At 33.0% G+C, this 60,948-nt stretch overlaps 1 protein-coding gene and 2 long non-coding RNA genes across 3 annotated transcripts; all 3 read left to right on the forward strand.

Annotated features, from left to right (window-relative positions):
• The first annotated feature begins 30,250 nt into the window (after positions 1–30,250).
• LOC143062234 (uncharacterized) lies at positions 30,251–30,777 on the forward strand. Its single transcript, XR_012974624.1, has 2 exons — positions 30,251–30,494; positions 30,705–30,777. It is a non-coding gene; the product is annotated as an uncharacterized LOC143062234 (long non-coding RNA).
• Positions 30,778–31,261: 484 nt separating this feature from the next.
• On the forward strand, positions 31,262–42,680 carry LOC143062032 (WD repeat-containing protein 37-like). The gene is made up of 9 exons (XM_076233883.1): positions 31,262–31,274; positions 34,173–34,358; positions 34,813–34,994; positions 36,657–36,717; positions 37,536–37,721; positions 38,569–38,707; positions 39,588–39,722; positions 41,448–41,562; positions 42,266–42,680. Exons 1-9 carry the CDS (start codon positions 31,262–31,264, stop codon positions 42,389–42,391), a joined length of 1,143 nt encoding a protein of 380 aa, XP_076089998.1. The 3' UTR covers positions 42,392–42,680.
• Positions 42,681–48,370: 5,690 nt separating this feature from the next.
• Positions 48,371–55,152, forward strand: LOC143063557 (uncharacterized). The gene is made up of 6 exons (XR_012975040.1): positions 48,371–48,467; positions 50,826–51,016; positions 52,674–52,774; positions 53,441–53,522; positions 54,017–54,258; positions 55,091–55,152. It is a non-coding gene; the product is annotated as an uncharacterized LOC143063557 (long non-coding RNA).
• The last annotated feature ends 5,796 nt before the right edge of the window (positions 55,153–60,948 follow it).

Raw genomic sequence — 60,948 nt, forward strand, 5'->3', positions numbered from 1 at the left:
ATTTAAAAATGGTTTTTTTTCTATAGTTGCTCTTGGTAACATACAAGTCAGCGTTGGCTCAGACCATCAGATGGCACAATCTGCCTGCATGGGCTTGGCCCAGGATGCTGCATACGCATCAGCAATACCACGTATTTGTTCTGGTAGAAAGACTTGTGAAAGTATTTGTGCAGATGCCACATCCACTATGAATAAATATCATTATGGTCGTCGAGGTCCCTTAAGGTATTTTACATCATTTAATATATGTGTTATCATTGATTTGAGTGAATATATTACTGAAGAGTTGTTATTGTAATATAAAGTGTAAAGTAATATGGAGTATGTAAATTATATCCTTTCTGATATTTACTTTGTACTTTAGTTAGATTTTGTTTTCCATTCGAACGTCACTAATGAGTATTTTGTGCACGAAAAAGATGAGTATTTTAAAATATTTTATAACATATAAACATTTTCTGGTTATTCCATACATTAATAATCTTTACAGTACGCTTTATACATCCCGTCCTTATGTAATTGTGATTTTGTAAATATTTGTATTCTGGTCTTTTATTTTTGCTACTGTGTTTTGTCTATTTGTCTTTTTGTGCTTTTTTTATATATATTTGTTAACACATCGTTGACAAAATAACATAATTTGAAACAACTGTTATACAAGTGAAATGTTGAGCTAGCTTTAAAAACCATGTTTAATCCACCACTTGTTACATAAATCCTGTATCAAGTCTATGACAGTTGTTATGCATTTGTTTGACGTGTTTGAGCTTTGGATTTTGCAATTTGATTATGAACTTTCCGTTTTGAATTTTCAACGGAGTCAGTATTTATGCAATTTTACTTTTTTTAATCATAGAATTATAAATAACTGTCAAACTTAAAATGTTATATATCTTTTTTTAGCACAGCTCGTTGTGTTGATGCTTTTCACATTTACTCAAGACGTGGCCAGGAGGACGTACCATACCAACCATTTGTAGTCTCATGGAAATATGGCGTAAAGGGGTGTTTCCAAACTAGCTGTGGACCCAACTTCTGCTGTTGTATTGTTTAAACAAAAACAGACTTGGATTCAGAAAAAAGCGATAATGTCGATATTTTGACGATTATCAATAAAGAAATTTAAAAGCAATTTTGTTTGTGCTTTATTACAGATTTGCTTAACCTCACAAATTTATTAACGAAGGTAAAAAGGAGCAATCATATGACCGCGCTGAAGTACGTCCATTATTCATAGTTCATTATTCATTATTCAATAATGAATAATGAAATAGTTCACTATTCACTATTCAATATTGAAAAATGAATAATGAATAATGGAATGGTTTATGTTTCATTATTCAAATTGAAGCGGTGAATAGTGAAAAAAAATATAAAGAAAATTGACTGTGACACTATAGCTATATTTTGATTCGAAATGACCATAAGACGGTTTACGGAGGACCTAAATGCCACAATATGCATAAAAATGAGGAAATATAAAAAAGAAGCTTTGCTATGATTGCCAATGAGACAAATATCCAGAAAGACCACAATGACACAGACATCAAGAACTATAGCTCACCGTACAACCTTCAACAATGAGCAAAGCCCATACCGCATAGTCAGCTATAAAAGATTCCGCAACGATTATTAGAAGACCTAAATGCCAAAATATTCCTGAAAAAAAAAGAAATAGCCAATTTTGAATAATGAAACTGATATTTTTAATAATGGAATGGAGTGCGGCGACCCTTTAGCCCCTATTATGGATAAACCTTATACCTCATTCGAAAGCTGATTACAAGACGAACAAAATGTATATAGTCAATATGTTCCGCAACGAATATTAGAAGACCTAAATGCCAAAATACGCGTGAAAATTAAGAAATAGCCAAGTTTGAATAATGAAATGGATATTTTGAATAATGGAATGGACTGCTGCGACCCTTTAGCCCCTAATTATAGATAAACCTTATACCTCATTCGAAAGCTAATTACAAGAGAAACAACATGTATATAGTCAATATGTTCCGCAACGAATATTAGAAGACCTAAATGCCGAAATACGCGTGAAAATTAAGAAATAGCCAATTTTGAATAATGAAATGGATATTTTGAATAATGGAATGGACTGCGGCGACCCTTTAGCCCCTAATTATAGATAAACCTTATACCTCATTCGAAAGCTGATTACAAGAGGAACAACATGCTTATAATCAATATGTTCCGCAACGAATATTAGAAGACCTAAATGCAAAAATACGCGTGAAAATTAAGAAATAGCCAATTTTGAATAATGAAATGGATATTTTGAATAATGGAATGGACTGCGGCGACCCTTAAGCCCCTTATTATAGATAAATCTTATACTTCATTCGTAAGCTGATTACAAGACGAACAAAATGTATATAGTCAATATGTTCCGCAACGAATATTAGAAGACCTAATTGCCAAAATACGCGTGAAAATTAAGAAATAGTCAATTTAGAATAATGAAATGGATATTTTGAATAATGGAATGGACTGCGGCGACCCTTCAGCCCCTAATTATAGATAAATCTTATACCTCATTCGAAAGCTGATTATAAGAGGAACAAAATGTATATAGTCAATATGTTTTGCAACGAATATAGAAGATCTAATTGCCAAAATACGCGTGAAAATTAGGAAAAATTCAATTTTGAATAATAAAATGGATATTTTGAATCATGGAATGGACTGCGGCGACCCTTTAGCCCCTATTATAGATAAACCTTATACCTCATTCGAAAGCTGATTACAAGAAAAACAAAATGTATATAGTCAATATGTTTTGCAACGAATATTAGACGACCTAATTGCCAAAATACGCGTGAAAATTAAGAAAAAGTCAATTTTCAATAATGAAATGGATATTTTGAATAATGGAATGGACTGCGGCGACCCGTTAGCCCCTAATTATAGATAAACCTTATACCTCATTCGAAAGCTGATTACAAAAGGAACAACATGCTTATAATCAATATGTTCCGCAACGAATATTAGAAGACCTAAATGCCAAAATACGCGTGAAAATTAAGAAATAGCCAATTTTGAATAATGAAATGGATATTTTGAATAATGGAATGGAGTGCGGCGACCCTTTAGCCCCTTATTATAGATAAATCTTATACCTCATTCGAAAGCTGATTACAAGACGAACAAAATATATATAGTCAATATGTTCCGCAACGAATATTAGAAGACCTAATTGCCAAAATACGCGTGAAAATTAAGAAATAGCCAATTTTGAATAATGAAATGGATATTTTGAATAATGGAATGGACTGCGGCGACCCTGTAGCCCCTAATTATAGATAAATCTTATACCTCATTCGAAAGTTGATTACAAGAGGAACAAAATGTATATAGTCAATATGTTTTGCAACGAATATTAGAAGATCTAATTGCCAAAATACGCGTGAAAATTAAGAAAAATTCAATTTTGAATAATGAAATGGATATTTTGAATAATGGAATGGACTGCGGCGACCCTTTAGCCCCTATTATAGATAAACCTTATACCTCATTCAAAAGCTGATTACAAGAGGAACAAAATATATATAGTCAATATGTTTTGCAACGAATATTAGACAACCTAATTGCCAAAATACGCGTGAAAATTAAGAAATAGCCAATATTGAATAATGAAATGGATATTTTGAATAATGGAATGGACTGCGGCGACCCTTTAGCCCCTTATTATAGATAAATCTTATACCTCATTCGAAAGCTGATTACAAGACGAACAAAATGTATATAGTCAATATGTTCCACAACGAATATTAGACGACCTAATTGCCAATATACGCGTAAAAATAAAGAAATAGCCAATTTTGAATAATGAAATGGATATTTTGAAAAATGGAATGGACTGCGGCGACCCTTTAGCCCCTAATTATAGATAAACCTTATACCTCATTCGAAAGCTGATTACAAATGGAACAACATGCTTATAATCAATATGTTCCGCAACGAATATTAGAAGACCTAAATGCCAAAATACGCGTGAAAATTAAGAAATAGCCAATTTTGAATAATGAAATGGATATTTTGAAAAATGGAATGGACTGCGGCGACCCTTCAACCCCTAATAATAGATAAATCTTATACCTCATTCGAAAGCTGATTACAAGAGGAACAAAATGTATATAATCAATATGTTCCGCAACGAATATTAGAAGACCTAAATGACAAAATACGCGTGAAAATTACGAAATAGCCAATTTTGAATAATGAAATGGATATTTTGAATAATGGAATGGACTGCGGCGACCCTTCAACCCCTAATCATAGATAAATCTTATACCTCATTCGAAAGCTGATTACAAGAGGAACAACATGCTTATAATCAATATGTTCCGCAACAAATATTAGAAGACCTAAATGCCAAAATACGCGTGAAAATTAAGAAATAGCCAATTTAGAATAATGAAATGGATATTTTGAATAATGGAATGGACTGCGACGACCCTTTAGCCCCTTATTATAGATAAACCTTATACCTCATTCGAAAGCTGATTACAAGATTAACAAAATGTATATAGTCAATATGTTCCGCAACGAATATAAGAAGACCTAAATGCCGAAATACGCGTGAAAATTAAGAAATAGCCAATTTTGAATAATGAAATGGATATTTTGAATAATGGAATGGAGTGCAGCGACCCTTTTGCCCCTAATTTAGATAAATCTTATACCTCATTCGAAAGCTGATTACAAAAGGAACAACATGCTTATAATCAATATGTTCCGCAACGAATATTAGAAGACCTAAATGCCAAAATACGCGTGAAAATTAAGAAATAGCCAATTTTGAATAATGAAATGGATATTTTGAATAATGGAATGGAGTGCGGCGACCCTTTAGCCCCTTATTATAGATAAATCTTATACCTCATTCGAAAGCTGATTACAAGACGAACAAAATATATATAGTCAATATGTTCCGCAACGAATATTAGAAGACCTAATTGCCAAAATACGCGTGAAAATTAAGAAATAGCCAATTTTGAATAATGAAATGGATATTTTGAATAATGGAATGGACTGCGGCGACCCTGTAGCCCCTAATTATAGATAAATCTTATACCTCATTCGAAAGTTGATTACAAGAGGAACAAAATGTATATAGTCAATATGTTTTGCAACGAATATTAGAAGATCTAATTGCCAAAATACGCGTGAAAATTAAGAAAAATTCAATTTTGAATAATGAAATGGATATTTTGAATAATGGAATGGACTGCGGCGACCCTTTAGCCCCTATTATAGATAAACCTTATACCTCATTCAAAAGCTGATTACAAGAGGAACAAAATATATATAGTCAATATGTTTTGCAACGAATATTAGACAACCTAATTGCCAAAATACGCGTGAAAATTAAGAAATAGCCAATTTTGAATAATGAAATGGATATTTTGAATAATGGAATGGACTGCAGCGATCCTTTAGCCCCTAATTTAGATAAATCTTATACCTCATTCGAAAGCTGATTACAAATGGAACAACATGCTTATAATCAATATGTTCCGCAACGAATATTAGAAGACCTAATTGCCAAAATACGCGTGAAAATTAAGAAATAGCCAATTTTGAATTATGAAATGGATATTTTGAATAATGGAATGGACTGCGGCGACCCTTTAGCCCCTTATTATAGATAAATCTTATACCTCATTCGAAACCTGATTACAAGACGAACAAAATGTATATAGTCAATATGTTCCGCAACGAATATTAGAAGACCTAATTGCCAATATACGCGTGAAAATTAAGAAATAGCCAATATTGAATAATGAAATGGATATTTTGAATAATGGAATGGACTGCGGCGACCCTTTAGCCCCTTATTATAGATAAATCTTATACCTCATTCGAAAGCTGATTACAAGACGAACAAAATGTATATAGTCAATATGTTCCACAACGAATATTAGAAGACCTAATTGCCAATATACGCGTAAAAATAAAGAAATAGCCAATTTTGAATAATGAAATGGATATTTTGAAAAATGGAATGGACTGCGGCGACCCTTTAGCCCCTAATTATAGATAAACCTTATACCTCATTCGAAAGCTGATTACAAATGGAACAACATGCTTATAATCAATATGTTCCGCAACGAATATTAGAAGACCTAAATGCCAAAATACGCGTGAAAATTAAGAAATAGCCAATTTTGAATAATGAAATGGATATTTTGAATAATGGAATGGACTGCGGCGACCCTTCAACCCCTAATCATAGATAAATCTTATACCTCATTCGAAAGCTGATTACAAGAGGAACAAAATGTATATAATCAATATGTTCCGCAACGAATATTAGAAGACCTAAATGACAAAATACGCGTGAAAATTACGAAATAGCCAATTTTGAATAATGAAATGGATATTTTGAATAATGGAATGGACTGCGGCGACCCTTCAACCCCTAATCATAGATAAATCTTATACCTCATTCGAAAGCTGATTACAAGAGGAACAACATGCTTATAATCAATATGTTCCGCAACAAATATTAGAAGACCTAAATGCCAAAATACGCGTGAAAATTAAGAAATAGCCAATTTAGAATAATGAAATGGATATTTTGAATAATCGAATGGACTGCGACGACCCTTTAGCCCCTTATTATAGATAAACCTTATACCTCATTCGAAAGCTGATTACAAGATTAACAAAATGTATATAGTCAATATGTTCCGCAACGAATATAAGAAGACCTAAATGCCGAAATACGCGTGAAAATTAAGAAATAGCCAATTTTGAATAATGAAATGGATATTTTGAATAATGGAATGGAGTGCAGCGACCCTTTTGCCCCTAATTTAGATAAATCTTATACCTCATTGGAAAGCTGATAACAAGAGGAACAAAATGTATATAGTCAATATGTTCCGCAACGAACATTAGAAGATCTGATTGCCAAAATTCGCCTGAAAATTAAGAAAAAAATCAATTTTGAATAATGAAATGGATATTTTGAATAATGGAATGGACTGCGGCGACCCTTTAGCCCCCTAATCATAGATAAACCTTATACCTCATTCGAAAGCTGATTACAAGAGGAACAACATGCTTATAGTCAATATGTTCTGCAACGAATATTAGAAGACCTTAATGCCAAAATATGCGTGAAAATTAAGAAATAGCCAATTTTGAATAATGAAATGGATATTTTGAATAATGGAATGGACTGCGGCGACCCTTCAATCCCTAATCATAGATAAATCTTATACCTCATTCGAAAGCTGATTACAAGAGGAACAAAATGTATATAATCAATATGTTCCACAACGAATATTAGAAGACCTAAATGCCAAAATACGCGTGAAAATTAAGAAATAGCCAATTTTGAATAATGAAATGGATATTTTGAATAATGGAATGGACTGCGGCGACCCTTCAACCCCTAATCATAGATAAATCTTATACCTCATTCGAAAGCTGATTACAAGAGGAACAACATGCTTATAATCAATATGTTCCGCAACGAATATTAGAAGACCTAAATGCCAAAATACGCGTGAAAATTACGAAATAGCCAATTTTGAATAATGAAATGGATATTTTGAATAATGGAATGGACTGCGGCGACCCTTTAGTCCCTTATTATAGATAAATATTGTACCTCATTCGAAAGCTGATTGCAAGAGGAACAAAATGTATATAGTCAATATGTTCCGTAACGAAAATTACAAGAGCTAAATGCCAAAATACGCGTGAAAATTAAGAAATAGCCAATTTTGAATAATGAAACGGATATTTTAAATAATGGAATGCACTGCGGCGACCCTTTAGCCCTTATTACAGATAAACCTTATACCTAATTCGAAAGCTGAATTACAAGACGAACAAAATTTATATAGTCAATATGTTCCGCAACGAATATTAGAAGACGTAAATGCCGAAATACGCGTGAAAATTAAGAAATAGCCAATTTTGAATAATGAAATAGATATTTTGAACAATGGAATGGAATGTTGTAACCCTTTAATTCCTAATTACAGATATACCTTATACCTCATTTGAAAGCTTATTAAGTGAGGAACAGTAGTATGATTATGAGAGTTCTGCCACAACCCCATTTTTAGGTTGGGGTCGGGGGAAAAATTGTCTTTGTGGAAGAAACACCCCCCCCACACACACACACAAACAAGAGTGCACACGCTGAATTGTCTCGCCTTCTTTACTACTCATTGATATTAGGTTGATAGTCTTATATATAATATAAATATATATTTATTTAGAAACTACCTCTTTACAACGGGGGCACTTGCGGACGGAGTATCCACAAATGCGTCTAACAACATATGCAATGAATATATACAGACAAGTAAAAATATTCATAAAATATTTTCAGACTTTAAATTGGTACATAGTAATATAAGACATCATATTTACATAAGAAAAATAAACATTATGTACAGCATAAAAATATGAACTAAACTAAAAGTAACGTAAAAAAAATAACATTTAAATTTTAGGTTCCAAAACCAATTGTCTCTTAGAGTACATTTCACAGAACATCTTTTTACTTAAACTGTTCAATGTTTTACTAATGTAGGGATCAACCTGATAAAAGCAATCACAAACCAGTATTTGTATTTTATCGTAGGACGATAACTCTGTGAAGCAGAGGCCCGGGAAAGTAAAACTTAGATATTCATTTATATCAGATATGTATTTATTACGGATTGAGGAGAAGCCATAACACTCTAATAGGAAATGTTCAATGGACTCTTCAGAATTAAATAAACACATTTGGCAAGTGAAACTCTCGCTAAGATTTATCCTATACAAGACTTTGTTTACAGGTAAACAATTTGTTCGTATTAACATTTTGAGTCTTATAGACTTGAAGTCCAGCAAGTTCGTCAGATATGGTTGCCTTCCTTGTGCAAAGTTAATTTTTTAGAAAATCTCTAGACTGCTTTTATCATTTATTTCTTGATATTGCCTTCTCCGGACAAACCTTCCAAGAAAATGTTTAAATATATTAGAGTTGACATTCGAGCTATAAAAGTGATCCAGACCAACCATACTGAAGCTTTAATGACTTGAGCTCTTCAAATACAATTCGGCATAGTTTACTTGAGTCAAGGCCTTGAATCCTAGCAAAATAAGACACCTTTTGTCTATCAAGAAAATCGTTTATTGGCTCCCATCCCAAATCTAGGAATAAAGCAGCTTTAGGAATATTCATCTTAGTATTAAAAATTAGTTTGGCGGTTTTATATTGCCATGTTTCAAGTATATGTTGACTAGAAACGGATGACGGTAGCAATATGGCACATCCGTGTGCTAGAGAAGAACGGATGACCGAGTTTCAGAGGGCATCCCCAAAAGATATGCGATTAAAAGATCCGTGTTCATTAAGTAGCTTAGTCATTTAATTCTATATAATTAAAAGCTTTATTACAATTGTCAAATAAACTCAACATAAACCAAGAAAATGAAACATTGACAATTAACAATGAAAATAAGGTCAAGATCAGATGAACCATGCCAGGCAGACATGTACATCTAACAATTCTTCAATACAACAAATATAGTTGACCTTTTGCTTATAAATTAAGAAAAACAGACCAAAACACAAACATATAACACTTAGCAATAAACTGTGAATATGAGGTCAAGGTCAAATAAAACCTTCGCGACTGACATATTATAGATCATTATGTAAATAATTTCCATACACCAAATATTGTTGACATAATGCATATAGTATTACAAAAAGTAGACCAAAACTCAAAAACTTAACTTTGACCACTGAACCATGCAAATTAGGTCAAGGTCAGATGACACCTGTCAGTTAGACATGTACACCTTACAACCATTCCATACACCAAATATAGTAGACCTATTGCATATAGTACTAGAAAAATAGACCAAAATTCAAAAAACTTAACTTTAACCACTGAACCATGAAAATGAGGTCAAGGTCAGATGGCACCTGTCAGCTAGACATGTACACCTTAAAATCATTCCATACACCAAGTATAGTAAACCTATTGCATATAGTATTAGAAAAATAGGCCAAAACTCAAAAACTTAACTTTGACCACTGAACCATGCAAATGAGGTCAAGGTCAAATGACACCTGTCAGCTAGACATGAACACCTTACAATCATTCCATACACCAAATATAGTAGCTATATTGCATATAGTATTAGAAAAATAGGCCAAAACTCAAAAACTTAACTTTGACCACTGAACCATGAAAATGAGGTCAAGGTCAAATGACACCTGTCAGCTAGACATGAACACCTTACAATCATTCCATACACCAAATATAGTAGACCTATTGCATATAGTATAATAAAAAGAGACCAAAACACAAAAACTTAACTATAACCACTAAACCACTGAACCATGAAAATGAGGTCAAGGTCAGATGACACCTGTTAGTTGGACATGTACATCTTACAGTCCCTCCATACATGAAATATGCTAGACCTATTGCTTATAGTATCTAAGATATGGACTTGACCACCAAAACTTAACCTTGTTCACTGATCCATGAAATGAGGTCGAGGTCAAATGAAAACTGTCTGACGGACATGAGGACCTTGCAAAGTATGCACATACCAAATATAGTTATCTTATTACTAATAATAAGAGAGAATTTAACATTACAAAAAATATTAACTTTTTTTTCAAGTAGTCACTGAACTATGAAACTGAGGTCAATGACATTGGATATGTGACTGATGGAAAGTTCGTAACATGAGACATCTATATATAAAGTATGAAGCATCCAGGTCTTCTACCTTCTAAAATATAAAGCTTTTAAGAAGTAAGCTAACACCACCGCAGCCGGATCACTATTCCTATGTCGAGCTTTCTGCAACAAAAGTTGCAGGCTCGACAATAAAAATTCACAGATAGAATAAACACAATGGATTTTACGATTACAAATATGTCTGATCAGAGATAGAATACGGCGCAAGAGGTAGAAATTCTGAAAAAAGTGGACGCTGTTAAGGCCAATCGAGAACAGCTCTGCAATGATGAGAAAATTCTCAAATGACAAGGAGTAGTGCAGGACTCAATCTGGATTGCCAAAGACATTAAAGATGTTGACACGAGGTAAAGGTTTGCAAAATTATTACCTTGTGCTCGAAAGGGGAAACTATTCGCACATGGTAATGTGAGAGATTAAACAAGCAGCTTACTACCGTCTTGGTAAAGAGAGATACCGATGGAGTTGTGCAATTTGTAAGCTATGGGAATAAAAAATCAAGACGCAACGGGTACGTTTTACAACTTTCTTATCTTTTATAAGGATTTTAGGATCGAGAGCATAAGGATTTGTTTTGTAGGCCCGAAATATGGGTCTGAAAACTAGTGAATTGGGGATGGTGGTTTTGGAGTGACATAAATTGATTTTTTTATTGTTAGGATAAAGACATGGATCCAATAGTGAACACGGAGTTAGTAGTTGAAAACGTCAAAGCCCTGAGAGGTATAACCAAAATGAACCACCTTCTAGGGTATTCCCGGTTAAGGAAAGATCAGTTTGTTGAGAGGTGATAGAAACGAAGACAAATTTTAGATTTCATCGTCGTCCCAAACCTCACACGAGGAAGGAGATTATCACCCAGACAAAACAACTTGGGGTGAAAGGGGTTAGCAGGCTGTCGATAGATCGATTGCTAAAGAAGGTGCAGGAAAAGATTGGGGAAGATAGGAAAGCCATTGGGGATAAAATTGAGGTACATTCGCCGAAGAAAGCCTTTAAAGATGTTTTTACTACCTGGAATATGACCCCCACCATAACATGGATGTGCAGACTTCCCTTGAGGTCTCTCGGGTGTCACGGATGGGCATTGTAAGGGGCAAACCAATGTGATCATGCACTATGCCTTTGAAAAGATTAATCCAACAGGTAAGGAGAATGATGAGAACGAGAGATACTTTCACTCTGGAAACTAGATTTTCATCGCGGCCACGGACTTGGTTAAAACCCTTGAGGAGATAGATGAAAAGATAGTAGAAAAGATTGCCCGGTGGACCTCTGACAAAACTAGGGAAATGGGGAATACTTCTTCGGTCAAGCGGGGATGTATCTCTTCTCGAATGTACCTTTCTTCTTGGTGATTTGGAAAATCGAGGTGGTTTAATGGGAGGTATGCTGCCGTTAAGTTTCCAATACAACCTGTTTTTTATGCTCCTTAGGACTTGCGGCAACAGGGGCCATCTTGATAGTGGTGCTTGCTGGTATTGCACTGGCGAACAAGATCGTCCATGACATCGATATAGGTGCGTGTGGAGTTTGCTGAAAAGTATTTGAACATTTCCTCTTTCATGGTGCGGTTCCAACGTTTGACAATACTCGACTTCTCTCCGTTCCTGGAGTAGATATCGATACTATGCTTTTGAAGCAGCTGATTTACATGTTTGTTGTAAAACTCAGTGCCTTAGTCTGTACATAGCTTCTTGGGCACACCGCTTGGAAGGCATCCCGCACCGTCACCACCTTCTTGTTCTTGAGTGGTATCAGCCAGCCATATTTCGATAATGCTCAGGGTAAATTTATTTCCCTTGTTGTCCCTGGAGAAGTCACTCATATCAACGAGGTCGGCCGCCCAGGTCTCATCCACACCACCCACCGCTACACAGCGTTTATGAAACAAACTAGCGTCGAACTGGTTTGTGCAACTCCTCAGCTAGTTCATCGGTCCAGCGAACAGTTTTTTTTAACAACCAGACTTTGGTAACTATAATGGGTCCGACGATGCTGCAGTCCAATCGTTCGTGTGTGGTAGAGTTGGGAATGGTGTGAAGCGAGGTTAGCATAGCTTCGTCACAGATGGTGTTGCATGCGGTTGCTTCCTTTTGCTGGGCATAACAAAGATCATGGTGATATGCTGCCTGTTCAACTTGATTAATGGGTTTTGACCAAGCCTTCGGATACCATCGGGAAATAGTTGCTTGCTAAGTCTAGTTATTTTATTTTAATAAATGAACGTTGAAGACATTTCCTACAGTGCCAACGCCCCCACGAGGAGTAATCACTACCGCCTACTTCATCGATATATAAGACGGTTGATCATTGGGAAATCGGACTGTAGTAAGACGACGCTGCTGAACAACCTATTCCTGCGCGATGGATGGCTCCGACTACAATCGATTGTACGTCTACGTCTAAGCATTGAGGGTCCAAGCCCTATGGATTTGTATCCATCGATTTTACAAGTACCAAGGCAAATGAAAATATGCAAATTAAATGAATTCTTTGAGGTATAAGATAAAGAATCATTATGGATCAGCCCGAAGATTTCTTTATGGAACTGAAGAATGAAGAATATCTGGACACAGAGGAACCCCAGCCCTGCAAGTTCGAATTGCCCTGCAAATGCAATTTTGAGTGGGTTCCATGCTGAAAATGCAGTTGCGTGATCATTCGACCGATCTAAAGCTGTGGAGGTGATTTCCACGCATGGAACTCCACCATTATGTTAAGGTATAGCGATTTTCTCAACCCAAATGCCCTGTCAAGACGATTCGAGGCCACCAGTGCACATACCAATTACACTTGAATCTTTTGAAGAAAAGGGATCCGTATCAGCTGTGTAATACCTTCATTCGCAACTCATTGATTAGGGGCGTTCACACCAACGCTTAGGGACCCTAAGCAGCGTGAGGCACTTGTCAGGGAGTTAAAAGACACCGAACGGAAGATTCAAGCCAGTAATATGCAGCATCGCCTCAACAACTTTGAACTTAGCCGGGACCTTTACACGAGTTGGTTGACCGGTATGGAATAACCGTTTAAAATGATATCGGATATGTTGCTTACGTCGTAACTAAAATCCCCTTCCCTTTCATGAATGTGACCTACCGAATTAGACTATTTACCGGATATGTTATTACATAAGCAACACGACGGTTGCCACATGTGGAGAAGGATCTGCTTACCCTTCCGGAGCACCTGAGATCACCCCTAGTTTTTTTGATGGGGTTCGTGTTGTTTATTTTTAAGTTTTCTATGTTGTGTCATGTGTGCTGTTGTTTGTTTGTCTTTTTCATTTTTAGCCATGGCGTTGTCAGTTTGTTTTAGATTTATGAGTTTGACTGTCCCGTTGATATCTTTCGTCCCTAATTTACAAGGTGTACAAGCCTGTGCAAGGCTTAGCGAGAGGCAGCTTCACAGATCACCAAAAAGATCGCAGACCTTCCTGCAACAGTGCCAGCCCTCCCTCCTCCATCGCCCAAGTTTGCCGACCCACTACTCATTGCACCATCTACAGAAACCGTCATCGGAGCTCGAGCACAGCAACATTTGCAGCTCAGTAAGACTACATCCGCCGACCACACCTTTGGATTGCGATCTGAAAACGATGGTATCTTCATTGGAAGCTCACCAGTTACTTTTGACGGAGATAATTTGTTCATGTATAGTGTGAAGTACAAAGGTACCCTTGCCCGCTGGGGAGTCATGGTGAAAAAGAAACCAAAATCGTTCGAGCACGATGACCTGGACGACTATGCAGAGATCCTGAAAAGTTCCGGTGCTATGTATAAAGGCAATTCCATCTTTCAATTCAAGAACCCCAAAGGCGAATAAGAATTACAAGTGGAAGGGGATCGTGTCCCACTTCTACCAGAAGTATAAGCTGCAAACCGTATTTTTTTCAACTTTAAGCAGCTTCTCGATCGCTTGGAACTATGTGCTGCAGCATACCGAGCAGGAAATAATGGTGTGCGCAACGAAATGGTGTCGATTATCCATGCTTTGAAAAAGGGTAGATATATCAGCATCGAAGAATATATGGCGCTTCATCATAGTACCCTATAAGTAGATGTTGCAAATCAAGAAAGGTTACGCCTGTAAGTACTCATACGGTGGTAGAGGATTGTTTGACACAATCGCCAGTTTGCCTGGACGCATGTTTACTTCCTCTGTCACCAAAACCATAGGAAGTAAGTCCGTGAGTGCAAACACCAATGCAACCTTGAGAGGTGTTGAAAAAGGGGCCCAAAAGCCGTCGACCATGTGGTTCATAAAGTGACCCGCCCCCGAAAACGCATCATGTCCACTCAACAGTCCAATGTTCAAAGCAGCAAACCGCAGCAAACCCAGTTGAACAACCTGATCTCCGGTTCTGGTATTGCTACCATCCACGACTTTGTGCAGCGCTATAAATGAATACATAATGTCCAACATCCTTATAATCACCGAAGGGTTGACCTTCGATGAAAGTCTCCAAGAATATAAGGTTCACGAATACGAAACTGAAGCCGGTGTCAGCCTGAATAATCCAGGTGAGATCCGAATCAACATCGAAACCCAAGACTTGTTCCTCCATCCCGCTGAAAGTTATCTCTTGGGAGAGGAGCGATTGTAAAAGAACCACGGTAGTTCGTATGCTAATGCAGATCTAGTGTCTCTCATTCACAATGGAATAATGTATCTCTTCAAGACTATCAGTTACAATTAATGCAAGCTCTCAGGCCAGCTGATCGAACATATCAACGACCCAGTCGTTGCTATCACTATGCTGGGAATGTTGTTTTATCCCAACAATTTCTCCAAATCCCAAGGTCTCAACAAAGATTCATCTACCGAAGCCAAGGCCGAAAACACAGGGTTTGCAGCACGTCATGAGTATATCATCACCAAGCCCGCCAATAAAAGGATCTTTTTCATTCCATACCCCTGAGACATATTTTCGGCTTTTACAACAAGATTATGTATGGATTCAATGCAAGCACCAATTGTCACTCGTGCGCGACTCGAACGACAATGCCTTTCTGCTGCTGCTGTCAACGACGTGGCGAAAATCAACCTGAAGACTCGGTGAAAATCAACCTGAGTAAGATCTCTTGCTTTGTTCCTCACGTCCTTCCTTCTTTCCGAAAAAAAAACTGCGGTTGTAGAAGTCCATCCAAAGCAAGAGTAAGATCGATTGTGGTTTCCGAATACGACAGTGTGATTTTACAAGTGTTACCTAAACCTTACAGTTCCACTGGCGTTTGTCTGCCAAGAGTGGTCGGGAGAAACCGAGATACATCATCGTTGCCTTTAAGACCGGTAAAAGTACGATCGGACTCAAAATGAAGCCGTGTTCAACCACTGCCGGTTGCGAACTATCTACGTCACTCTCAACGCAGAACGCTACCCAGCGGTAGACTTCAATGCCAGTTTCACACAAACCAAGATCGTTAGAGTGTATAAGAATGTCGCAGAGTTCTAATTACTAGTACGTCAACATTTTATCAGCAACTGCAACATTAATCCCTCCGATTTCGTCGATCTGTATCCACTGTTTGTCATTGATGTGAGTCACCTGTTTAAGCGGTTGAAAGAGTCGACAGTTGACTTTCAGATCCTGATCGAGTTCGGGCCCAAAGTACCTGCAAACACCGAGGCATTTTCACTTGTGATTTCAGACAGAATCCTGCAGTTTGAATTCGATGGTCAGAAGATGAACGTCGTGTACAAAAAGTAAAAAAATGAATAAAATTCACCTACAAGTAACTCCTCTTTGCCAGCCGCCCTGCCGAAGTCTATGCGATCGTGGTAAAGGTAATTAAACAACTGAGAAGTATGACGGTATCGAAGAGTGGAAGCAAAATTATGTGACAATAGTGTACCATTAATGAATGGATAACACATGGTTGCAGCAAATTGCTAAAAGCACCAACACCAAGCATGGGTTTTCCTTCATCGTTTCTGGAAACGATAGCCAAATCCTTACTCAAGGAATCCAAGACGAGATGGCATTAGTAAACCTGAAAACCAATAATTCCATCCCTAACATTCATATGCATACAGGTAACCATTCCTTCCGCTACTCTCCCGATGATGGTGCCAACTGGTTTTCCATCGCACTGAGGACAGGTTCCTATGACATCGAGGACATCAACAATGAAATCCAGCGACATCTACGGCTCACCAAACACAATACGAAAATCATCATCGATGCCAACCGGGCGACCCTAAAGGCAACGCTGACCCTCGCCAAACCCTATCAAGTAGACTTCAAAGTTGTCAATAACATCAATTGACACCGTCCTTGGATTCAAGTGGCAGATTTACACGTTCGGTATAATCACAAACGGTTATACAGAAGGGAAGCACATTGTAAATATCATCAGAATCAACAGCAAGTTATGTAAATGGTACACAGCAGTCTTCAATCTACAGCTTTTTCTCGCAGACGGTCCTGGTATGAAAATCATTCAAACCCCCAAGCACCTATAGGTAGTATACTTGGCAGTGATCTTGCGAACCAGCAATCGCATGCAAACATATCTCAACGATCAAGACGGTAGGCTCATCGATCTCAGAGGTGAACATCTCACTATCCGTTTTCATCTTCTTGCGTTTGCACAGTGAATCCAAATGGCAACGGTTTCTACCTCAAATCCTCAAACGCCCGGATTACCTATGGGTATAGACTTTACTTGGAGCGTGGTCAGCAATTCCACGACGGAGCCGTTCTGATCTTATATTTAGATGCTTACAGTCCCTTCAAAAACACACCTTTCCTCGGTATGCTCCTATAAAATAAATGAACGATTTAGATTCTTGGTACCGACAGACTATAGGCAGTGTGTGTCGAATCAACTCGATGCAGAAATTTGATGGTATCAAACTACTTTGAATGCCTATAAACGTCTGGACAAAGCTGTATCTGTAGCACTGGGTGCTTGTTCTGTGGTTAGTTTGGTGTTAACCAGCAGTACCCTGGGTTCAGCTTAGACCGGTATAGGTGTTAAAGCCACCCTTCCTCTGCGGTTTCTAGCTTGCTTGAATGCTACCACCGTAATGGATCTCACACGAATTTCTAGGCATGTAACCAAAAAAAAAAAAAAAGAAACACCACGATACCTTGCGATTGCCCCAGTCTAAAAAGTCCTTGGTTGAACATATCTATGATACCGAGTTTGGGAAAGTCGTCACCTGCCTCAAAAACTACTATGACCATAAAGATCAGCTGCAGTAACCCGTGTCCAATTTCAGCGAGGATCTGTCAAAATGTTTCTTTATGGTTTTTCCCACCATCCCCAATTCAATGGTTTTAGACCCTATTTTCAGGCTTAAACAACATATCCTAACACTTTCAATCATACCGTCCTTAAATATAAAATATAAAAGTCGTGGTAATCATAGCCGGTGCGCCTGGTTTTTTTTTTTTCATCCCATAGCTCACGATTTGCACAGCTCCATCGGTCTCTCTCTTTGCCCCGACGGTGGTCAGCTGTTTGTTTAGTCTTTCACATCCCCAAGTGCGGATATTTCCCTTTCCAGCACAAGGTTATAATTTATGCGAACCCACACTTCGTGTCAACATCTTTAATGTCTTTGACAATCCAGGGTGAGTCCTGACCTACTTCTCGCCATTTAAGAGTTTCCTCATCAGTATTTTCCAAAATTTCTACCTCTTGCGCCATATTCCCTCTCTGATCAGACACATTTGTAATCTTACAACCATTGTGTTTACTATCTGTGTTTTTTTTCTTGGTTTGTTTTCTTTCTTCCACAAAGATACATTTTCCCACGACCCCAACCCCCACTTTGTTCCCTTCAGTCCCAACCAACCACGTTTTCCCCTCTTAACCTCGTCAACGAGCGTGCAAGATTTTCGGATTTCTCGGTCTTGTCCCAGCATAAATTTCCCTCAAAATGTTCCCGCGTATTTCGATGTTTAAGTCCTTCGTTAATCCGCGGAATAAATTGACTATTTACCATTTGTTAAGCTCTTTATAAGCTTCCGAATGAGGTATCAGGTAGTAAAGGGCTGAAGGGTCACAGCATTCCATTCCATTATTCAAAATATCCATTTCATTATTCAAAATTGACTGTTTCTTATTTTTCACACGAATTTTGGCATTTAGTAACCCCTCAAATGGTCATTGCGGCACATATTGTTTTTTCTCAATTTATTCATCTATTATTTCGACATATAAGTCCGTCGTTACTCCTGTAATATGCGTTGCGGAACATATTGACTATATACATTTTGTTCCTCTATTAGTAAGCTTTCGAGCGATGTATAATATATATATGTAATTAGGGGCTGAAGGGTCCTGCCAGTCCATTCCATTATTCAAAATGTCCTTTTCATTATTCAAAATTGGCTGTTACTCAATGTTGACGTGTATTTCGATATTTAAGTCCTTCGTTACTCCTCTAATATGCGTTGCTGAACATATTGACTATATACTTTTTGTTCCTCTCTTGATAAGCTTTCGATCGAGGTATAATATATATTTGTAATTAGGGGCAGAAGGGTCCTGCCAGTCCATTTCATTATTCAAAATGTCCATTTCATTAATCAAAATTGGCTGTTTCTCAATGTTGACGCGTATTTCGATATTTCAGTCCTTCGTTACTACTCTAATATGCCTTGCTGAACATATTGACTATATACATTTTGTTCCTCTATTAATAAGCTTTCGATCGAGGTATAATATATATTTGTAATTAGGGGCTGAAGGGACTTGCCAGTCCATTCCATTATTCAAAATTTCTATTTCATTATACAAAATTGGCTATTTCTCAATGTTGACGCGTATTTCGATATTTAAGTCCTTCGTTACTCCTGTAATATGCGTTGTGAAACATATTGACTATATACCTTTTGTTTCTCTCCTGATAAGCTTTCGAATGAGGTATAATATATATATGTTATTAGGGGCTGAAGTGTCATAGCAGTCCATTCATGATTCAAAATTTCCATTTCATTATTAAAAATTGGTTGTTTCTCAATGTTCACGCGTATTTCGATATTTAAGTCCTTCTTTACTCCTCTAATATGCGTTGCGGAACATATTGACTATATACATTTTGTTCCTCAATTAATAAGCTTTCGATCGAGGTATAATATATATTTGTAATTAGGGGCTAAAGGGTCCTGTCAGTCCATTCCATTATTCAAAATTTCCATTTCATTATTCAAAATTGGCTATTTTTCAATGTTCACGCGTATTTCGATATTTAAGTTCTTCGTTACTCCTGTAATATGCGTTGCAGAACAAGTTGACTTGATACATTTTGTTCCTCTTTTGATAAGCTTTCGATTGAGGTATAATACATATCTGTTATTAGGGGCTGAAGGGTCCTGTCAGTCCATTTCATTATTCAAAATTTCCATTTCATTATTCAAAATTGGCTATTTCTTAATTTTCACGCGTATTTTGGCCTTTAGATCTTCTAATATTCTTTGCCGAACATATTTACTATATACATTTTGTTCCTTTTATAATCAGCTTTCGTATGAGGTATAAGATTTATCTATAATTAGGGCTAAAGGGTCGCCGCAGTCCATTCCATTATTCAAAATATCCATTTCATTATTCAAAATTGGCTATTTCTTAATTTTCACGCGTATTTCGGCAATTAGGTCTTCTAATATTCGTTGCAGAAAATATTGACTATATACATTTTGTTCCTTTTATAATCAGCTTTCGAATGAGGTATAAGGTTTATTTATAATAAGGGGCTAAAGGGTCGCCGCAGTCCATTCCATTATTCAAAATATCCATTTCATTATTCAAAATTGGCTATTTCTTAATTTTCACGCGTATTTCGGCAATTAGGTCTTCTAATATTCGTTGCAGAAAATATTGACTATATACATTTTGTTCGTCTTGTAATCAGCTTTCGAATGAGGTATAAGGTTTATCTATAATAGGGGCTAAAGGGTCGCCGCAGTCCATTCCATTATTCAAAATATCCATTTCATTATTCAAAAATTGGCTATTTCTTAATTTTCACGCGTATTTCAGCATTTAGGTCTTCTAATATTCGTTGCGGAAACTATTGACTATATACATTTTGTTCCTCTTGTAATCAGCTTTTGAATGAGGTATAAGGTTTATCTATAATAGGGGTAAAGGGTCGCTGCAGTTCATTCCATTATTCAAAATATCCATCTCATTATTCAAAATTGACTTTTTCTTAATTTTCACGCGTATTTTGGCAATTAGGTCATCAATATTCTTTGCCGAACATATTGACTATATACATTTTGTTCCTCTTGTAATCAGCTTTCGAATGAGGTATAAGATTTATCTATAATTAGGGGCTAAAGGGTCGGCGCAGTCCATTCCATTATTCAAAATATCCATTTCATTATTCAAAATTGACTTTTTCTTAATTTTCACGAGTATTTTGGCAATTAGGTCTTCTAATATTCGTTGCGGAACATTTTGACTATATACATTTTGTTCCTCTTGTAATCAGCTTTCGAATGAGGTATACGATTTATCTATTATTAGGGGCTAAAGGGTCGCCGCAGTCCATTCCATTATTCAAAATATCCATTTCATTATTCAAAATTGGCTATTTCTTAATTTTCACGCGTATGTTGGCATTTAGGTCTTCTAATATTCGTTGCGGAACATATTGATTATAAGCATGTTGATCCTCTTGTAATCAGCTTTCGAATGAGGTATAAGGTTTATCTATAATAAGGAGATAAAGGGTCGCCTCACTCCATTCCATTATTCAAAATATCCATTTCATTATTCAAAATTGGCTATTTCTTAATTTTCACGCGTATTTCGGCATTTAGGTCTTCTAATATTCGTTACGGAACATATTGACTATATACATTTTGTTCGTCTTGTAATCAGCTTTCGAATGAGGTATAAGGTTTATTCATAATGAGGGGCTAAAGGGTCGCCGCAGTCCATTCCATTATTCAAAATATCCATTTCATTATTCAAAATTGGCTATTTCTTAATTTTCACGCATATTTTGGCATTTAGGTCTTCTAATATTCGTTGCGGCACATATTGACTATATACATTTTGTTCCTCTTGTAAACAGCTTTCAAATTAGGTATAAGGTTTATCTATAATTAGGGGCTGAAGGGTCGCCGCAGTCCATTCCATTATTCAAAATATCCATTTCATTATTTTAAATTGGCTATTTCTTAATTTTCACGCGTATTTTGGCATTTAGGTCTTCTAATATTCGTTGCAGAACATATTGACTATAAGCATGATGTTCCTCTGGTAATCAGCTTTCGAATGAGGTATAAGGTTTATCTATAATCAGGGGCTAAAGGGTCGCCGCACTCCATTCCATTATTCAAAATATCCATTTCATTATTCAAAATTGGCTATTTCTTAATTTTCACGCGTATTTTGGCAATTAGGTCTGCTAATATTCGTTGCGGAACATATTGACTATAAACATTTTGTTCCTCTTGTAATCAGCTTTCGAATGAGATATAAGGTTTATCTATGATTAGGGGCTGATGGGTCACCGCAGTCCATTCCATTATTCAAAATATCCATTTCATTATTCAAAATTGGCTATTTCTTAATTTTCACGCGTATTTCGGCATTTAGGTCTCCTTATATTCGTTGCGGAACATATTGACTATATACATGTTGTTCCTCTTGTAATCAGCTTTCGAATGAGGTATAAGGTTTATCTATAATTAGGGGTTAAAGGGTCGCAGCACTCCATTCCATTATTCAAAATATCCATTTCATTATTCAAAATTGACTATTTCTTAATTTTCACGCGTATTTTGGCATTTATGTCTTCTAATATTCGTTGCGGAACATATTGACTATAAACATTTTGTTCCTCTTGTAATCAGCTTTCGAATGAGGTATAAGGTTTATCTATGATTAGGGGCTGATGGGTCGCCGCAGTCCATTCCATTATTCAAAATATCCATTTCATTATTCAAAATTGGATATTTCTTAATTTTCACGCGTATTTTGGCATTTAGGTCTTCTAATATTCGTTGCGGAACATATTGACTATAAGCATGTTGTTCCTCTTGTAATCAGCTTCGAATGAGGTATAAGGTTTATCTTTAATTCGGGGCTAAAGGGTCGCTGCACTCCATTCCATTATTCAAAATATCCATTTCATTATTCAAAATTTGCTATTTGTTAATTTTCACGCGTATTTTGGCATTTAGGTCTTCTTATATTCGTTGCGGAACATATTGCCTATATTCATTTTGTTCCTCTTGTAATCAGCATTTGAATGAGGTATAAGGTTTATCCATAATAGGGGCTAAAGGTTCGCCGCACTCCATTCCATTATTCAAAATATCCATTTCATTATTCAAAATTGGCTATTTCTTTTTTTTCAGGTGTATTTTGGCATTTAGGTCTTCTTATAATCGTTGCGGAATCTTTGATATCTGACTATGCGGTATGGGCTTTGCTCATTGTTGAAGGCTGTACGGTGAGCTATAGTTCTTGATGTCTGTGTCATTGTGGTCTTTCTGGATATTTGTCTCATTGGCAATCATACCACATCTTCTTTTTTATATTTCCTCATTTTTATGCATATTGTGGCATTTAGGTCTACCGTAAACCGTCTTATGGTCATTTCGAATCAAAATATAGCTATAGTGTCACAGTCAATTATTTTTTTTTTCACTATTCACCGCTTCAATTTGAATAATGAAACATAAACCATTTCATTATTCATTTTTTAATATTGAATAGTGAATAGTGAACTATTTCATTATTCATTATTGAATAATGAATAATGAACTATGAATAATGGACGTTCTTCAGCGCGGTCATCATATGTAAGATTTAATTAATTTAAATTTGACGAATGTCCCGCTATACAAGCAACTTGATGTTTATGGGATACAATGTGCTAAATTAATTTTTTAAATTTGCAACCAGTTTTCATGTTAAAATTGTTTATCAATTATGCTGCAAAAAGAACCAGTTTATATAAAAAAAAAATATTGTACCAAGGCAAGAATAGGACAGTTGTATCTTTGTTTTTGTAATGTTTGAGCTGTTGCTTTTGCGATTTGTTGTGGGATTTTTATCATGTTTAAGATTTAACTTTTCCTCGAAGTTTTGTATTGTATTTTTGGAATATTGTATAAGTTAAGAAATGTAGACGTGATACAGGGGTAAAGTTTTGTATATTGCTTCGAAGTAAGAAACCGTAATTTCCCGTTCATACAAACTTCTCAACAGAAGTATGAGGAAAAACAACTGAAAACGACACTTCGTAAGATTACGATTATCATAACTGTTTGATTGAGTGATACGATAAACGATTATGTCGTAAATCACATTCATGTTTTCACTGTCTTATATCTTTAGATACGACAACAGTCGTCTTTTTATCGTACATGTCGTAGTTTTAACGATTATGTAAACATTGACAATTTGACTGAATGTAGACTCACCTGGTATAGAATGCATCATTAAAAGGATAATCTTGTCTTGTGTAACAGTATTTGTCTGTTTGTCTTTTTATTTTTTTAGCCATGGCGTTGTCAGTTTATTTTCGATCTATGAGTTTGACTGTCTCTGTGGTATCTTTTACACCTCTTATAAATACATTGTCGGCAGACCCGGTTTAGCCCAATCTTTTTTCTAACCTTAATGTGTGTTATTATATTTTATTCATCGATTAATAAAATGAGTATCACAGTATTAATGTTACGGTCTATCGATGTATACATCGTCTTTGTTCTTCTTAAATGATATGCAACCGGTTGTACGAGGGTAATTAGCTTAATGAGTCATAAAGGCTTAATGTTTCATTAAGTTCTTAATAGTACATTTATTATGAGTTAATATTAAAATGTGTTGAACGATGAATAAATCTGTTGCTCATTGACCAATGGACATGTTATGAAGAATCCGCCATTAAACTATCTTTTAATATTGACTTTTCCCTAAGTACTACCAATAATTCCAAAAGTTGTATTTATCCGTTTGCAAGGTTACCATCAACAACTTTGAAGAACTCTGAAACGCACATGAATAAATCTGAAAAGTTTGCATCAACTTAAATAACCTTGATCACGGAACTGGTACAGCAAATATGTATATGTATAGGATTCCATAGACACCTGATTACATATTGTTCCACCATAGTAAAAGTTCATGGTTACTCAAACATGGACAGAGGTAAACAAGAGGTGAACATTTGATTGGTTAACTTCCAGTGATGATTTTTTTCTCAAATGCAATAACATCGTTTTCTTTTTGAGCCATGGCGTTGTCAGTTTATTTTTGATCTATGAGCTTGAATGTACCTCTGTTGTCTTCTGTTATCATCAATCGTTGTTCGTCAATTTGAAATTTTGTCTAGAGTACTGCACAGGACAAAACTTTACTCATGCCAAGTTTTCCTTTATTTTAAACAAAAATAAATCCTGCACATTTTTTTTTTTAAAAGTGCACTTTTAACAAAGACTAATAGGGGAACATCAATGGTGGTACAACATCTATCACTAGGGTAGAATTTGGAAAGAGGATATATAATACAAATTTTTGTATTTCCTCTACAAAACGCTACAATAAAATACGAATCCAAAAGCCATAAAGTATAAATCTGTTCCTTTTGAGAAGAGTCAATGGAACTGTGAACAAGGGACCCCTTGGTACATAAAGTTAAATACTTATAGGGTTCTTCCTTAAGTACTACTAGTTCAGCTGTACACTGTACATATCATTGTCATTTAGGATATATTCTTTATTAATTATGGTCACGAAATACAGATTATACAAACATTTCGACACGACAGACACTCAATGACAAACAGTATAAAAACCAAAATACAAACCTAATGAGTTGTTTATATATATTTCTCTTCTAATTTGTGCTAACATAATGTATCCTTCAGATACCATCCAAGGATAAGACTGACCTCATCATATATTATTTATTTTGATACATGTATGTAAATATAAATATTTAAGCCAATTATCATTGTTATATTTTGTTGCCATATTTTATTTAAGATGATATCAATGTAACATTTTACTTACTTCCATTTGTTATAACATATGTAATGGTTTCATCTAATTAGTGAAAGTCAAACATCACCCATTATCGGTTCATAAATTCCACAATAAAACTATAATATCTTTCAATAGAGGCGCCTACACTATATTATAAGGTTAATTAATTCCAGAAAATATGTTTCGTCCAGCAAAGAGTTAACCAAGAAATAGATAGAGGTACAACATACCGAAATATGATCTTATGCGGAAAAGTCAAGTTATAGCTATACTTTTGAAGGTACAATTCTTTTGTTCTACCGGCCTTTGAAAATATTAGTATTTAGAATTATACTCACCCTGGGATTCGGAACACAGAAGTGAATATAACTAGAATTCCACCATTCACAAGATAGATGATGTATTTTGTAATATTTCAGAGATAAGTGATCAGTGGTGGCCATTGATTATAACTTATCCCCGATAAACGCGGTTAAAGCAGTATCAAATAACAGGGGTTAAATAGTCCTCTCCTTCCACACCAAAAATTGAATTTCGCTTAGATGTTTTTCTTTTCTCATTAAGTGAGTGGTATTATGTTTTCCGGTCTGTTTCGTCGTCCTTTATTCCGTCCCGAAACGGATTTAGGTTTCGGTTAAAAAGCCAATCACAAAATTAAGGAACGCCGAGGAAGATTCAAAACGGAAAATCCTAAATCAAACAGCAAGACACAAATCTCAAAAAACTTAAAACTAATGATCAACAATTGTCAAAATCCTGACTTGATACAGACTTTCTCTTAATAAAAAAAAAGTGAATGAAACCTTGTTTAAAAATACGCTAAACTTGTATGATAGTCGCATACAATTCCTTAATGTTTACAACGTTGTTTGAGGCAGTATTTTCCAAGCATGATCTAGTGATCAAACGGGAGCGGTTACTTTTTTTGCTAATATTTTTGAAGGTAAAATATCAGGATGCTTCATTGTTTGTACAATGATGCTTTGTGTAACGAACTTTCCACTTGTCATGTGGTCATTGTTCTTGACTTTCGTTTTACAATTCAGTGACTATTTAAAAAAGATTGAGATTTGCTAATGGTATAATTGTAAAGTGTGTATGTCTGTCTGGCAAATGTAATTTGACCTTGACCTTATTTTCATGGATCATCGATCAATGTTCAAATTGTTATGAGGTTTGTTTCTGAGAAACATTAAATTTTCATGTTGTGTATGCAATGATTACAGATGACATTTTTAATCTTAAAGAGACTATATATCACCTTGACCTGGACAAATATACATTATGATTGTAGTAAAAACAACTTTTGTTTAACTGTAATTCAAAATGTGATCATGTTAAAAAGACCCAAACAGTATGCTTTCAGCAAGGTTTAATTGTTTGGTTGTGGAACCTGTAGTATATTCTGATGTTGAAGTCAAAACTACAAATGATCATCTGATCATTGTACTGTGTTCTTGTTTTAATAGATTTTGGTTCGGCAAGTTAAACACTAAAACAAGCGCACTTCATAGAGTAAGCATACTAAAAATTGTCGAGTTTGGGCAGCACATTTTATCTCTTTAAATACATTATGGACAGCGTATACAAATCCCGAGCCTACACACCTGATTTTGGTTTTGTTTCTGTTGTATAGGAGGGTACCCATACCAAATCGTATCACTAAATTCCTATATTCTCTTTTAGATAAAAATAAGTTGGCCCTCTTGGATCCATCTTATATCATTTGCATAAAAATTGTTTACAGTTAAATGTTCACGGAATAGAGTAACACAAGTATGTGCGAACAGTTTCTTAAAATTGAGAGTTGTTGGCACAGAATTTGTTTTAAACAGCCCCCCCCCCCTAGTCCTCTGGATTGCCAATTCTTTGGAGTGAGCTTTTGCAGTACCACAAGCAAGTCCCTAAAACCATGTATAATATGACAAAACTTTGCCTTTATACCGGGTTCTCACGACGAATTTTTACGGCTAGTCCAGGGACTAATCATGTTTTACCATGGGAAGTCTAGCAGAGAAAATATGAAATTCAATTGATATATAATATAAATTTAGTCTCCACATGTGACAAAATAGAGCAGAGTTTGACATCGTATTTTGCTAATAATCTAACTTTTGATAAAAGGGATGATATGTGTGCTCAGTTCACACAAAATGTTATAATTTTCAAAATTCAACGATAAACTAGAGTGTGTGATGAGGAACACAATGTCCTCCATTGCCTTATCAGTAGAAAAATAAAAAAATCCCGGTTTTAATGCAGTTAAACCATTATAGTAACTGACTTTTCTCAAACTTTAAACATAAAACTATTTTAGATCCTGATAAAGATTGTTGTCTAGTGTTACTGGCTATATAAATCAATCAATGGATATGTGAAATATGGTGCACATTGGTCATTTTTTCTATTTACTCATACATGTTATATTTATCATTGATTCTATCATGAATTGTTTAAAACGTTTTTCATGTATTTTATGCCTTTTGTGTACAAAAATCCCGGTTTTAATGCAGTTAAACCATTATAGTAACTGACTTTTCTCAAACTTTAAACATAAAACTATTTTAGATCCTGATAAAGATTGTTGTCTAGTGTTACTGGCTATATAAATCAATCAATGGATATGTGAAATATGGTGCACATTGGTCATTTTTTCTATTTACTCATACATGTTATATTTATCATTGATTCTATCATGAATTGTTTAAAACGTTTTTCATGTATTTTATGCCTTTTGTGTACATTTCTTTCATGTTTGCATTTTTACTATTCAAGTTTTTTTTGGAGATAAAGTACATAGAAACAATATGATTTGAGTAAATACTGCAATTGGGATTTCTTACAGTCCAGACAATGATCGTTCTTTAATCCCTATTATAACATATTATGTATGAAAAGCGCCCACTTGAGAATATTTTTTGAATCAATATATAAATGCCAAAACAATAAAGTAGATATGACATGTAATTTATTTAAGGGGCTCCTGGGTATAAATCAATTTTTTTTTCTAATATAGGATTTCACTATATTTTTTTTATAAATGAACTTTATCCTATACTTAATATAAAAATGAAATAAAAAAATGGAGTCACCGTTCATTTAACTCACAATCAGTCTCCGGAACAAGCATACATTTTTGTTAATGTCCTTTTTTTCTGTTGAACTAATAGGCGAAATTGAGGTAATATCGAAATAAAAAAATAACAATTCAATTCAATTCAATTCAATTCAAAGTTTTATTGCCATATAAACTACACAGTTTGTGACATATAACAACAACAAAAACAAATAAAGACAATAACTAAGTAACTCAATATATATACACAAATTCAGGTAAATATTAAAGGGTACCCTGTCCTTGGTTCCATTGACTTTTTTATAAAGGATCCTAGTTTATTCACTTGTGTTAATAACCGAATTACAGAAATCACTTAAATTTTACAATTATTTAGTTTATGTTTAGCTTATTTGAAAACACTGATAAAAAATATAGGTCACCGATGAGTTATAAAAGATATTTAAAATTTAATGCCAAAAAATGGCATTTTTGCACCAAAGGGAGATAATTTGGAGCTTTTTCAATGATATTAACATTTTAAAAGTCTTCTGGGGCCGAACTGAATCGATTTTTTTGGGTTAATTTTTGTACCAAATCATAAAGTAATAACTAATAGTGTAATAAATAAAATTCGTAATAAAGATAAAGGTTTAATTTTTTCCTGAAATTTTTGTACCCACGAGCCTCCTTAATGTCAATTTTCTTTCTCAAGAGACATTGTCATAAACACGGAAGTACATTGGCGAAGATTGACGACGCAAATGAAAATGCATGGATATCTTTGAAAACAAAGGGTATATATAAATTACATTTTTCAAACATATCCACTGCTTTATCTTAGAAAACCCAAATGGCCAACCGCCTCCTAAAATTCCCGATTCTCATGACTCTGTTATGAACGAATACGACTTCATTAAGACAATGATATGACATTCCTGGTAATTCAGGATAGTTAATCCTACTTTTTCTATTTTCGTCGCGTTATCTGGTATCAAACTGGAGCCATTAATAGCCATGTGTGACAAAAGTGACTTTTTTTGTGACAGGTTGATTAATTGATTAAAATTGTAACAATGTATTTTGTTTGGTCACTGGTTGATTTCTAAGGGAGAATCGAGACTCGATGGTTCATTTCGATATGAGAATAGTTTAAACGGGACCCTTTCTGAACAATGTTTGATTGCAACCGTGATTAAACAGATCTAACCAGGTAACTATCACAGGATCTTTTAAATCTGTAATAATTAAATCAAGGTACGTCAGTTTGAATTTTGAATGTGTTTTACTGTGTGATTTATGTTGCTGTCTCTTTAACGTTTTGACGTATCTAAAATATTCATTGTTATTTAATAAAGGGATATTTTTAATCTCATTCGATTTAGAATAAACAACATTTTTTCCGACTAAATCGTCAATTGTTATAATACGGTAATCTTGAAAATGTCATATAATATATTTCCAGATCTGTAACTTACTGAAAAATTTCTATTATGGCTTGGTGGCAGTGATCTGAAAGACGGACATTGGATATGGATGGCTGATTATTCTCCCTTTAGTTATGTTAACTGGCGTAAAGGAAATGTAGAAAGAGAACCGAATGGCGGGACAAGGGAAAATTATCTCAATATGTTAAGCTACCAAACATACAGGGGAACTTGGAATGATTATCCGTGCGACTACAAAATGAGATACCTTTGCAAGAAGAATTTGGTAAATAGTGGAAACTAAACTTTAAACATAACATTGATTATCACTTCTGCTCTCTCATTTTATTTTAAGGTATACATGAATTGAAAAACTGATCACATTTGTATTAAGTATAACAAATCATCTAGTCATCACATGATTTAAACAATTCAAAATGCTCAAATAAGTTATTTAAGGTTCAGATTAATCAAATAAATTCTTGTTTTATTTCAGAGATGCGACTGTGAAGGAAAAAGGAAATCAAAGTAGAATAATAAACAGTAATAAACATAAAATCTTAAAAGAACTTATAGTCATCAAATTATTGATTTAGTGTCACTTATGTGCAAGGTGTTCACTTTCAATTATAGAGAAGGTGGTTTCTTTAGAATAGATAACTCCTTTGTGACCATCGCATTAAAAATATTCAATTAAGTTAAAAAAAAATTATGTCTAGTTCCCAAAGATATTAAAAGTAAATTATTACATAAGCATCACGTTGGATGCCACATGCTGAGCAGGATCTGCGTACTCTTCCTAAGCACCTAAGATCATTCTCCGGTTTTTGGCGGGGTTCGTGTTGCTTAGTCTTTATTTTTCTATTTTGAGTCTTCTGTACTATTATTTTTCGGTTTGTCTTGTTATTTCTAGCCATGGCGTTGTCAGTTTATTATCAATCTTTGAGTTTGAATCTTTCGTTCCTGTTTTATATACGTATAGATATCCACTTCACTAAATAAAAAAAAACACTATGTTCCAATCAAAAATGAGTGTAAAAAGAAGTGTAAATAATGCAAACAATAAGTAGAGGATATACGAAATGATACGTAAAACAAAAAAATCGACAAAAAGGGGTATTATCGGTGCAATGAACAAAACCTTCTCATCTAGTGAGCCTTAAAAGGTTCATGACATGACAAGGTGTGAAACAATTCAAACAAAAATGCATGATTTATGACAAACAATCATCGAAATACACAATTGGCATACTGCAACTAACGAAAACCACAGAATTACATGTTTCTGAAAGATTCAATTTTTGAACTTTCCATCATCCAATAATGTTGGACGATGGTAGACAATACACAACATCAGAAAAAACTTAAAATCAGTTATAAATAGTTTGATAAGGTTGACAGGAAACACAAACAATTAACTACTTTAAGGATGTTCGCTTGACATGTTTGGAATTTTTGTCAGATTTTCGGAATCCTTTGGTTTTATCCATTTGAATGCCTTAAAACATTTTGCCCATTGACCCCCATTTTTTCTTTTATAAATCTTTACATGTATAATTATAAGTCATCCGTAAAAGTCTTTTAAAAAATCTCTGTTATTTTTTAATAGTTTTTGAGAACGTAAACTTGTCAATGATAAAGCCAAGAAAAATCAAGAGAGATTATTTTCCCGCCAAACATTTAATGGCTTATTTCTCGAAAACAAGCACGTTGACATATATATTTTTTGTGCTCTTTTGATTTCTCTAATGATATCCTATCAATATACACTAGTGCTATGAAAAACTTGTTATTTTGAAACTTAGTAATGCTCCTTAAGACACAAGACATTAACTTCAATCAAAGAGTATTCATAATTACTGAAAGCTAGCATTGAGTCATAACAATAAATAAATATACCACGCACTCTAATCAAAGAAGAAACAATCACACATCAAACGAATTTAATGTAAGGATGCCATACACAGTCTGCAGGGAAATGCATGACATTATGCATGTTATATAAGGCCAAAACGTAAACAGATAATATCGACAGGATGTAGGACCATATGCTTTCATTGCTGTTTAGATTATTAGATTTTACTATGGTGTTGAATTAATATCATTTAAGAATAATATTATTCAAATAATTGACGGACCTGATAAACAAATTTTAAATAGTTTATGGTATAAACATCTTTTAAATATGCTATCGACCATGAATTCAACCTTAATTATATAAATAATTATAGGATTGAATAGTATTTTGATTTTTTCTGATTTCTATCAATATATTGAAAAACCTTAAAAGTATTTGATCGAACTAAGTTTTCTTTGATAATTGAATTCCACCCTAATCAGTTCATAATGGCTGATATAGTTCTCCCTGAATGAGACAAATACAAAGAAGGTGTCGCCATATATTTTTTAGCTTCAACCAAAGACGTAAACAGTGTATTTTCCATATCTCAGTGGTGTATGTATTAATCTTTCCGAAAAGCCTTGGAACCATACATCTGCATGTGAAGATATAACGCCGACAGAACCGTACAAACTGCATGTTCTAGTTTTTACGTCAATTTGGTTGTAAACGATATTTGCATCGAGTCGAGAACATGCTGAATTACTAGTTTTCATAATGATTTCTGCTGATTCTTTCATATTAATTGCTGGTTTCGATTTATCTACGGTAGCTATAGCAACGTTTCTTCCGTGTACTCCATATTTACGGTACCCGTCATACACGTGGTTAATATGCGTTTTGAGCCCCCAAATAGGATTGTACACTATTACAAGCCAATCACGCCAATTGTATTTTTCCTGAATAAAATTATAAAGGATGAATGAAACATTGTGATTACTTAGTCCATTATGCTTCACGGATAAATCATCGATATCAATGGTAGCCTGATCATACCACTTACTCACTACCTCTTGGTCGACAGATTGCATCAAGTTGGTAACATTTCGAATCCTCGCTGTCCATTCAACTTGACGAAATTGAAAATAGTTTTCACCATACTTAAAACGATCATACATGAGTTCAGCGGAAACTGCTTTGGTCAATAACTGTAGTGTGCCAATCATAAAGTTCTGCGATTTCCTGCGGTCGTATTAGAATGCTATCATTGCCTTTTTAAAGATACTTCCCGTAAATATTGTATCAGTTCCAATGATTCCACGGAAAAGATTTGACGCACAATTCAAACATGTACTTTTAAAGGATGCCATAAAACGTGTCTTTTCTATATCTTTTATAGTCAACGGCAAATTATAAATGTGTTGTAGTTGTTCAAAATTTGAGTTTATATTTTGTTCCAGTAGACCAAATTGAATTTCAGTGGTTGTCCATGTGATTTGACTGGCAAGATCTCTAAGCTTGATATCAACGCTACTAAAACGCTCACTCATTTCCTGATATAACTTTTTTATTTCCAGCAATTCAGGAGATTCATTTGTTCCGAAAAAAATTGAGAACAACGTCTATGATCGTAGCTATCGCTTTTATAAAACCGAAAACTCTGGTCACTGGAGTTGCAAGCAAAAAACTAGAGAATGATCCAGTTTTTACTGTATTCGCAAAAGATTCAGGCAAAGACATTCCTGACTTAATCTGTATTATCTGATCGGTTCCAAACGTTCCCATTATAAGTGGTACTTGGTGAATCAAAAACATAAAGAGGAAGACCATGTGCACCATTGTTTCTCATTTTGCTCTTGGAATGATAAATTATGTACAAAAAAATGACATATATATATATATATATATTAAAAATATTTAAAAATTGGAATCATCTTCCTTTGTCCAAAATTGTAGTCGAATCGTCTACAACCAAAGCTTCCTTTAAAGTTCAAAATGTTATGTTACTTCTCACTAATAAATTAAAACAATTTTTACCCTTCAGTGCTTCCAAGCACTTTGATTTGTAAATATACCATTTTAACACAGTTGAGTTATTACTATTTATTTGAATTCTAATTTCAGCTACACAAATATCACAGAAGATAAAGACAACCTACAAAGCTTCTACCAGCAAAATTGTTTCCAGTTTTAGAAATCCTTCACCTAATTATTCTGCAGTTGTAAGAAGTTACAGAGGTCACAGAGATGGTGTATGGGAGGTCATTGTGTCAAGGTCAAGTCAACCAGTCCTGGGAACAGCTTCAGCAGGTTTTTTTCTACACTTATACAATATTAAATGTTAATGTTGTTGTTTCTAAAATGCTTTTGTTATTGTTAATTTGGTAACTAGCTAACGAGTATGATTCAAAATTAGTTTCTATCAAAACATTGATTATTTTGAAAAACAAAATACATGAAAACTAAGGTAAATGTTTTGCATAATGGAATCAAATGATTTTACTATATGTGATGTTCAAATACACAGTTAAATTCTGTTGGATCTACATGTATATAACAAATGACAGCTTCCTATTAAGGGCAAGCTGCATATTTAGGGCAAAATGAGATATCTGTTTAACAATGCATTAAAAGAATTTTTATAGAAAGAGTACATATTTCCCATTAGATACAGGTTTGAATCTTAGTTAGGAAAAATACTCTAAACCATAAATAAACCTCTACATCTGCCAATAATAATGACAAATATACATCTATATTTTAGACAACACTGCAAGAATATGGTGCATTGGTACCAATCAATGTTTATTGCAATACATTGGTCACCAGGGGTCAGTCAACTCAATGAGATTCCATCCAAACCAGGAACTGGCTTTAACTGGTTCAGGAGATCAGACAGCACATATTTGGGGAGCACATGTCAGTCCATTGTCTCAGAATGTTGTTGTAAGATTTATTGCATGATTCAATTTAATCAATTAAGAAATGAGAAAACATTAATTTTTGGAAATATATCCACACTTGATCAAACAAAATTAATAGAAGTGATCAGTTTATATATATAGATATATATATATAGATATATGAGTAAATATTTGCTTGTGAAACTTGGACAGAAGCTTATTTTTAAATTCTGTATTTAACTGATAGATAGACTAACTTTTTAATTCAACATTATTCTTTCACACTGACAGCAGCAATCTCAGACAAGACTCAGGGTTCTGCAAAACACCTTACAATTTTTTTTATAAAAAGATGTGGTGTAAAATGTATAAGAAAATAATCAGTAGCCAATGAAAATAAGAAATGATACAAGAATCCAATTTTCACCAATACAAAATATATCCAAAAACAAAATTGATATTTATTACCAAAGGCATTGTTGTGTATTGTTACAATAAGAAGCTGAAGTGATATGTGCTATGTAAATTACCAGTCAATTATTTTTACTTACTCTTATCCAGTCGTATACACATCACTCATAATTAAGGAAGTTCGCCGCTCAGTTTCAAAATAAATAACTTTCCATAAAACTAGTATACATTGATAGGGGATTAATTTAGGAATCAAAAAAGCAAAAAAAAATATAGGGGTCAATGTGCTTGTTTTCGAGATATTAGCCATTGGAATGTTGGCGGGAAAATGTTCTCTCTTGATTTTTCATAGCTTTATAATTGACCAGTTAAAGTTCTCAAAAACCATTTAAAAATAAATAAGATTTTATAAGACTTTTACAAATGGCTTATAATTATACATGTAAAAGATTTATAAAAAGAAAAATGGGGGTTCATGGGCAATTTTTTTAAGGCATTCAAATGAATAAAACTAGAGGATTTTTGAAAATCTGACAAAAAATCCAAAAAGATGACAAGCAAACATCCTTAAATCAGATCTATATAGAGAATAACGCTAGCCAATATCTTTATACTGTGGATTCATTTATTTTTGTGTGTATCAATTTTCGTAGATTGATAAACACTTGCATTTACATGGATATATGATTTCTTGATTTAGCCAGATTTGACATTCATTTCTATCGAAAATTTGTAAATTAGTAGAGCATTTAAATTAGTGATTCACTTAAAGCTTATATTCAGGGGTAAATTCAGTAAAAAAATCTCCCATCGACTTTAATGCTAATCTATGTATGGAATTAAATTTATACCTGATTTACCTTTAGAAATTGGAAACTTTCATATAACATTCATGAAAGTACAAATGTAGCCCTATCTTTTGCAACAATAAAAACATAGGGTCATGCAGCATTTTTGGGCATTCACATGGCCTCGTTTACAAACAATGTAGATTCGCACTGAATTCCTATACTGACCCCCATTACTTTTCAACCCTGTAGTAAAAAAATTAGTACATTCAGCATTTATTTTTTTTTATTTTTTTCAACTCTAGTTTTGATCCATCTGCCAAAAAATATTTATTACAAACATTATTTACCAATCAGAAGAGCATATGACTTCAGTGTTATACAGAAAGCTCTCCCCTAAATGGGCGGTCGCTTATGATGTATATTTATTTACTGAATTTACCCCTCCAACAATAAATCCACAGTACTTACTAGACCAAATAATGTAATCATTTCCTTTTTTTCAGAAATCTCTCTCTTCAGGAGAAGATGATATTGATGGATCAAAAAAAGAAGATGTAGTTGATGGTAACAAATTTTACTGTTAAATTTCTATAATCTGAACCCTAAGAAAATTAAAGATTAGATTAGTGATTGATTTAGTACTTGTAAAATATCCTGTATTCTTTAAAAAAATTTTTTTAAGGTAACCATCTTACCAAACCTGATTTTATGTTAATAAGTTGTAGATTATTTCTTAACCTTTCTTTCAAATTCTTTTTTACTGTACGGGACAATGAAAAAGAAGTCCAGACATTTGGAGATCAATAGATTATCATCTTACAATTATCTATACCATATGTCAAATTGAAGATTATCAATTATAAACACCTAAATTCATTGAATAAAACCTTTAAATATTTTTATGTAAAATTGGGTTGAATGGAAACAAGTATTGTTTTTAAGGTAACCTTTTTGCATACTGTTTTACCAATTAAAATTGTAAGATGGTAAATGAGTTTGATGTTGTTATTCAATTTTAAAGCAGAAAAAGTTGTCAGCAAGCATTTGATATTTGTGTCATAGAATTTAGGACAAATAACGACAGGAAACAATTGAATGAGGGTGTTATCATTTTTGTTAACTTTTGAACAATTCACACAAATCATATGTAAGATTCTTGACTTTGCTTTTCATTTAAAAAAAAAAAGAACTGAAGCAAAACCAATATATAATGATGCAAGGACTTTCTCAAAATGAAAAGTTCTCAAGAAAGCCTGTGACTAACAAAATTCTAATATTTAATGGATGAAACTTGGTCTCAACGTAAGTTTTAGATATCTTGAAGGTGCATGTCCTTTATTCATTTCAAGAAATATGGGTTTATTCTTTATTTTGAATTACAGATATGTGTGATCAGGTTCAAGAGGTTAGCACATTAAGAACACCAACAATGGAATTATCTGGTCACATGGGAGTCGTAGTAGCTGCTGATTGGATGGCAGAAGGAAGTCAGGTGATAACTGCATCATGGGATAGATCAACCATTCTGTTTGATGCAGAAACTGGGGAACAAATCATAACATCAACTGGTAAATTGCTTTCATGTTACTTATAGTTAAGTTGAATTTGACTGTTAAAGTCGAGTTCATGAGTCCAACGACTCCCCCCTTGGAAATTCCTGGCTACAGGCCAAGATAAGACAAGACAATTTTATTCTTTAAAACCACTGTATACACATTGGTACAAAGAATGAAATAATAATACATAGTATACAAAATAAAGTGTGCACATGACAAGATAGGAATGTTACAATTACTATTTATATTAATTTATATATATACAAGAAGTTATTATAATAGAAAGGGTTTTGTGACAAAAGTGTAACATGGCAGCTATAGGTAAACTTTAACAGTACTTAGAGATTTTTTTTAGATGAAATCATATATGATGAAATGGAGAATGAAATGGGGAATGAGTCAAAGAGACAATAATCTGACCATAGAATATATGAGCATATATGGTTTCTTAAAAAAAATATATCTGCCAAGTTATATATCATACATCTCGAAGTACAACATGGTTATCTAAATGTTTATATAATTTTGCACACTTCAGTGTGGTTACCAGGCTTAATTATGACTAAATATTTGATTTATTTCATTAACATCACTCAATGGTTTTGTTCTTGAATTCTAAAATATGGATTTTTTTGCAAAGAATTCTGCTCAAACTGGTGCTAAGGGATGTCTTAAACTTGCTGTGAGGTGAAAGTTTTTGCTTTGTGGCTCTGGCAGTGACTTTGAGATGAAGAACTGCAATTAAAGGGCTGTTCCTTTGCTTTTAGTTTTTTTTTGTGTTCATGTATTGATGTTATTTTCATCATAAAGTTACAATATTATTGAACAATGGTTGATTGTTTTTTAAACTTTGATTTAGGTCATGACCAAGAATTAACTGATGTGAGAGCTCATCCTACACAGAGATTGGCTGTGACATCATCTAAGGACACAACCTTCAGATTGTTTGATATGAGGGATCCAAATCTTCTTGTAAATGTCTTCCAGGGACACTCACAGTATGTTAGCCTTAGATTGTGTTGCTTATAATACATTAAACCGCAGAGAAGGACATATATTTTATATTACGAACTAGGAGGATTTTTTTGTTGTATTTAGCAAAAATAACCAAAATGAATAATTCTAAAAATTTAAGTTTTAATCCTTGACATTTAATCATATTTTCTGAAAAAGCGTGGGTTGGACCTTGTTTTGTTACTTCAATTGGAGAGTGTTTGTGTTTTGGGGGCTTGCAGCATTGGTTATGCACCAATGCATTTGGGGAAATCCTTTTTCAAGGATGTTATTTTATTTTGTAGGAATATTTCATGGATTAGTTCTGTGAATAGAGATGACATAAATTCTATATTTATATGCTGGGAAAATATTGCCATGATACTGCGTAGTCCTGTTGTACAATTTTAAAAGAAGCTAGTTTTCAGTAACCTAAAATGATGAAAAAAGTGGTGTTCCCAAAAATATTTGAGCCAGCTTGACTTGTTTTTTTTTATCTGGATTCATTTTATTCCTTTAGACTTAGTAACAAAATCATCATAATATAAAGTTATGGAATCTGTTTGATATATCTATGCAGTTTCATTTAAGTAGGATATTCAAAAGTCCTATGTGACTTGAGCAATTATCAGCAATGATTAAACAAGCATAAAATTGAGAATGGAAATGGGGAATATGTCAAGGAGACAACAACAAGACCAAAGAGCAGACAATAGCTGAAGTCTAACAATGGGTTTTCAACGCAGGAAAAAAATCCTGCACCAGGATGTGGTCTTCAACTGACCCCTAAATAAAATGGTGTACTAATTTAGTGAAAATTGATGTGAAGTTTTATGTTTTTAGCTTCCAGGCAATAGTTTGTATGGTAATGATTATATATTTCAGACCTGTAACAAGTGCTGTTTTTGCTGGAAGTGAAAATGTAGTTTCTGGTAGTGATGATAGAACTGTTAAAGTGTGGGATCTAAAAAATATGAGATCACCCATAGCAACCATTAGAACAGACTCATCAGTAAATAGGTAATTACAAATTTAGATTTTGTAACTGGATTTCAGACTTGGTGCTTTTTTGGATAACCCTCATGAACAATGAATGTCAGAAAAAATTAAAGAAATATGAAAACTTATGTGCACCAGAAGGCACTTATAATAAAGTTTAAGAACTTTGCATAATTTAAGATACTTCTTTTGGAAAGTACAACTACAGTCATTGGAAGTAGAATAACACTTGAAGGTAATATATATGTGTGTCTTTCACCATCTTGGATTGTTTGATAGCAGAATACAATTGGTCTAGATTTTTAATTAAGAGAGCAAATTTCGATCCAGAAATGCAATCCAATAATAAGAATTTTTATTTCTATGAACAAATTTATGTTATCTTGAAATATAATTACTCATGTTTTTAAAAAAGTAAAAAAGTTTATAGATATGAGAAGATGAACATGTGGTATGATTGCCAATGAGACAACTCTCCATTTAAGTCACAATTTATAAAAGTAAACCATTATAGGTCAAAGTATGTAACGGTCCTCAACACAGAGCCTTGGCTCACAATTAACAGTTGGCCTTGTATTTCCTATCATGATTTCCTTGATAGAGGATTGCTGCTTACAAGGAAGCTATTAAACCAAGAGTTTCAAATGGTGAAGTTGAAATCATCCCTTTGTAAATTTTACAGACACCATCACGAGTTGGTTGACCGTTATGGAATAACCAATTCACAGATGATATCAGATATGTTCCTTATGTCCTAACTACAATACCCTCTGCTTTCATGAATGTGACCTACCGAATAAGACTATTTATTGGATTTGAAACAACATAAGCAACATAACGGGTACCACATGTGGAGCAGGATCTGCTTACCCTTCCAGAGCACCTGAGATCACCCCTAGTTGTTGGTGGGGTTTTTGTTGCTTTGTCTTTAGTTTTCTATGTTGTGTCTTCTGTTCTATTATTGTCTGTCTGTCTTTTCATTTTTAGCCATGGTGTTGTCAGTTTATTATTTAATCTATGAGTTTGACTATCCCTCTGGTATCTTTCGCCCCTCTTCTATAAAGGTACCCAAACATACAAGTGTAAAACCATTCAAACGGGAAAATCAATGGTTTAATCTATTTAAAAAATCGAGATATAATAAACACTTATTAACCACACCAACATACAACACCTACTGAACATGAACATCAAATTCCTGTTTCTGTCAAAAGAGGTCAAATAAGAAAATTTATACTTTTTTAAGGAAACTTTTAAAAAAAAATCTATTGTATGTCATTTATAGTGAATTTTACCATTTTTTTGTATATTTGCCTCATATCTTAAAAATTCTAGTAGATAAGACAGAAACTTTGAATAGCTAAAATGATCAGCAATACAAGATCCACAAATAAGTCTGCACCATGGAAATTGTATAAGATGCATGCACCTGAAGAAACATTTCAAAGTGAGGATCCTGTAGTCCAGTGATTGTGATTGGTTGCTGTCTGTCATAATTGTCATAATTTTAAGGCTTATATCTGACCTTAAGTTTTCATTTGAATTTTGTACATAGTTATTCATTGGCACAATATGCTATTATTGATGAAGAGAGTATAATGTGCTGTTGATGATTGAGTACTAGTCCTTTAGTATTACGAGGATATTTGTCTCCTTAGCAATCATCTCACATCTAAGTGTTATATTTAGACATTAAATAATTGTTTTGATTGTTAAAATTAATATGACCTTTTAAATATTTTATAGGTTAGCAGTATCAGGTAGCCATAATTGTATAGCTATACCTCATGATAACAGACATATAAGGTTGTATGATATCCATGGTAACAGAATTGGGAGGTTACCAAGAAGTAATAGACAGGTTTGTTGTGATTACTATTGTGTTACTGTACATGTGGATTCATTAATTTTTGTGGGTACCATATTTTGTGGATTGAGGAAAACAGATTTGTTTGTGGATATTTAATTTCCTAAATTTGAAGAAGTCTTCATACAAGCCTATAGAAAATTTGCTATAATTTGAACATTTAATTTGTTGGTTCATTTGTACCTAAGATATCCACAAAACTTGGTATTCAATGAATAATAATGTATCCACTGTCTTACTGATTTTGATCAATACATCATGTACATTGGGAATTAAGTTTGACTTGCTACATTAAAACCACGGGATGACTATACTGTGAATACAAATTTAAATATATTGAAAACACTGAACCAAAATGAGATGTGATAAGTGTTGACTTTACTTATAAAGTATATCGAAAGCTGCCGGCATACATTTTATATCATGTGCAAGTTCTTTAATTAGAATCTTTCACATTACAGAAATTAGTAATATTTCTGGAAACACACATTTACACTTGAATATTTTAAAATGGTTAAAATTCACTGTTGTAACTATTAAGTTGTTTATTTATTGAATTTGGAAGTTGGAACTGTAGATTACAACAGGGTGATTGACTTTTACAATTTTAACTTTACCCAAAGGTTCAGGAAAGAGATGGTTAATATGGAATAAAACCAATTTTTAATGAAGCTTAATCTCGCTTTGCTTTTTTCAGGGTCATAGTAAAATGGTGACATCAGTATGCTGGTCTGAGACAGAAAACACAGTGTGCAATCTCTTCTCATGTGGTTTTGATAGACAAGTACTGGGATGGACTATTAATTTTCAAAGTAAAGAATAAAAAACTTTGAAATAGAGAAAAATACATATGTGTGATTAGTGCAATACTTTAAGTGGATACGTTATCTGTCAACAGATATCTGACTTTGTGCTTACATTGATTGAGATTAGATTTGTTTAATTTCTTCTGTGTGTATTTGTTTTTGTTTACAACCACCAGGAGTATAGAAATATGGATAATAATGTGTTTTTGCCAGTCAGCTAGTTAAACCGGTGTTAAGGGGTTGTCAAATTTCTGTGCCAGATGAAATTCATGTTGGAAAGTGCTCTAATGTATGTGCATCAAATAAGTATTGTACAAGTCCTCAGAGGTTTTTAAAATGCAAGTTTTGGGTTTTGGGAAACCTATCTAGTCTCAATTTGTCATATAAAATAAACATTGTAGAAAATTATGAAAAAATATTATAAATACAATACATATACAACATTGACTTTTCACATGTGTTTTTAGTATATAAGGCATTATCCCTCAGGGATGCTTCTGTGAATCTTATTTATAGCTGACAGAATACAGTTCAGGCTGAATAGATGTATTTGTTCTAAATTGATAAGAAAGAGATCTTTTAATTGAGCTGAGCTTTAATATGTGATATCCAAGGCAGGTTTGATTATTTAGAAAAATATAAAGGTAATAAATAATTGTCAGAAAAGAAAATATCTGTTACACTTCTTGAATTACAAAAAGAGGGAATATGCATATAAATACAATAAGATGGAAAATGGGAATACACAGACTACATTTATCATGCTTTATTGTCAGTTTATTTTGGTAGTTGAACTTTTTGTGTGATGGATGTAATAGCACTTAATCACCGGTCATTCAATGATGATCATTTTAAGAAATTTACAATTATTAAAGAAATTGTAAATTTTAATGAAGTTCGATAAATTGCAATATATCTTGCAGTTTATTATTCCTTATTTTCAATTTGTTTTTATTTTTACATATTGTTAGTTGTTGTTCAAATGAATCTGCATTTTTATTATTTCTTAGTGTCAAAAGCTTGGAATGATAATTAATAGTTCATTAATAGAATGATGTAATATAATGAATAAAAAATGAAAAATAAAATTCTTATTTTATCCAATGTTAGAAAGTTTTTATAACATAACCATATATATTTTAATATGTAAATGTATGATGGTAAGGATATTGGCTGTTTTTTTCAGCAAATTTTATTTAACTGTAAAATTTGCCACAATTAGCATCCTGTGAAAAATACAAGCTTTTCACTTACAGGGGATATTAGGTTAAAGTCATAATATAAATAAGATGTAGGCATAGTAGCATACATCAATGAGACAGCTATCCGAAAGAATAAAAAACTTTGAATGACATTCAGTTCTAATCAATTTTTATGTTGTTTTTTTTTCTATATTGAAAATGATGATTGTTCAGGGCAATGCACAAGTCTTTCCCGTCTTTTCCCAATCATCTACCAATATAAAAGCAAAAAAAGGCATGATTGCATAGCAGCATGTTGTATTCTTTGAAAACGCTTTCAGTAACGATTGGTATTTCCAATTGTTAACTTTCCATTTCTGTGTAGCAACATTTCAGCATTGCCTGCATAGAGAGTATATATCTCCCAATTGATAGGATATTCCTGGGGTTGTATTTCCTATCATGATTTGATAGTGGGTTGCTACTTGAAAATTCCAGACAACTCCCTATCTGAGATCCTATAAGTCATCTATGCAAAATAAAGCAAACTATAAGTAATATCACATTGTTTTGCATCTTTTTCAAGAATTTATTTTTGAAGTATAAAATTTTTGCAAAAAAGTTATACACAAGAACAAAATACTAAAATGTTTAAATGCAATATAACTATATTTTGTCAATAAAACATATTCAAGCATCTAGCAGTGAACTGTCGATCATAAACATTTTCTTTGAAATTACAAAAATAAGTAAACTATTTTTTATTCTCTCATCGTAGGAAATTCACCTGCATTAATTTCAGGATTTTTATTCGTTGTAATTTTAACTTTCAAATTGTGAACTTCCCATTTGTCAGCATTATCATATTATATGTCAATTATTTGGAGTTTTTATATATCATTCAACATTCAACATTACCACACTAAAATATTTTATTACCAGCGATATGCTACTTTCATAAAAACTGCTCAAACAACCAACACTACAAAATTTTTATAATCACCATCTTGAATTGCATTGTTAGAACGATACAATGTGTTTGTGCCTTCGTAGATCGTTAGATATAAGAATAGGTGTTAGATTAGTATTTTACTGATTGTGCTTATTTTGTCATATTCCTTGTTTTCACATCTAGACTGAATTTGGATTGTCATGATTCTTCCAGCTGTTGTTTGTTACCTGATTTGTATCTTCTTAACAATTTGTATCAATTAATGAGATTTGAAAATCATTAAACTATTGTTTTTATATATGCCTGTCAAAATTTTGACGGGACATATTATGGTATTCAAATGTCCGGCGTCCTTCTGTCTGTCCATCTGTCTGTCCAGCGTCCACATGTCGCACCGTTACTTGAGAACCTCTTATCCAAATTCATGAAACTTAATATAGTTGTTTCTTATAATGGTCAAACGATCTGTATACTTTTTGGTGAAAATAGGATTTAATTTTTTTGAGTTAAGGGACTTTTATAAATAAAATAGGGGGTGTATTTTCACATGTCGCACTGTGTCTCAAAAATGATTTCTGATTATTGCTTTAAACTTCACACACTTCTTAATTATATCAATCCAAAGATCTGTATACTTTTTGGTGATGATTCAAAATTTTATTTTAGAGTTATTGGGTTTTTTGTAAAAAATGGGGGTGGGTTTTTACATGTCACGCCATATCTCATAAACGATTTATGATTATTGTTTAAAACTTTACACACTTCTTAGTTATATTAATTTAAAGATCTGTATACTTTTTGGTGATGATTAAAAATTTTATTTTGGAGTTATTGAGTTTTTTTTTAAAGTGGGTTTTTTTCACATGTTGCATCGTATCTTAAAACCCATTAATGACTATTGCTTAAAACTTTACACACTTCTTAGTTATGTCAATCTGAAGATCTGTATATTTTTTGGTGATGATTCAAAATTCTATTTTAGAGTGATTGAGTTTTTTTTAAAAAAAGAGTATTTTTTTCACATTCATGCCGCACCGTATCTCAGAAAATATTTATGATTATTGCATAAAAATTCTCACACAAGCTGAAGGGCGTACGGTATCATGCGCTCATGGCGCAGCTGATTATTTATTCTAGTATCACTGGTGAGTATTTAGTAGGCGCGTTTGGCGCAAAAAACAAAATTTTCATCCTGGTATCTATGATACGTTTATTTCTTATTCTAACATAATGTCGCATTTTGGACAATGGTAATAATTTTGAAACTTATAACATATTCAGAAATAAAGATGTGCTAACATGTTTTTACTTTAAACAAATGTTGTCCTTTTTGTCTTAAAAATGTTTGATCACCACTGACTTAAAGTCAATATAAATAACACTTACTGAAAAAAAAACTTATGATTGTTTCTACTTGGACCTGTTTGTCCGATAATGTAACAAACCAGTTACTTTGAAATTTTGAGACTAACCATTCACACTAACTGTACTTCCACATTACAATGGCACATGTAACCTTTCGAGATGAATGTTACAAGAACAAGAATATAACATTTCAAAGGACACTATAACTTTTGAAATTCGTTAGGATGGTGCTGTTCTACAGATATTATGTTTGCAGTAATTTCAGTAATACGCAGGCATTTTGGTTTCTACTAACCAAGGACTATTAAGTCTCCTTTCACATATACTATAAATAAAGTAACTATGCAAGATAATAATGGTTACATTACTGAAATTGTTAACATGAGCGATACCTGACAATAAAATGAATGGTTTCAAATAAGATTTCAGGTGACAATTGTACCTCATGAAGTAGAAATTGTTAATTCTTCAGAAGTATACTATGATTTTCTCCTTTTTTTGCATGTTTTGTATTACGCAAAGCTCAGCCATTTTATATATTTTGTAAATGAAGTTACTGTTGAGTAGGATTTATTCAGACACTTTTGTGCAAATTCGTGGTGGCTTGTCCCGATGGCCTAATAGTTTGCAGATGGACTTGTAGCTAACCCTCTGTCTGTAAAAATCAAAATGATATTTTCAACATTCTACACAACAATACAACTGCATAATCCTCCACTTTATAGAGGTTCCTATTACACTTTCCAGTATATATAACATATTCTTATAAAAGAGACATTTATATTTAATAAAAAGTATAACGGTTCAACTTTTTAAAATATCACATACATATATTTAACTATTCATTTTAAATAAACATCATATCCGATATGCTTACCTGACTTTTTCTAGGGAAACTTTGGAAAATAAAATCCTATGAAAATGAAGCAGGTTTACCTTCTTTATTATTATGATACACTATTAAAAGATACAGTATATATTCTAACGGTTCAAATTTCTTTCGCTTGTTAATTCCATGTATTTACAGCATAAGTTTTCTATGTGCAATAGCTTTACTGTTTTTATTGCGCTTCAAGAATTCCCTACATATTGGTATCTTGTTGCTTAGATTTGGTAGAACAATTTATAAGTCGAACTTTCCTTTTTTCACCACTTTAACATACGCTTGTTTTTTTTGCTTTCTGTTAAGAAATTGTTCAGATACAATTGAAATATGTCTGTACAGGAAGATAAAAGATTATTTGTGCTACAATTTGTTTTCGATGCTGTTAAATTTGGGTTTTATATGTTATGTTAAGTATATATCGGACTAGTCCTGTCTTGAGTTCAAGATTTCCTCATGAAAACAATGTAACTTGATAATTAACTGTAATAATAGATATAAATATTTACATGTCGACACATTATCTTCAATTAATCATTTGGCTCTGAAACTATTAGCCCTTTGTGCACCTGATGAAGGTTTATTAAGGAATATGTGTTATTTGCATAGAAAACAAATCTTACAGGTTTACTGATATCGAGGTCACTCGGTTATGGTATAATCCCATTAGTGCTTCTATGAGTACTGGCATGATGTAATTAATAAATTTTGTCAGTAGATATTCAGTTCATGATCCTTTGTAATTGTTCTCAGCATAAAGTTGCGGCTCCTTTAAACAGGCATGCAATTGGCCTATATTTTGCTTTACTGTCGAAACGACCAGGTATAGCATCAGTAAAATCTCATACACGAGCAGACATTTTTTTGTGGAAAATTAATGCAATACTAATGCAATACGTATGCCATTATTTTAGTGAAAAGTTTTAAAGAAGAAAGCATTGTCTTATATCATTGACATGCCACATTGATCTAAAAACTGTACTGTATGTCAACCAATAGTCAGTTGTTTGATATGACATGATTGTTGATCTATACATATCTTAGTTTAATTTAGTACTTTTATAGAATACTAGTAAATTAGTAATTATAATTTATAAAAAAAAAAATCCTATTTAATAAGATATTTCAAAGTATTAACTTTTAGGAGTTAATGTAGCACATGTTGCGAGAACCTGGTTAGGCTGTTTTCTTAAATATGTGATGTATCACGTTTTTTACTTTGCTATCATTTAATTTTGCAGAATTTTCGACTCAACTCTTATATTAAAGTTATATCAATAGCTAATATAAATAGGTATTGCAAATCTCAAAAGTTGGCTATTATGGATAACCAATTGAACTTGGTTAGCTTTGAATAATTAAATTATTGTTTACGTTGAACTTCATGTTTGCATATTATTAAAATGGTAAACTTTTTCACACAATATGACAACTCGTCAAAACACTAAATGATTTAATTTTTAATCAAGACAGAAACTTAGATTATATATAGTTGAAATCTAATATTTAACACTAATCTATAAAAATCTGAAAATGTATATTCCAAGTAACTCGGAAGTAAAAATGTATTGCGTGCTATTGAAAGTTGCATATCAAAGCTGTGACAAAATTATATATAGATTTTTGGAACTGATATTTTTATGTAATTGTACACAAAACAATTAGTAGGAAACTTCTGACGAAACTGGGCATTTACCAGAAACGTTGGAATTGTAAGTACACAATCACAGCTAAGTTAGAAAGAAAACAAATTGTAATATTTTTCATCTGTCACCTACACAAGCTTGAAAATATGTTTTCATGAAATTTGTATTTGTACCAATTCGTTTTTCTTTAGATCTAGATAAGTGAATACAACGATCAAACTCAGTATCAATGATTTTTATTAATAATTTAACACCATGCTTCTTATAATTATTTTTTTCTGCATTATTCGTGTTCATTGTTTATGTCGGGTTTTCCGCTTATCTGTAAATGTTTAGAGATCAAACAGTTTGAAAAAAGTCAACTATTATTTTTACCATTGATATCTGTAATGTTTGCATTTACCCGCCATTCTATAATAGGAATTACCAAAGGAAACAAAATTCGAACACATATTTGAAAGAGAGCTTGGATTTGATAATTATCTTGTTTTGACACTTTCGTGAATATTCAATAGTTATCGAAGGTACCATGCTTATAATTTGAAACGCCAGACGCACGTTTCGTCTTCATAAGACTCATCAGTGACGCTCAGATCATAATGGTTAAAAATCCAAACAAGTATAAAGTTGAAGAGCGTTGAGGAGCAAATATGGCAAAGGTAATTTATACCTGGGATAGGAAAATCCTTAGTATTTTGAATAATTTATAATTTTGCGAACAGGATTTGATATGGAATAATTAGAATTAAAGTGACCCTGTTTGCTATTGTTTCAATCATATAGCAGAAATGCTATCGCGTTATTATAGAAATATGTATTGAGAATAAAAGGAATCTTAAATAAATACTTGCAATAAAAATTTATTATTTCCAGTTCTTGCAAAACCTTTTTATAAAAGCCATCTTTTAATTGCACTTTTAATCGGTTATTAGATGCAACGGAGAATTAAAACGGGGAAGGTGTCAAAGAAACAGCAACCCGACCTAAGAGCGAAATATCAACCAACAACTGTATCTCATTAGATGATGTATAATATAGATAAATCTGAACCTATCCTTTTATAGAATTTTTCAAATGTTTGGAGAATTTCATATTCAAATGTTTATACAAACTACATATGAAGATATACGCAAAGAAAGTAAAAAAGATATACGTAAATAAAAAAACAGCCTGCTCAAAGTTAACTATATCTCCTTCTGTGTAATGAGTATGCTATTAAGTCGTGCAGTTTTCTGAAATTACGGTCAAATTGGCAAATTTGGTCCGATATATTTAATGAACAGTTTATACATTAAGAACAATAACGTGTCATTGTATTTTTATTTGTCTTTGTAAATTATTACTTTACTTTTTAGTCTTTTTTGGTAATGTCCATGTCACGTGGCTAGGTACTCTTGAATATCCCGTTATTGTGTTATTGTGCTGTGGTAAATTTTTGTATTCTGTCTTTCGATTTTGCAAATGTGCATTGTCTATATTGCCTTTTGTTTTCTTTGTTGATATATCTGTTTGTTTTTATAGTGATTGGAATTATAACACAATGTTGACTGTTATAGCCCTATTTTTGACATTTTTACCTATTTTTCTATTTGTTTTGTTCTCACATCGTTGTTAATAAAATTGATTTTATGCGACTGTCATGCAAGTTAGAGGTTCAGCTAGCCATGAAACCAGGATTAATCCACCATTTTCAACATAAAAAATGCTTACCTATCAGGATTAGGACAGTTGTTATCCATTAATTTGATGTGTTTGAGCTTTTCATTTTGCAATTTGAAGAATTTTCCTCGGGGTTCGGTATTTTTGTTATTAAACTTATACCAAACTTACACAGTCTGTTGTATTTAATCAAAATCTGCATTGAATTGTCATGTTGAAATCTGTGCTGGTCATCACATCAAATTTCCTGGGTAAGTAAGCATTGCACACACACAAATGTCGATTTAAATTTAACGGATAAATTACAGAAACTAATCAAATATTCGGTGGAAATAAACTATTTTCTGCAAAGTATTGGAGGATTTGCGTCTCATTTTACCAACCAAACTCAAGTAGGATATTTTTTCCTGATGCTTTCAGGCTTTAATACGCACTACGGCTCATGTATAGGGTGAAATATGAATCACTTATTAATCCAATTATAAACTTTAGAAATGATCATTATCCAGCTTAAAGAACTTTTTTACTGTTATAAGAAGCAAGGCACATATTAATTTTTATGGTGTTTGAAAATACAAGTCACTTTGTCAGTAATTTATTGTATCAACTTATCTTATGAAAAGGGGTGCTATGTTTTGTTTTTCATGACATCAAATTTTATGGAGGAAAAGCAGAGTATATTTTTCCTTACTTTAAACGACCTACCCGGTATTCGGGATAATTGGTTTTTTTTTCTTCTGAGAAAATCTTTAATTGTTATTTCAGCGGTAAATTGTTTTCTATGATAACAATGCTGACCATTTTGTACCCAGTACTTGCTTTGTTCATGATCTTCGTCAATGTAGATGGAAAACAGACATGTCTTGCACCCAAAGAGAAAACTATTATTAAAACCATTAGAAACAGTATGCAACAACTTAATTCTCAGATCACTGGATTAGAAGACAGCTTAAAACGTATGCTGATATATGTATTTATGTAGCTGTTATGTTATCCAATTGGTAAAGTTTATGGTCCCACGGGCGATGTCGGGAGACGTTTCAGGTCGTCTCAGTTAAATTTATAATTAATGGAATAGACACTCATTGATAGGCATGGTGAACGATTCACATATAAAACGATTGTCCGATCATCCAATTGTTGTTAAGTATTGTCATTTAATTAAAGTCAACGTTTAAACCCAATCAAGGTAAAATTATATCTTGATTGCTCTCAATTTTATATATAAATATATGGACAAGTTTATCAATATTTAAATTGAATTAGATTGCGTTTTAACTTTAGAGCTCAATAAAGTGTGTTTATATACAAGGACTGGTTACTGATAACTCAATATACAAGACATACTAGAGGGAGTTGACGTATTCTGATATGTTATGCACAATTATTGCAAAAATGTTCAGGCTCCTTCAAAAATACCCTTAAAGAAGATACCTTATGATAGTGTAAGAATCTGTATATGCATTTTTTTTAAAGGTATTATATACTTTATTGAATTATTTTTACATTCGTCAGTTTGATACAGAAAGTACCGGTACCTTATCCGGCCTCGTTAAACATTAGATTGTATATTTAGAAAATTTGTTAGTAATTGTTAGTATTCAAAATTATAACATATATACAGTATATTTTTGTGTATCCATTATTTCAACATTGATCAATAAAGAGAGAATTTTAAATTTAAAGAGAGAAAGTGGGAAGAGAAGAGAAAATAATAAATAAATAAAAATAGATGCAATAGATGCAAAACAAAAAAAAACTAAAATTTGGCAATTGACAGCAGTGGTTTTTTCTTAAGATACATTAAATAAATTTGGCAAAGTTGGTTTTCCAGTGTAAATAATTCATACAAACACAAAACAGATATTAAAGAATGTACATACTATTTTAGCCACAAAACAAAAACAAAAAAACAATAAACAATATATAACAGTATATTATATAAAACATAGTTTTTAAAATATACAAAATGTACATTATTCTAGTAATGGAAGCCAGGGGTCCCAGTAGAGGTTGCCAATGTGAAGAGGCTTTGTTTTAAAAATATATTCTTTTCTAATATGTGAATTTTCTTTTAGATAGTTTTTCAGCCCTGCAAAAATTACTTAATAATTCATGTTAGCCGATATTTATTATATTGTTGAGTAAGACTTAACAACCTTGCTTGATAGAAAGATAAACAATACCATATTATGTGTTTTGCAATTACCAGCTGGTAACCTATTTTAAATCTAAGATTTAAGAAACAATGTTATACGACAAGTTTCTAAGTGTTTGAAAGTATTCGATCCCTTGTAGAAACATTAAGCTAAACCGATGCTTAAAACAGAAAAATCGAGAAGTGGTTTCCTACTTTTATAATTATGTACATCCTAGAAAAATAAACCGATCGAAACGATCAAACAATTCGACCTTCTTTCAACGAAAATCATTACAAAAATAATTCGCTATATAGCTATTTTAAAGAATATGCGGAGAAGGTTCAGAACGATTACATTTCCTCAAATGTTTTCTAATCCCTTTCCATTTTTGAGAAAGGGTAATGCATGTTCGTCTAATCAGAATTTTGTAGAAAGGAGAAAAATTGGGTTTTACTTTATGTTTACCCCACAGTCACAGTCAAAGAAACTAGTGGATGTCAGAAAGGATGGACAAGATATAGAAATCACTGCTACTTCTTCGGCTTAAATAAACTTGACTGGTTTGAGGCACAGGTTAATATGATATTTTAAATTAGAATATTTACAAGGAAACAGTCGAAAGATACCAAAGGAATATTCAACCCACAAGTCCTGAAAAATTGACAATGCCACGGGAAATTTCCAAAATACGACAAAAAGACAAACAGTACACAAACCACAACATTGACAACTGATGACTGAGCAACACGAATACCACCAAAACACGGGGGTGTCCTCAAGTTCTCCGAAGGGGTAAGCAGATCCTATTCCACATGTAGCACCCGTCATGTTGCTCATGTAAGTACAAACCCGTTGATTTTTCTTGTTCATTTTGGTCACATTTGAGAAAAAGAGGACGATATTGCGGTTACGACCACTGGAACATGTTCGTCGTCAACTATGAAACAGATATTCCATAACGTTTAAGAGACACGTGATGGCGTCCGTAATATTTTCGAAGTGTTATTTTCAACTTTATAATTTAAAACTCTTGGTTCATTAGCTTCCCTGTAAACATTTTAATTTGATTAAAAGTTGTCATTTTTATTTGAGTCAGGAAATATTTTATTCTCATATAACAAGATATAGCACCCAATTTAAAATATTTTGCAAATACATTTTTTTTAATTTAAAAGAAATGTAATAAAATCAGGTTTCAATAATTGTGAAGTAATTTAAAATCAATTTTCATTTTTCAAGCGATATTGTCATAAACACGGAAGTACATTGGCGAAGGTTGATGACGCTACTGAGAATGCATGGATATCTGCAAAAACAAATGGTATATAAATTTAGATCAGCTAGCACCGCTACAATTTGAATATAAAATACCATATTATTGCTTTGCAAGATAGTTTTAGAACAATAGCGCACAGTTGTTGAAAACAAGTTGTATACAGTATCCTTTAACTATGTTTTCAATTTTTCTTTAAGTTATTGACTGGATGAATACCTTTGAAGAGTGTTGGGAAAACAAATGTTTAAATGTTATTGCACGAGGAGAGGTATATCGATCGTTGAATCTTAACATTGTCCTACATTAATTAAAAAAAATCACAATTATCTTTTTATAAAAGCTCCATGTCGTCATTTTGCAATTCCCTTTGTTAGTTAACACTTACAACGCTACGACAAACAACAGCCTACATAGAAAATCGTTGAATTACAGAAACCGAAAAGTTAGGGTGAAAATGTAATTTAAAAAAAACCATAATGAATTAAAATTGTCCTAGTTATTGCTACAAGTAGCAAAAGTTGTATACACTATCCTTCCAGAATTACAACTGCATGACGTATTTCTGCTATGGCTTGGTGGCAGTGATCTGAAAGACGGACAGTGGATATGGATGGCTGATTTCTCTCCCTTTACATATGTGAACTGGCATAAAGGAAGTGGAGAACCTAATGGCGGGACAAAAGAAAACTGTCTCAATTTGTTAAATTACCAAAAGTATAAGGGAACATGGAATGATCTTCCATGCGGTGACAAGATACTTTACCTGTGCAAGAAGAATTTAGTAAGTAATTTAAGATTTACTTTAAGCAATACTTAGGTTTTAATTTTACTCAAAGCAATACTTAGGTTTAAATTTTACTCTATCTTTAGTTTTTCTTGAATTTTTAAGTCTGAATAAAATAAAAGACTATTCGCTTTTGAATAAATAATACAAAAATCACATAATTATCAACAAACACACTGTTTTAACTACGCGTAGGTACATTAAAGGTGGTATGGGTGTCTTTCGCCATCTTGGATTGTAAAAAACAGAGAACCTAAGGTCCAGATTTTCAATCACGTTAGCAAAATACGAAGCAGGAATGCAGAATAATAATGTGAATTTTTATTTTAATGAACAAATTTATATGACTATAACTTTTAAAAATAGGAATATTGGTAAAAGTTTAGATTAATTCTACTTGGTGTTTTTTTAAATTGGCCTTTTAAGGGGAGGTAACTATGAAATAGTGCATTTTCTGAAGAATCTACATGGAATTTTGCTATTTTGTGTTTTAGCCGGGATAAACGCACGGTGACCCTATCTTTACTTTTGATATTCTAAAAGCATTTTTTTTAAACTATCTTCTCGTATTTTTTTTTTACAATTCTTTCATTTATTTTAGCTTCTAATCACATAATGATGTTTTTTCCTGTATAATCCATACAAAATTTGTCATTTTGTCACAATCTGTATCTTGAGAAAATTGCACGGTGACCTATCATTTTTATCATATTTTTTTTTATCATGTATCAATATATACTATGTTTTGGCATTATTTTTAATTTAGATTCCCATACCGCCTTAAATATGTGTACATATGAATTAATCAAAAGATTTTTTTTTATTTCAGAGATGTGACTGCAATTCAAAGAAGACATCAAACTAAATTATTAAAAATCAAGTTTAACAACTTTTTTAGTCTTCAAATTATTGATATTTTTGAATGTTGGTATTAATTCCAAAGGCTTACTAACTAGTCATAAATTATGGAACGCCGGAACTGTCTTATAGTGTAAATATTTAATGTGTTTTGTCGCTTTGCCTTTACGTCCTGTCATTTCTTCTTTATGTTATGTGCAGATGCCTTTATATCCTGACACGGCATCTCTGTGTTATGTCAAATTAGTAATTTGTTTGGTCAAACAATTGTATGATATGTCATTGCTAAACTTTGTTGTGTAAAATATGCATTACATTATGCTGTAACTACTATATATTCTGTGAATACTTCGTAGCTTTATGATCAACCACCTTTACATTCTCTCATATCTTATCTATGTTGTGTCTATTCCTCTTTACATAAGTCAGTTAATAATTGCTTCCTTTCTCAAGTGTTATTGTTATGTCAAATGTTCTAAACGTTTTGTTTTGATACACCTTTGTTCTATGTAAATCTCATGATATTATAGTCTTTTGGCGTTATGTTCTGTTATACATATATATCTCCAGTGTAAAACATAATACATCATGGTATAATTCATATGCGTTTTGCCGTACAGTTGATACTCTCTCTGAGCATTCATTACGTCAAGTGCAAATGCCTTTTACATTATGTGCAAACAACTAATACGTTTTTTGCAAACCTCGTTTACCTTATGTGCAAACATCGTTCACTCTATGTGCAAACATTGTTTACCTTATGTGCAAACACATATTACGTTATGTGCGAATACCTATTAAGTTATGTATAAAACTACAGCATTAGGTGCAAACACTATTACGTTATGTGCAAATACCGCTTACATTATGTGCAAACACCGATTACCCTATGTGCAAATGCCTATTACATTATGTCCAAACATCTATTCCGTTAGGTGCAAACACCTATTACGTTAGGTGCAAACACCAATTACGTTATGTGCAAACACCTATTACGTTCTGGTAAACGCTTTATTTGACACAGATTAAAACAAAACGCATCAGTGATATACACTTTGAAAATTAAGAAAATTATAAGTGTTAGCTTTCTAAAAAGCTCTGAACTACTTCGCTGTATTCTTCTTCAAGGTTATATCCATTGGATGCTGAATGTGAACTGAAGGTAATCTGTGTGCATCGGGTTGTTGATTTAGTATTGGAAATGTAGTAATTGTTTTTATTGATTGATATAAAAATGGTATATAAATATTTAGTTTTTTGTTCTTCTTAAAGAGTGTGCGTTATACATCCGTTCTTTTTATTTTTTGTTCACATTACTTGTTGAAAATTAAAATATTTACAAATATATAGACACGATTCTCGAGGTGTGTCTCTCTGGAGGTGTGCCTAAATTGACAAAAGTCATAAAGTACATTTAATGCATTTTTGAAAACATTGTACAGGAACATTTTTAGCAAACAAATCGTACATATTGCAGATTAGCAATGCAAGTAAAGACGTTTTAATGATTGATATTTCAATTTTCAATTTCAGTGTGTAATATATGCATAATAAAACGACCATGAATTAATAACATTTGATCTGAAATGTAATACACACAGTTAATTTTCCGGGATTTGATGGCTGATATACTCAGAAGAGAACAGTCTGTAAATAGTTATCTCATTTAAGCCAATAGTTGTTGCTGAATTTCAGCCACATCATGAATCAACCAAACATAATTTATATGTATCAAGTAATTATTTCAAGAAAGCGTGTATATCGACTGAAACTAAAAGGTCTGTCCTGTTATTCGAAGCAAAAAAAAAGCTACATGTAAAAAACAAAATGCAACCTCATTTCTTTACGGAAAATGTGAACGGAAAATAAGTTGATATAAACAAGAAGACGTGGTATGATTGCCAATGAGACAACTCTCCACAAGAGACCAAAATGACACAGAAATTAACAACTTTAGGTCACCGTAAGGCCTTCAACAATGAGCAAAGCCCATACCGCATAGTCAACAATAAAAGGCCCCGAAAAGAATATGTTAAACAATTCAAACGAAAGTACTAACGGCCTTATTTATGTAATGTTCTTTTCCATCTGCACCAAGCGGGTCATTTCATAGGTCGTCATATCTTGCATACATAATAATAACATATGGTTTTGGAAGGCGCCAAATTACATTTATGAATTATAGACTTTTGACAAGGTCAACACATTATATATGCGTCTATTCAGATTATATTGACTGAGGACGAAGATATTTTCTCGCCACCTCTTATCTTGTATATTTTTTAATTAGCAGGGAGTTTTGGCAAAACTGAGTCCCGAGCCCCCTCTTAATCAAACTGCTTATAGAACCAACAAACGCAGCTCCAGCATTTTCAAAAGTTCTGGTTTCGCCACTGGTTATTGAATGAGAAATCAAAAAGTTAATAATATAAAAATATCGTTAAACTCGTTAGAAACATAAATAAAGTAAACAAATCTTTAATATTTATACACACGTACAAAAAAAGTGTGTTACCGCATGCGGAAGAATATCTCAAGAACGTTTGCGATATCCCATGCAGAGTCATCTGTCTTTGCTCCCTCTCTCTGCGTGGGAATTGAATGTTTTGCTAGAAAATATGAATGCCCACTCAAATGCAATATATTAGAAAAATCGAAATATTACAGAAGAGTGTCCACCATGCACTTGCACAGCACTATAATTAATATAGTGCAACAGAATGATATACATATGGATGAAAATTATATATACATGTAACTGTAATTTACAAATATTAAAATAAAGTATAAAAAAAACCCAGAGTTTACTGATTTGTATCACTTCTACGATGAGGTTGAATTTATCATCCACGCACAGAAAAAATATATATCTGTACTTTAACGTCACTTTCAGGTAAAGAGATGTGATTTGGTTTTCTGAGACAAGTGCTTGTGACCGTCCACAAGACCTTGCGGTCATCCGATGTTCAGTACTTCAGTACTTTGATTCATATCTTTAACATAAAGATGTTCTCAAATAGTAATAAAACATAACAAGGGTTTTATATTTTTTACTAATGTCTTATTGTCCTTATATTATCTTGATTCATTTTGAGAACTCAAATCTTATCAATGACATACTGCACATTTAAAGATCTTTGAAAACTGGAAGTTAGCTGACAATTGTTTCATGGTGCTTTAAACGGATGAACAAGAGGGTTCCGAAATTCCAATAATACAAAACATGACAAGTGAACTTTCTTAATTTATAATCAGTAGCAGGAGAATTACAGAAGAATTTTAGCCTTCCCTTTCGTGTTAAAGTCTGTCACAGTTTTCTTTTCGTTATATAGGTGGTTTTTTTTAAAAGAATTTTGACTAAATATGTTACGTCGATTTCAAGGCGAACAAGATTGCATCAATACAAGATTGTTTCCGCACTTTGAGGATAATTTGGATTGAACCATATGAACTCCATGCCTCGCTAGCCATTTATAAAAATGAACGTCTTGCTTTAACAGTAGCCGAGAAAAGGGGGACCGATATATCTAAAAATTCGTAAGGGTTCCGCGGAACCCAGTGTCTCGACTTCTTTTACTGTTAAACGCAGGCTCAACAAAAATGAGGAAAAAAATCAATAAAAATATTCCCTTTGATACGATCTTTGACTGTAAGAAACTTCTGTCCACGTTTGGTAAAAATACATGCTAGTTTATGAATCTAATAAATGTTTTAAAAAAAATAACTTCAGACTGTAATGTTAACTGGAAGTCCATTCATAAGTAAAACACAGGTACAAAATCTTAACAAAATTTCTTTCCAGATACTAGCTTTTGATCACAAACAAGCGTCTGTCCAAGTTTTGTACAAATCCAAAAAAGTATAAGAAAGTTATTAAAATTCTAAAAACATTAACTACAGAGTGAATGTGTTGCTTCACAGTGTAAATGTAATATTTCCTGGCAGAAAATCTAAGTTCATTTATAAGTAAAAAACGGAAAAAATGGAATTTTATTTTTACAATTTTAATTCTGGATACTACATGTACATGTATCTTAATATGATCATAAACAAGCTTAGAACTGTCCAAGTTTGGTAGAAATCCAGTATAGTTAAAGAAAGTTATTACAATTTAAAAAACTTTAACCACAGAGTGAATATTTGTGGACGTCGCCGACGACGATGACGACACCGACGACGACGGAATGTAGGATCGCTATGTCTCGCTTTTTCGACTAAAGTCGAAGGCTCGACAAAAATGGCAATATTTTACGGAAACTGTCAAAACATATTTTAGAATGATAATATTTAGATCCAATAGAATATATTTGTATGAAATTTTATATTTTTTAAAATAAGATTTGTCAGAATAATGATGTGCAGCAAATTCCTTTTATGAACATTTGGCTTAATTGTGTATTTAGCTATATTTATCGAACCATTCGCGTTCATAACTAAATACATCGAAGCTTACCGTTTATACCGTATATATCCCGTAATAATATTCATTGAATTTATGACTCTCCGATCGGAAAATAAGTTTCTAATTTATACGACGATATTCGTTGAAATATTGAACAAAAAGATAAATTCATATCAACAACTGTGGAATACTGTATTGATTATAAATGTACTTAGTCGGTAAACGTGAAATTTATTTGTACGAGCTTTAGAAACAGGACGAAAAGCGAGGCTTGCCGAATTTTCTCCTGTTTCGCAGCGAGAACTAATACATTTTATATTTATGACAATGTACATATAATTATAATTGTTTGCAATTTACACCTGGTATTTGAGAATAAGTTGTTTAAATCTTAACCATTGTCTCTGATTTTTACAATTATTGAAACACGGACTCGAAGAAAACCCCACAATGAACTATTACCAGAAAGAAATCCATATTACCGATTGATCAACATGGAAGCGGGTAGCAGGAAAATTTATTTGTATTTGTACAAACAAAGCAAAAAAAGATGTTGTTTACCTGTTATTTGTATACAATAACTAGCTAATAGCATGATAAAAGCGAATTTCTCAACTGTTACATTTTTTTTTAAACTGGTGAATAAATTAAATGGGGTGAAACAATAAATAGATTAGCTGACTATGCGGTATGTGTTTTTTGTTAAAGGCCATAAGGGGATCTATTGTTATTTATTCCTTTGTCATTTGGTCTTTCGTGGAGAATTGTCTCATTGGCATTCATACCACATCTTTTTTATAGATAGTCAGTATTTTCTGAAATTCAAAGGGAAAATTATGTTATGATGACCATTTTAGCAACGAAATTATTTATTTATTCTTATAGACACCAAAAGAAACGATATGCACATCACTTAAAAAAAACTAATAGAAGAAAACAATAACAATTTACTAAATTATGTATCTTTTTTATATCGTTCTTGATGACACGATTCGAAAAGTTACCGGACCAAATATGGATAAATGAAAGTCATTATCTGGAGTTGCAAGTTGCGGGATTTAATTTCGAGTATGGCCAGTGAAGGTGAAACAAGGCTGATAACCCTTTCTTTCAGAATAATATGTGTATGCGTCATTTTTGTGGATTACAGGATAAGGCAGTTTTTAATATGAAAAAATAGTTTTTTTTAGAGAAAATGCAGCTTTTTGTTACACCCGTCTACCTGTCTGATCCAAAATCGGATCAAATTTTTCCAACATCCCTGTGAGTTTTTAAAACAAATTGTCAGATAAGAGGGGCGTCTCACCTGACCACCCCTTTTCAGGACAACCACCTTTTCAACACGCCTTGTCAGGGACGGAGGAAATAATACGTCTTAGGAAGGTTATTCAGAATATTATTCACAACTGTTAAAGGAAATGAACGAA

This window comes from Mytilus galloprovincialis, chromosome 2 (genome assembly GCF_965363235.1).
Source record: "Mytilus galloprovincialis chromosome 2, xbMytGall1.hap1.1, whole genome shotgun sequence".
NCBI classification, from domain to species: domain Eukaryota; kingdom Metazoa; phylum Mollusca; class Bivalvia; order Mytilida; family Mytilidae; genus Mytilus; species Mytilus galloprovincialis.

What these genes read in the sequence shown, in the direction of transcription:
- LOC143062032 (XM_076233883.1), top strand. An exon ending in CCTGGGAACAGCTTCAGCAG is followed by an intron (nt 34,359 to 34,812) that starts GTTTTTTTCTAC and finishes TCTATATTTTAG; the next exon opens with ACAACACTGCAAGAATATGG. An exon ending in GTCTTCCAGGGACACTCACA is followed by an intron (nt 38,708 to 39,587) that starts GTATGTTAGCCT and finishes TATATATTTCAG; the next exon opens with ACCTGTAACAAGTGCTGTTT.